General features: G+C 40.4%; 1 long non-coding RNA gene across 1 annotated transcript; it reads left to right on the top strand.

Annotated features, from left to right (window-relative positions):
• The first annotated feature begins 30396 nt into the window (after positions 1 to 30396).
• Positions 30397 to 57335, top strand: LOC142160532 (uncharacterized). Its single transcript, XR_012693262.1, has 3 exons — positions 30397 to 30565; positions 51049 to 51204; positions 56773 to 57335. It is a non-coding gene; the product is annotated as an uncharacterized LOC142160532 (long non-coding RNA).
• The last annotated feature ends 14754 nt before the right edge of the window (positions 57336 to 72089 follow it).

The following is a 72089-nucleotide window of genomic DNA, read 5'->3' as shown; positions in this document are numbered from 1 at the left end:
TTAAATAAATTTAATCTATTTTTAAGCTTTTTTTTAAAGTAGAACTGATAGCTGAGGTTTGTGTTCCATTGCGTATGCGTGAACCAGCAGTCGGTTCACACATGTGCACGTCTGCAAAGTCTGGCCAGGATATGTGGTATATCCAGCGATACTCAGCTGTCCTGGCTTATGTTATATGTTACTGGTTAAGTTGCGGCTACAACAGGAATTGTATCTTCGTGTTTAGGGGGACTAAATAGGATTAATAGGCGTCTATGTGATAATGGCACATCAACTGTCATGATAAAGAGACAACCTACATTTCTCCACAACAGGGAATTTTCATTTAATAAGAAGCCCTAGCAGGCGCAGACAGGAGCACAACACTGTGTCAGTATGGTTGTTGTGACTAGGGTATAATCACTCACAGTAGCAGTAGTCACATTCCAGTAATCCTTGGAGAGCAATTAGAACTTCAGGTCCTGAAACCTGTGCACAATTGTCTGCATCTCTCCAATGCAACAAACATGTGTCATATTTTTGTTTTTTCTTCCACAAAGTATATTTTGTGTCGCTATATTTATTATTCAATATGATATTTTGTAGGTACAATTTATGTCATTGCAAAACATTTTCTTTCTTATCCACTGTATACTTTTTGTTTCAAAATAGTGGTTATTTTAGGGATAGTTTGAAATTGCTTTTAGCTGCTTTCGAAATGATGCTGGGCTATAATTGTAAATTACTCCTGGCAGAGCTGGTGCCGTGTCAGCTCTTTAAAGGTTAACACCATCTTTAATCATTTTTAACACATTCTTGTAGCTGAAATACATTTTTAAATAACTTTCTTTTTTTTTACCTACAACCCTACATTTTAGTAAATGGTTTCCCTAGGTTTCATCAGTGATGTCCATTCCTAGTAAATTGATAGGACATAAATCTGTGTTTATCCCACAAGATGGCTGCTTCCATTGTGTTTGGATGACAGGAACACTTTATGGTGGTCACATGGTTATGTTAGAATCACATGGTTATATCAAAATCAGTCGCAGTGCTTACTGTCTGTAATTGTTGTAATACGGTTATCAATCATTCATCTGAACTCACTCCAAACGTTTGTTTCTTTACTCTCTTATGTGGCAACAATAGATACCATATTAGCAGGGCCCTCTTAAGAACCTCTTGGGCCACCGGGCACAGCAGTGCACCGGGGCCCCTATATATAGAAAAAAAATAAAAAATGATTATATATATGGGCCATGCAGCCCAGGGGGGCCCTACGGAGGCAGGAAAAAAAAACAAAAACCCTGCAAAAAAAGAAGAAAATACTTACCGTGCTGTCAGCTGGCGATCCGGCTCTCTCCCTGGTCTCCTCCACCGTCGCGCTCCGCAATGGATGTCGGGCGGGCGTGACATCATGCCCGACATGCACTGCCAGCGCGACGGGGAGGGAGCCGGATCGCCAGCTGACAGCACGGTAAGTATTTTCTTCTTTTTTTGCAGGGTTTTCTTTTTTTCTGCCTCCGGAGGGCCCCCCTGGGCTGCAGGGCCCATGGGCACCTGCCCAGCGTGCCCAATGGGAAAGACGGCCCTGCATATTAGCCCAAAAAATCTCATATTAAGACCAAAAAAGCTTATACCCCAAGTAAAAAACATATATTTAATTTAAATAATAAATCCCTGCCTCATACTAAGGGCTAGATTTACGAGGCTGCGGGTTTGAAAAAGTGGGGATGTTGCCTATAGCAACCAATCAGATTCTAGTTATCATTTTGTATAAGGTACTAAATAAATGAAAGCTAGAATCTGATTGGTTGCTATAGGCAACATCCCCACTTTTTCAAACCCGCAGCTTAGTAAATCTAGCCCTAAGAGTTTAATAGCATAGATGTGAATAACCTTCTTGTAATGACAACAGGTATTCTTAAGTGGTCAATGTATACTACAGAGATAATATTTAAGGTCATTTGGATACTATGGGGTACTACTTGAAATATAGAAATGCCAATGTATCATATTTCACTGCTGGCAATTAAGTTACCTGGTGGATCCTGTCAGCTACTTTATTGTTATTATACTGCTATTATGCAGCCTATATGTTTTATAGAATGTTATTTTAACTCTCTTGTTATTTTTGATGCATAATGTGCACTTGACTGGAGCAGCATCAAAGAATGCAGTGATTTATGTTATTCAATAGTAGGTACAGTGCTAAGAGAGAGCGTGAGGATAATGGGTGTAAGTACCGCTAACAAATGCTATACAAACAAGAAATAAGCAGTGTGTGTAATGTAAGTGTCCATTACTGCTATAGATGAATGATATTTATTGAAAAGTTGGAAATGAACTGATTTTGCAGAGTAAATGAACAATGAAAGAGAAACAATAGAACAGAATTCCTCTTAGGCAACAAGGTTACACTGGAAGTTGTACCACAATACAGAGCAGAAACAAAAATACGCACTACATGATAATACATGCACAAAAAGACGTTTATCTCTGATATGCTAATACCATGTCTGGAGTAGTTAAATTGAGCCCTAGCAAGTAATTGAGCTGACAAAGTGTCTGTCTCCATTGAGTATAAGCAAAGGGAACACTGGGGTTCATATAGAGTTGTGTGCGTATGTGTTTTATTTGCGTATAATATGCATTTTCTTACCTAAGCAATATTATAGGTATTCAGATTTTTGTGCATTTGACATTTGTGATTTACGTGGTGAAACTGCGAAGACAAGGGGCACCAAAGCATAGGCTGAGTACAGGAAGGGGCGTGTTCACAAATCTCCCACTCAGTTAGACCTGGATGCAGATTCAGTTACACCAATCAGGAGGCGCAGCAGTTCTAGTTACTTCTGATTGGATGATGGCTGATACTTTAAATTACAAGTATGGCTGTTATATTATATGAAGACGCGATTGTCAATTCGCATTACCTAATTGATTGTTTCATTTGAACAGCATCGGGAAAGAAGATTCCCATTTGCTTTTTAAGGTGTAAAACAACAGATGTTTTTATTGAATTGAATTTGTATTGTGTATTTAATTACATTTTATATGGTAAATGCAACTTTCCATTCCTTGTTGTGTATATGAAACTTTATTACATTTTTATATTGTGTACCAATAGGGTACTGTGAAAGTCTCATTTACTATTAACAGTTTCAAGCCGCATCTCCACGCTACCTCTATGATGTTGTGGTGCAATTTATTGTAAAGATACCAAGTTTATCTGGCCCAATAAACTGGCCACCTAGGCGTGCCTTACCCAGTACTTTCTAGAGTTCTTACAGTCACTCAGTCAAATGCAATTGGAAAGTACAGCAGTAGATGTAATAAAAGCAATCACTAGAATACCATATACAAACAGTAAATACATGCCAGGCAGGTTTACCACATTATCTGTCCCTTACCCCACTAAATTAAGAAGATACAGTCACCTGGTTATCCTGGCTTGTAGAATATAAAACCCATGGAGTTCTTCTGAGCTGCAGATGTACCTCTCTACACCCTGTAGTTTTCCCATCCTCCAAGGGCTGAGTCAGGAGTGGGCTTAGATAGTGGGATCATCTGAAAGTGACTGTCTGTCCCTTCTCATCCCAATACATACCATGCTGTGATGAGTCCAAAGAGTCTGGTGGAATACAACTTGAGACAATGGGGACATAGTCAGGTTAATTAAAGGGCAAGGTCATGTTTTTTTCATGTAGCACACAAATATCAACTTTAAATTTCAGTGTACAAATAAGCTATCAAGTATTTGTGTGCTACATGAAAAAACAGTCAGTATTTAACTTATGTGCAAAACAGAATGCTAGTTTGCACCCCTTGCATTGTAACATGGTTTTGTCCAGGAGACTGAAATAAGAAGTCTCTTCAGCTAAGATCCTTAATGAATCAGGCCCTAGAATCTGATTGGTTGCTATAGGCAACATCTCCACTTTTTCAGACCTACAGTTTAGTAAATCTAGCCCCTCATCTTGAATATGCAGTACAGTTCTGGGCACCACTCTATAAAAAAGATATTTTGGAACTAGAAAGGGTTCAGAGAAGGGCGACCAAAACTGACAAAGGATATGGAGTCATTAAGTTATGAGGAAAGGTTAGCCAGTTTAGGCATGTTTACTTTACAAAAGAGGCGTCTAAGAGAACTGGGGCCCACAGCTCACTAGTTCCCTATGCAGTGGGCTCCATTATCTCCATGGGCCCCGGAGTACCCCACCTGCTACACCAATGATAGTTCCACCACTGCACAGCAACCTTTTTCTCAATCAGCTCTTCTGCATATATCTGGACTTTTTAACAATATTGAGCAGTATGACTATGACATACCCTAAAATAGGTTCTTTTTTCCTGTAGTACATGAAAGTAATAAATATGTACTGTCTTGCCCTAGGAGAAATAAATGTTGTCCTTGATAGTATCAGTACAAAAAAAAAGCTTATTTCTAATATACATACTGTTGTCATGAAGGTATGAGCAATGTCATGAGGAATGCTGCTTTTCAAGCCTAGTTTAATAAATAAATGGACTTTGATGACCCAATCCCCTTGTATCTCCATCGCTATATTGTGTACTCAGACAAAAGGTAAATGTTACCACATGGCTGCTTGTATACTCTGAGAAATGCACAGCTGATAGATAAACACATCCCTGTGGCAACAATTATGCTCGGTATTTAAAAGGTCTTGCAGTTTTTCACTACAGGAAATGAAATGTATCCCGCACTTCAGTAGTAATAGATCTCACAGGTTAGCAGATATATAGTAGAGGAGAAGCTCTACTTGTGACAAGAGCTGTAAATCCCTGATTCTAAAGGATTTATAATATGAAAACTGGCCATCCAAGTATTGTTCATCTCACGACATTAATATGAATAGCCGATGTTTGCAATGCACATTTTGGGGTCTCACTTAAGAAACAACATGTATAATTAAGACACAATTCGCTTTTCTGCAACCTTATGATCTCAAAGGAGTGTGACAGGCAGAAGTGTGTGATTTGTGACCGTGAAACGCTGCGGATCAAACAGATTTAGACAGATTTATTTGCTAAATTGCTCACTGCTTATACTGCAGTTTGTATATTATTCTATGGGATTCTATGGGATTCAGAAACCTGAAAAACCCCTAAAAAAAATAATTTCAGAAACATACATTTTCTTTGCTCTATTCCCAGAACCTATTACTCATTTTTTTTTTCTTCTTCAGGATTAAATAAATTCAGCCACTTTCTGCTCAGCTAGTGTGTAGAAATGTCATCCTGCAGATCTCTGCATTACATCTGGCAAGTAGCCACAAACCTCATATCCGCACTGTGTCATGTCCAAACCATTCATAATGAGCGTGACCCCACGATCACTTCTCTGCAGCATCAAACTAATTCTGTCGCTGGCCACAGATAGTCAGCAAGGAAAGTGATTTGGTTGCTATCTCTATCACCAGGACAGAGCGATGTATTAATGCTGTCACAAACACAGAGCTGTCCTGATTATTGCCAGTGGTTCCAAAATGGACAGGATATTAGTTGGTCATTTTAAAATAGAGATGGGTTCTAACAAGTGCAGGCACCCAAGATAAAGTAGTATGGTTATTGGGAAGGGAGGGGATTTACTAGAAATGTATTTAATGTAATTTAGAACATGTCATAAAAATGAGAGGAGAAAGTACTAGTATAAGTATGTTACATAATAGCATAGATAGCAAGGTTAAAAAAAAGTCAAGTGTCTATCAAGTTCAACCATTTCTTTTATGTTGTAGCTCTGCTGATCTCGAGGAAGGCAAAACAAAACCCCTTAGAGATAGCTGCCAATGAATCCTTATGGTGGGGAAAAAAATTAATTCTTAATGTCATAAATGGTAATCGGATTAATTAATTGGATCAATCATACCCAGGTACAGGTTAGGAATTTAAAGCGGCCCGGGAAAATTTTATGAAAGTATCCTCATGTTGTAGGCGGAGGAAAATTGTCAGTAGGTGGGATCAAAATTACATGATTGCATGTGTCACCACCGTGGCAGGCATTGCCAGAATGCAAGGGGCGTCGCTATCGATTTAGACAGTGCTTGGCTGCCCTCCAGCACCTTCCCTTCCCATTCAAACACACCAGCAATGGTGCACGCAGCGTAGTTAGGTGCAAACGGTTTCACCTTCATGAGCAAAGCAGTTCTTGGAATAGTAATTCTGAAATGGCCCATGCAGGATGCAACTGTCCAAAGTCCTGACTGTATGGGACATTCTCTCAAAATTGAGACAGTTGGCAGATTGTGTTGCTCTTTCCTATCCATTCTTGAAGCCTGGGCTAACTGCTGTTGCTAGTGACCTAAGATCAGTTGCTGCTTCTTCAATACTGGAATGTTGGGGCCCTGTTTGGGAAAAGGGTTTGGTACTATTCACCTTATGGAAAGCTGTTTGAACACTCTAGGCATCCCTCCCCCAACTAGCACCAACATTAAATCAATAGTACTCACATTTAATAACTTCCCCCAAACAGCTCAGACATTCAATGAATAACATTCACATTTAATAAACAGCCCTACTTCCCCTCAACTGGCCCTACATTAAATTGTTAGCATCCACATTTAATAAATAGGTCTGTCCCCTTGAACTTGCATGAGGCCTTAGAGAGGCCTTTCAATGCTGACGGAAAAACTTTTCAACTGCAATGTTATCATTAGTATCGATGTGTGCCAAGGTCAATGAGTCATCCACAGCTGCACCCTACAATCTATGAACCTGATCCACTATATTCCAAAGCCAGGGGACATCAAAGAGCAGTTCACATTCCTGGCAACACACTACCCTATCTGTCCTCCTGGGAATTGAATTCCCTTCCAACCAGCACCCTCCCGTCATCCACTGCATCTTTATAGGAGCAGTAATTCTCCCTGTATCAGAGAGTAAGCTCTTTGCTCAAACAATGCTACATATAAACTGAAAGATCAGGTGTGTCAGATCAGGGTTAATCTCTGTAAATGGGTATGGGAGTGGTATCCATTGGCACCAAAGACCATATACCTACAAACATGAGTACTTGTGGTTGGGAGAGTTTGTGTTGCAGAAGTTTTTATTGGATGCTAAAAGCTCCATTTATTTGCATTCACCGCAAGTGAACGTATTGCAAGGCACCTTAAGTGTAAGCTTTTGCTACTGCTGGGGTGTCACACGCGTCTAATGCAAGCCAGTGGGTAAAATAAATATTCACCCCGCTGCCATTTTTCACTTTTATTTTCTTGCACCTTTGCATCAAAATGCATTTATCAAGTAATTATCACAACAGATCAATATAAAACACTTTGTAATGTAAAATAAAGAGCAACTCTAAAACTATTTTTAATTAATTAAAAATCAAAAACACATGGCTTTAATATTTGGCAGAAACACATTTAGCTGAAATTATACAGCAAAGACCTGATTCAGTAAAGCATGCAAAACAACGTAAACGTAAAATCACACGCAAATCGGGCACATGTGCATCTGTATTCAGCTAGAAGCAGACCTGAGGAAACATCTCTTGTTGAATACGGTTCTGTGTGCGCTCTGCTGACAATACACTACAGGATACATCCAGTATATATGGGGAATATTAACACCCAAAAGTATGCACAGAATCAAAATAAAAGTATTCCATGATTGCCACCTGTTAACAATAAAGTCTTTGGGCTAGATTTACTAAGCTGCGGGTTTGAAAAAGTGGGGATGTTGCCTATAGCAACCAATCAGATTCTAGCTTTCATTTATTTAGTACATTCTACAAAATGACAGCTAGAATCTGATTGGTTGCTATAGGCAACATCCACACTTTTTCAAACCCGCAGCTTAGTAAATCTAGCCCTTTGACAAAATTATTAAAAAAAAAAAGTTTTTTTCATTTTAATTTTTTTTTACTCCAAAGCATCGTGATACGTTATTAATGTCCACTGTACATAAAATGCATTTTTACAGATGCTCCAGATTACAAACATATGTTGTAGCATGCATACACAGCCATCATGACTAGCAATGAACACTTGTAGCTGGTTCATGTGATATGACAGAAAAATACATACCTTTCAAGCTTGCATCGGATGCTGAAACTTGCTCTCCCTTACTGTACACTGACTATGTGCATACGCCCATTCCCCAGCCCGTTACGTCCCTGAAATTGTGAGATGCTATAAGGGTTCTTTGCACTCAAAGATTAAATGAATGTTTCTGCGTTCACTGGCGTAGTCAGGTTCTGGGCATGAGCATAGCAATTTTACGCAAAATATGGCACGTATCAGCAATCAGCATTCCTTAATGAATAGGGCCTGAATCTATAAGTTTCTACCACCTTTGCACATTTGGATACTGTTGTCTTTTTCTACTAATCTTTGCAATATTGTTTCATTTTGATAAAGTTGGACATGAAACAGCAATTTTTCAAATCATTCCATAGATTCGGATTTAAGTCTATAGTTTGGCTTTGCCACTCCAGGACATTGATTATTTTTTGTATGCAAGCAACTCCAATGTGGATTTTGCTTCACACTTTTGCCTTTTACTGCTGGAATATAAATACTCTCAAAGCCCCAGATCTCTAGATTGCAGTAGTTTTCCTCCAAGATTTGTCTGTATCTTGCATTTCAGATGCTTGATTTTGGAGGACAGCCTGTTCAATACAAAAACACAACTGTGCCATATTCACTCATTTCTTTATGACGTGCTTGAAAATGCATCCTTTCAGTGATTCATGTTTTTCAATAAACTCTTCTGATATTTACTTTAAAAGTTATTTGTTCTTCACGATGAAGCTCTTGCTTGGAAATGCACAAGTCAACTTTGAGGCTTTCACATACATGTGTATTTATTTTTAAATCGGCTGCTACACTTAGTAATCAATTAATGAAGTAACCTCTTAAGACAACTGATTACACCAAGGTGTTTTTAGGTGTGTCTTAGCAAAAGGGACGAATAATTATATATGATCAATTACAGTATACTTTTAATTTGTAATCAAGACAATGCTGTAGAGGAGGATTTTTTATTTTACATTATATAAAATTGAATTTTGATTCCATGATGTCAGAAAATGAAATATCCCAAATAATTGCATATTTTTTTCAGCCAATTGCACGATCCAAAATCAGGTTTAGTAGGGTATATATTGCTAAATTATTTGGTTCTTGTCAACAATGTCAACAGTGTCAACTGTACTGGTTTTATACATGATGTGTTCATTTGTGTATTGCTGTATGCTAGAGTTGTTGTATTTTTCTCATGATGTTTGGATCTAGATGCTTCTTAGGAGATAAAATGTTAAAATATTTACATACATAGAAGGTGTTCCTCATTTCCTGGCCTGGTACAGATGATGTCCTCCTACTTTCCTGAATTATAGAACAGATACATTGGGGTCAAGCAGTACATTGAAGGAAAAAAAAAGTGTAAATCCAGGACCCTGTTCCACACCTGTCTAAAAGGGCCGGGTACCGGAAGATGAGTGACATGGAAGGAGGAGACAATGCTGTCTCAGGTGCTGGAAACTACAACTCCCAGCATTCTCGAGTAATGAGAACAGAATAAATTACATCACAGCCCAACAAAACATAGAGAGCTTGGTATCAAAGAAGTCACTCTACCGGTGAGTAGAATGAGAAGAAGTTCTGAAGAGCAAGGCAATAACAAAGAGGTCAATCACTGGATAGAGAGACTAAAGGAAATTAAATAGGCTACAAATCCCTTAGAGAGAGCCACAAGTCTCAACAAGAATGCTGCATATTTGGCAGAGAGCTGACATCCTTACCAAGGAAGTTACCAGTCTTGCCGAAAGAACTGTCAAGCTATCAGGGAAAGCTGGCACCTTACTAGGGAAAGCTGCCAGTTGCACAAAGGGAACTGTCAATTACAGAGAGGAGTCTGTCATTGCCAGAGAGTAAGCTACCAGGGAAACAATACAAGCTGTCAGAGGTATCAAGGGAGACTAGGGGGTAAATGTATCAATCTCCGGTTTTGTCAACTCCCAGGAGTTCGGCGAGATGACAGCTTAAATTTAAAGCGGCGCTGCCTTGTAAAGGGAAACTTCCCTTTACAAGGCAGCGCCGCTTTAAATTTTAGCTGTCATCTCGCCGAACTCCCGCGAGTTGACAAAACCGGAGATTGATACATTTACCCTTAGGTCTCCTAAAGGTCCAGGAAGAACCAGGTCCAGTTCAGAAGCCCAAAGGGACTACTTCTGTTCTCATTCCATTGCACTTGTCTAATCTTATTTGTGTACAAAGGACAGTATTCTTACCATTATTGTAATACCAAGTTGTTACGCTGACAGTCAGTACACAAACTCAAAGAAATAGTTGGCGGAGGTCTTCACCTTTAGCAGCCGCCTTTCACATAGAGCTTTATACGCTCACCGGTACTCAGATGCCCCCAGGACTTATCTGCAGATGTAGTGTGAGTTTGTGATACTCAACCGTAGCGGCAGGCCAGGAGGCAGCGTAGATGGCAGCGGATGGTCAAATGAAATCCAAGGTCAGGGGTCACTTGCAAGCAGGAATAGTCGGGAAACACACCAAAGGTCAGGGTCACGAGCAATAGAGCGGGGTTCGAGGCACAGGCAAGATGAATCAGGGTCACAGGCAAAGAGGCAAATCCAAGGTAGAAGCAGGGGTCATACACGGCAAAGACAATCCAAAAAGGTTTACACCAACAGCACAGGAGCAGGTAGCAGGCAGAAAACTGGAAGCTATAATCGGCAGGGAGGCTAAGCCCTCCCTGCCTTAAATACTAAATGTGACCAAGCAGAGCCTAGCTCTGAAATCGCCCTCAGCCTATGCCTAATTAAATAATTCCACAATTAGCCCACAGGCTAGTTAATTTAGTTGCGCACGCGCCTGGCTGTTCTCCGTTGCCGGGACGCGGCGCTATCTCCTTCAGTGTTCGACCATTGCCTAGGCAACGGCCAGGACGAGCCCCGGAAGTAACGTCCCAGTTGTCATAGCGACGGCCGGGATGCAGGTGAGAGAGTCGCGGCGGGGCTCGTAACACTAGTATTATACATGCTGGGAATACTACACACATCATTGTCTTATATGTGTTATTATTGGGACTAGAACTATCATAATAATTATCATCCTCAGAGTGAGATATATTTGCTTCAGTGTCTTCTATGTAGGCACATTCTGGGAACTAAATTACTTATCCAGCTTGTACAGAGAATAGTTGCAAGTGTTATTATGTATCAAAAATTCACCAATGCCACATTTCTCTCTTCACTAAGTGTGATATCATATTGTTTGTTTCTATTTAATGCCATTGATGAATGTCATTGTTCAGTTACTGCACTGATATTGTATCATTGGTATTATAGCTTATTTTTCATTTCATGGTTATATTCATCTCAACCACTTCATCTTATTCAGCCTTCAAAGCATATGTGATTTCATTTTACTTTACATAAGTACCTTTTGGGATACCTTAAAATGTAATTCTTACAATAAATGGACAAATAACCAAGGAAACCATTGACAGACACAAACACATGTGAAATAAACAAAATCGTTTGATGGCGCCTTCGCTGGCTCCATGATCCAACATTCCCTGTGCTGCTAGATCTTAGCTGCCTCCAAGTCACCCGAACAGCAGATACCACAGGGGCTGGAGGAATCACAGGGGCAGGAGGAACAGCAGATGTCACAGGGGCAGGAGGAATCACAGGGGCAGGAGGAATCACAGGGGCAGGAGGAATCACAGGGGCAGGAGGGGTAACAGATGTCACAGGGGCTGGAGGAACAGCAGATACCACAGGGGCTGGAGGAATCACAGGGGCAGGAGGAACAGCAGATGTCACAGGGGCAGGAGGAATCACAGGGGCAGGAGGAGTAACAGATGTCACAGGGGCTGGAGGAATCACAGGGGCAGGAGGAACAGCAGATGCCACAGGGGCAGGAGGAGTAACAGATGTCACAGGGGCTGGAGGAATCACAGGGGCAGGAGGAACAGCAGATACCACAGGGGCTGGAGGAATCACAGGGGCAGGAGGAACAGCAGATGTCACAGGGGCAGGAGGAATCACAGGGGCAGGAGGAATCACAGGGGCAGGAGGAGTAACAGATGCCACAGGGGCTGGAGGAATAACAGGGGCAGGAGGAACAGCAGATGTCACAGGGGCAGGAGGAATCACAGGGGCAAGAGGGGTAACAGATGTCACAGGGACAGGAGGAACAGTAGATGTCACAGGGGTAGGAGAAGCAGCATATGTCACAGGGGGCAGGAGGAATCACAGGGGCAGGAGGAGTAACAGATGTCATAGGGGCAGCAGGAATCACAGGGGCAAGAGGGATAACATATGTCACAGGGGCAGGAGGAGCAGCAGATGTCACAGGGGCAGCAGGAATCACAGGGGCAAGAGGGGTAACAGATGACACAGTGGCAGGAGGAGCAGCAGATGTCATAGGGGCAGGAGGAATCACAGGGGCAAGAGGGATAACATATGTCACAGGGGCAGGAGGAGCAGCAGATGTCATAGTGGCAGGAGGAATCACAGGGGTAAGAGGGGTAACAGATGTCACAGGGACAGGAGGAACAGCAGATGTCACAGGGGCAGAAGGAACAGCAGATGTCACAGGGGCAGGAGGAACAGCAGATGTCACAGGGGCAGAAGGAACAGCAGATGTCACAGGGGCGGGAGGAGTAGTAGATGTCACAGGGGCAGCAGGAATCACAGGGGCAAGAGGGGTAACAGATGACACAGTGGCAGGAGAAACAGCAGATGTCACAGGGGCAGGAGGAGCAGCAGATGTCACAGGGGCGGGAGGAGTAGTAGATGTCACAGGGGCAGCAGGAATCACAGGGGCAAGAGGGGTAACAGATGACACAGTGGCAGGAGAAACAGCAGATGTCACAGGGGCAGAAGGAACAGCAGATGTCACAGGGGCGGGAGGAGTAGTAGATGTCACAGGGGCAGCAGGAATCACAGGGGCAAGAGGGGTAACAGATGACACAGTGGCAGGAGAAACAGCAGATGTCACAGGGGCAGGAGGAATCACAGGGGCAAGAGGGGTAACAGATGTCACAGGGGCAGGAGGAACAGCAGATGTCACAGGGACAGGAGGAACAGTAGATGTCACAGGGGCAGGAGAAACAGCAGATGTCACAGGGGCAGAAGGAACAGCAGATGTCACAGGGGCGGGAGGAGTAGTAGATGTCACAGGGGCAGCAGGAATCACAGGGGCAAGAGGGGTAACAGATGACACAGTGGCAGGAGAAACAGCAGATGTCACAGGGGCAGGAGGAGCAGCAGATGTCACAGGGGCAGAAGGAACAGCAGATGTCACAGGGGCAGAAGGAACAGCAGATGTCACAGGGGCGGGAGGAACAGTAGATGTCACAGGGGTAGGAGAAGCAGTAGATGTCACAGGGGCAGCAGGAATCACAGGGGCAAGAGGGGTAACAGATGACACAGTGGCAGGAGAAACAGCAGATGTCACAGGGGCAGGAGGAATCACAGGGGCAAGAGGGGTAACAGATGTCACAGGGGCAGGAGGAACAGCAGATGTCACAGGGACAGGAGGAACAGCAGATGTCACAGGGGCAGAAGGAACAGCAGATGTCACAGGGGCGGGAGGAGTAGTAGATGTCACAGGGGCAGCAGGAATCACAGGGGCAAGAGGGGTAACAGATGACACAGTGGCAGGAGAAACAGCAGATGTCACAGGGGCAGGAGGAGCAGCAGATGTCACAGGGGCAGAAGGAACAGCAGATGTCACAGGGGCAGAAGGAACAGCAGATGTCACAGGGGCAGGAGGAACAGCAGATGTCACAGGGGCAGAAGGAACAGCAGATGTCACAGGGGCAGGAGGAACAGCAGATGTCACAGGGGTAGGAGAAGCAGTTGTATAATGAGGGATATACCGAGCCCGGGCTTGTCTTTCTCTGGTTTTGTTTCAAAATATTGCCTTATTGTCATAGCAGCTGTCCATCAAGTCTATTTAGGGCACTTGTGGGTGTGGCTCACAAGTCCAGCCCTTGCTAAATGTAAACCCCTATAGTTGGGAGGTGAGTGCATCTGATTTTAACTGCATTTTAATGGTGTTTAAAGCATATAGGTCAGTGTAGGACCTGCATGTAATGAGGTGCCCTTGAGGCTGGGATGCAGGCTTAAATGTTTTGGTCAAAATATGAACTAGTACCTCATGTTATCATTTTGCTAGACACACACAGATATGCAGTGTAAAGGATAAGCGCTGACAACTGTCTTTTTTGTTTTGTATACATATATGAGCATGTATATTGCCACGCAGCTGGTACCACATACAATATGGGATATACCGAGCGCGGGCTTATTGCCAAGCAGCTGGTACCATATATAATGTGGGATATACCGAGCGCGGGTATGTTTTTCTCTGAAAATTGTGAGTGAGCCCACTTCCTTGGCTAAGAAGCAACCCCACACATGAATGGTCTCAGGATGCTTTGCTGTTGGCATGACACAGGTCTGATGATAGCATTCACCTTTCCTTCCACATGCACCAAACAATCTGAAAGGGGATTTATCAAAGAAAATGACTTTACTCCAGTCCTCAGGAGTTCAATCCATGCACCTTTTGCAGAATATCAGTCTGTCCCATGACGTTTGTCCTGGAAAGAAGTGGCTTCTTTGCTGGTCATCTTGACACCAGGCCTTCCTCCAAAAGTCTTTGCCTCACTGTGAGTGCAGCTGCATTCACACCTGCCTGCTGCCATTCCTGAGCAAGCTCTGCACTGGTGGAGTCCCAAAGTAATATTTGTGTAATTCTCAAAACTTTTGGCCATGACTGTAGATTATTAAATCAAGATACTTACATTCATCTTCAGGGTCTCCTCTGGTGGCTACTTCAGGGGTTCCTCTTGAGTTTTCTCTTGAGGCTCCTCAACTATTATGAGGTGTCCCTCCCAGGAGTCTTTTAGGCTTTTCTTTGGGGGTGGGGTAAGGGGTTATTTGAGAGCTTGGGAAAGGGGTTGTTTGGGGGATGAGGAAAGAGGTTTTCTAAGGGGTGGTGAAAGGGCTCTTCCCTCGCCTCCTGTTGATGATGGCAGCTGCGTTCTGGTGCAAGAAATATGACACAATAGTCTTTTATTAAATTGTATCCCTCTCTCCTACCTAGATAGATACATATATATAATGTTAGGTTTCAATATTTATAAGCAAATACCACACATGGAGAATTACTCATCTATTGGCCAAATACATACACCTCTACAACACTTGAATCAGAATTTTAACCTTGTCTATGAAAACTTCAGTATCCTAAAGGGGATGTAATCACATACTGATACAGAAACATCACTATTACATACAGGCCTTGTACTTTGCGCAATGAAGGTTATTACAAGCCACATTACTATAAACAATTTTCTCTTCTACGCTGTGCATTAAGTCTATTTAAGGCACATTTGGGTGTGGCTCACAAGCCAGCCGTTGCTAGATGTAAACCCCTATACAGGGGTAGGAGAAGCAGTTGTATAATGTGGGATATACCGAGCGCGGGTTTGTCTTTCTCTGGTTTTGTTTCAAAATATTGCCTTATTGTCATAGCAGCTGTCCATCAAGTCTATTTAGGGCACCTGTGGGTGTGGCTCACAAGTCCAGCCCTTGCTAAATGTAAACCCCTATAGCTGGGAGGTGAGTGCATCTGATTTTAACTGCATTTTAATGGTGTTTAAAGCATATAGGTCAGTGTAGGGCCTGCATATAATGAGGTGCCCTTGACACTGGGATGCAGGCTTAAATCTTTTGATCAATATATGAACTAACACCTCATGTTTTCATTTTGCTAGACACACACAGATATGCAGTGTAAAGGATAAGCAATGACAACTGTCTTTTTGTTCACTTACAATTTTGCCTAAGAACACAGCCATGAATAAAGAATGGTACCAAAACATCTTCTAAGAGAACTTCTCCCAACCATTAAAGAACAGTTTGGTGATGAACAATGCTTTCCCAGCATGATGGAGCACCTTGCCATAAGGCAAAAGTGATAAATAAGTGGCTTGGGGATCAAAATATAGAAATTTTGGGTCCATGGACAGGAATCTCCCTAGACCTTAATCCCATTGAGAACATGATGTCAGTCCTCAAGAGGCGGGTGGAGAAACAAAAACCCACAAATTATGACAAATTCCAAACATTGATTAAGCAAGAATTGGCAACCATTAGTCAGTATAAGGCCCAGAAGTTGATTAACAGCATGCCAGGGCGAATTGCAGAGGTTTTCAAAAAGCATGGTCAACACTGCAAATATTGACTCTTTGAATAAACTTAATGCAATTGTCAATAAAAGCCTTTGACACTTATGAAATGCTTGTAATTTTACTTCAGTATACCATAGCAACATCTGACAAAAAGGTATAAACACACTGACGCAGCAAAGTTTGTGAAAACCAATACTTGTGTCATTATCAAAACTTTTGGCCATGACTGTAGTATTATTTTAATTAATTTTTTTTGGCGGCATAAGAGTGTAGCCTCAGAAATCCTTTCTTTATTACATGTGCCTTTTCCTGGGCCTAGACAAAGATTGCTATTCTACAGGTGTTTGGATTTATGGCCCTAATAAGTGTTTGTTGCAAACAAATAGACCCCAATATATCTGCATGTGCCTCCAAAATGCAGTACTCTGGCTAGTACTGTGTTCACACTAGGATGAATCTTTCAGAGAATTTCTATTACTGTAGCATCTCTGAACTCTACAGAGCTAGAAAAATGTGGGCCAAATGTGAAACCTATAGTTCAAAGATATCTTTACAAAATGTATTAATGTTGTGGATTTAAATGTTTTTTTCCTTTGTTTTCCAAGTGCAGAAGAAATACCGTCTGCCCACGTCCTCTTAAAAATATAGAAAAAAAGGAAAATATTTAGAAATATTTAGAACTGCTTAGGAAGCGCTAGAGATAATTATTTTTTAACGTTTGTTCAATGTTTGCTAAGTTTATATTTTGTTTTTGTGCTAATGAAAAAGTTTGATGTTTAAAAAAAACCTTTGTGTGTATGTTTTATTTTTTCTAAGCAAATGTGTACTATTGTGATTAAAGTGTGTTCTAATGGGTTTTTTTTTTTAAATCATGGGAAAGTGCGGATTGATGTAGTAATGCACATAATTGTTGTAAAAATCAAAATCAAAACATATTTGTAGCAATTGTCATGAAACATGAGTGTTTAGGAGTAATAGTAGTTTGCAAGCAGGGCTTCTTACCACTCTGTCTGTCTGTATTACCCAGTATTGTTTTATTACTGTGTTTGTTCCCAATTGTAAAGCACTATGACATTTGCAGGCGCTATATAAATAAATGTTGATGTTGATGAATAAGGTGAATGAGGGCGATGAGGGAATTGCACTCCCATGAATTCCTCTGTCGTTCATCAGTAATAAGGTGGTATGTAGTGCAATAAGGTTTCTTTGCTCGCAAATCACATAGAGGACCCAATAAAAACATAATGTTACGCACGCTAGATTTTTAGTCACATGATTGAATTGCTACCATATTCCTCAAGCAACATACTGTCAATGTGCACTCAACCTTGAATATGTACCTATGTGTGCACAAATTACATGCATTTAAAAAAGGCTAATTATATTTGTTTTGCACTAGTTGATAAATCAGGCCCACTATGTTTGAGAAACTGAAAAAGAGAGATTTACCATCCCTCCCCCCTTCAGTTGTGGTGAGGTAATTGGCAGCACAAAGGACCACAAAAGGAAAAGAGCAGGATGTGCTAGCAGACTTGAGGGGTACATTTATCAAGCTGCATGCTTGAAAAAGTGTTGATGTTGTCTATAGCAACCAATCAGATTATAGTTGCCATTTTCTAGAATGTACTCAATAAATGTTAACTAGAATCTGATTGGTTGCTATAGGCCACATCTCCACTTTTTAAAACCCGCAGCATGATAAATTTACCCCTTTGCCTTTTTTAATTTTTGAAGGCAATGTGTATTTTTTTCAGGCAAAATAAAAAAAATCTACACCAATCACATCAAGCATCTCCGCAGCTGGACTATAAAAGTACTGCATGGGGTATGAATCTTCTTATGAAAAAGTGTTTTAAAATAGAAATGTTTATGGGCATTTGTTCCTATATTTTGCTATGTAAATCATACCACCATAGAGTTTTTATTAAGAAATAACACACTGTCATGAGCAAATTAATTCTACTCACAATGAATAATTACTACTGTGTGAGTCTAGTATTTCTGTCATTTTAAGGACGTAGTTTCCTTGCATACTAATACTGAAACCTCCTTCAAAATAGGTGTAGGGAGGTTATGGTGTTGTGTTGGAGGTTATATCATTAAATCTTTTTATTTAGGTGTTGCTTCAAGATTTTCTGAGCTTTTCTAGCATAGGAAAAGTTTAGATAAGCACTCATTCACCCAGACTAGTTTACCAATGTGACTACCTACCAAGGGCAGGCTGAGTTGGAGGGCAGAGGCATCTGCCCCCGGGCCGGTCCCAAAGTGGGCTACCTTGGACTAGGTTACTGGACCACCTGCATTTTTTTTGCTTTAAAATGTTTCTAATAGGCTGCTGTGTGGAGTCTTGCACTCCAGGCTATAACTTGCCAGCCCTCCCCTGTTGCCTACCCTGTTTCCTGTGCTATCATCATCATCATCACCACCATTTATTTATATAGCGCCACTGATTCCGCAGCACTGCACAGAGAACTCAATCACATCAGTCCCTGCCCCATTGGAGCTTACAGTCTAAATTCCCTAACACACACACACACAGATAGACAAAGAGAGAGAGACTAGAGTCAATTTGAAATGAAAGCAGCCAATTAGCAGGTTTTTGGAGTGTGGGAGGAAACCGGAGCACCCCCACGCAAACACGGGGAGAACATACAAACTCCACAAGGCCATGGTCGGGAATTGAACTCATGACCCCAGCACTGTGAGGCAGAAGTGCTAACCACTTAGTCACCTATGAAGATGTTCTTTGTACCCACTAGCACTGGGATTACTAAAGGAGAGAACCGGGTGATCTGAAAGTTACAGGCTACATGCACAGGTTGAAATCGCATAGGCTTTGGTATAAGTGTGTTGTTTCCCACCACTTTCAGAAAGCTTTCATTCAGCTCTTCTGCAGCAGGAACTGTAACAATACATATTGGTGACAGCTGCATCATACAAACAACAAGGTTGTACTAGTCTGGAGAATGTTAAATCCCTCTCTCCCCTAAGGTAACAATCACCTTTCAACATTATTGATGTAATATGTTGACATATTTAAGATCAGTGATGTATAATATAACACAATATGGATAAAGACATGTACAATATATTTGAACTTATACAGAGGATAAACATTTTAAGCTGTTAACTGCGGAACTTCGCTTCAAAAAAGGAGATGTTGCTAAAAATAGGCATTTCCAAAATTACTTAAAAGTGAAGAAAGATTCACTAAGCTACTTGTAGAATAGACGATGAAAAACATATAGTAATGTTTGGCTGTCTATTATTTGCAGTCACTCAGAATCTCTCATAGATAATGTCCACAAGAGAGAAGGGGGTCTCCATAATGAAGAAAGTACAATGGGCCTGATTCATCAAGGCATGTATACTGAGCGCAATGTGCGGTTTTTTTTAAAATGCAAGTAAATCGGCTCCCGAATTCAACAAGGAGCAGCTCTGAATATACGTTCACTGATGAACTCAGGTGTAGGTCTGCTCTGCTACACCAGACACTGGATGCGTCCAACACCTATCTGGATTATAAATTTGCAAAAGAATGCACAGGAAGAAAAAAATATTGAATTAATGTCACCTGGTAACATAACAATTTTTCTGTTAATTTTTTTATCACATTTAATAGGATGTGTTTAATGTCTACTGATCATAAAATACATTTTTACAGTTGTTCTGATTGCAAACACATGTTATAGCATGCATACGGGACTGTCATCCCTACTGATCAGGACTTAGACCAGCTCTGTAGCTGGAGCAAGAGATACGGCAGAACAACAAGTAACTTAGAGATGCCCAGAGCTGGATTCAGACACGGCTGCCTGCGCTTGAGTTTGGCACGCCCTTACAGTAAATTGACTATGGCCAAACGCCCTTTCCCCACCTGTCCACTCCCGGTAATCGTACATTCTGGTAAGTGTAATTTGCGTACGAAGACGGAGAGGAAAGGAATGCGTTTACAGGCGTATGGTCTGGTCCCGGACATTCCGGGAGAGTAGTCAAGTATGGGATATGTATGCAGTTTATGCATCATAAGTACAAGATTACATGTGTTGCAAACCAGTGAATAGAAATGTAACAAGTTTAATTAATGCATTTTCCCATTTTATGACTTACTAATTGTATGCAGGTTCTTATTTTAACAACCCACTTCACTGCATTGTACCCTAGAAACGGATTAATATTCACCAGTACTTGAGTAGTTTATTTCCATTTTGACATTTGTTTTTGCTGACTTACTCAATATTCCCAGCGCAACGTGTTCATAAAATTGCCACATTTCCACAGTGTTTACTGTGATACTGATGGCGGTGCAGGGAGCCAGGATGACAATTAGGTGAAATTGCAGTAAAGTACAATATTTCATGAAGTAAACAAAAGTTGCAGGCAGCTTGCTATGATTGAGATTGATATGTGGCACTTTTCGTATGTTCATTATGTCGTATTCTTCTCTGTTTAACTTATGTTAAATATGTCACTAATTGCACTGCAAATGCCAGGTTAAAAAATATTATTTTCCTATTTATTTACTGTTTACATTTGTAGCACTTAATGCATGAACTGCGGGCTTACTTATACCTGGCCTATAAAGCAAATACAAATTGGCATTATAATACAGTCTAGAAAAAGAAGTTTTTGATTTAAAAGTGTTCTGGTCATTTTTATATGGGCATATGCAGTATTTCAGCAGATCCATAGAAAATGTTTGAGGGCTCCCTTGGAGAGAAAGCTTTTGTACAAATATAACACAGCACCTTTTTATGAAAGGTTTTTAAAGGGAAAATGTACTCCATGTTTAAGTAAACACAAGAAAGAAATATGAAGAAAATATTTTTACTGAATCAATGTTTTGATCATTGGAATATAATTGGCAATAATTTAAAATCCAGAGACATTTTGCTGCTGAGCAGGTGCTTTTAAGAACAACATGCACTGTTGTGGACCTTTGAGTAACACCATCATGACATGTTTTCTAACCTTGGCAGTGGATGCATTTATTTGCATTTTAAGGGCCTGAGTCACTACGGAAAGTAAGGCAAAAAAAAAGAGTAAATGTTCTCTGTGACAAACCATATTACAATACAAGGGGTGCAAATTAGTATATTATTTTGCACATAAGTTAAATACTGGCTGTTTTCTCATCTAGCACACAAATACTTGATAGCTTTATTTTTACACTGAATTTTAAAGTTGATCTAGGACATGCCCTGTCCCAACTATAAATCTATCCCCACATTGTAAATCTACCTCCCCTCCAAAGCAACATGGTTTTACCCAGGTGCAAAGTTACTACTTTTTTATGCTTTGCTCTCCTTAATGACTCAGGCCCTAAATGTTCATCTTCAATACATTTTGCCCAATAAAGCCCATATAATAAGAAAAGATAGAGTGGCGAGGGGATAGCAGTAGGAGATATCTGCACATTATATCATCTCTATGCCCTACCTTCCACATAAGCTTATTCTCAAAAATATAAAGCATTTCAAGTATGCGGAAAGCAGTGGTAAATGACACAGTATCGCTAAGGAGTGTTATAACACCAAAAAACAAGGTTCGTTCGAGGATCTGCTGGTCTGTCACCTCTTCTTAGCTACTAAGAACCTACTGAGCTCAAGTGTGATTGTTGTTGTCTTTATTCGGCTGCTGGACCCACTGAGCCAAACTGTGTCCTGAACAATGTGTCCAAGTGGCGGAGGCTGTCTACAATATCAAACCAGCTGGTGGAGCTTCAAAAGATCCTCCACCTCCTCCACAACACTGCATCTAAATCAACCTCCCCACTCTCTCCATGTCCACCACAACTAACTCACAGTCATCCACATTTCTATCATCATTAAACCATCCATCTACTCAATTTATCATCTTTAATTTTTCCCACTCACTTTCACAATTGTCTCAAAACTCCTCTTCTCTCTTCAGCATCCTATTTCTCTCGGCACAATCTTTATTTCCTCCTCACTACTTTCCTCCTCATCTGTCTGCACCATTGAACTGTTGTATTCCCTGTACACACTTGGTCCACTTGCCTAGATAAGTAGAAATAAACCTGACAGCCACAAATCAACCATCCATGTCCTCTTTTTCGCCCCTGGTCCTTCTCCTGGCTGCTGGTAACATTTCAGCCAATCTCTTGCCATGACAGAAACCTGGCTTACCTCCTATGATGTTATGTCCCCTACAGATTAATCCAGGCAGTTTCTTAGGCAGATTTCCAGTTGCACTGAATCTCTCCATCTGGCCTGGTAATGGGATGATGAACCGATTGACAGAATGGACACTCCCCAGGGACCAGCCACTATACAGTTTGTGGCCTCATATAGAACAGCTCAGTTATTTACCTCCTTTCTCATCAGTGTGCCAGTCTTCCCAGGGTGATGGCATGAAAGACGTGGAGTGCGCATCAACTGAATAGTGTGCAGGCCCACGTGTGCAGGCAGCAAGCGAGGCAGGTAGAAATGCCTACCTCTGAAATGTATAAATGGAGAAGGTAAGTTTGGGGGGAGGGAGGACTGTAAATGTAATGAGGGTGGGGAATGGGCTAGTTTAATAGTGGAGTCAGGGTGGTGCCTATAAATTTTAGTTGGGCTATGGGACTATTATTTGATTGTGGGGCTAAGTTTGGGGAGAAGAAAGGCTAGTTATTAAATACTAATTATTTAATGTCAAGTTTTTTGGGTTGGGAAAAAAATCTATTATTTAAATTTCAATACAATTTTGGCAGAATGGTGTCTTGTTAAACCGCGACACTCAGATTGTTGCTATTAAGGTGGTCATTTAAGGAAGCGCCGCATATAGAATGTTATTTCATAAACCATTCTACTTTGTACACGCTGCGCTTTGTTAAATGACCACCTTAATGCAAACAATCTCAGTGTCGCTGTTTAACATGACGTCATTTTGCCCGGGCGGCATGCTGATTCGCCACAATTGTTTTAAGTATGTATTACAAGCAGTCGATATGAAGACAATGTAAGTAATATCACTATCGGTGTTATACTATCGGGTAAATTTGTGTCAGGCTTTGGGTATTCAGCATATAGTACCCAAACCATCCTGTGTCTGCTCCATCTGTAGTTTCTCCAACATGGCTTTCCCACTCTCTGACACCAGCCTTCCTTCCCTCAGCCTCACCTTACATTATGATCTCTCCATGCACCCAATTCCCCACACAGCAACACTGAATAGTCTCTACGGTTTCTGATCTTAACTAAAACTAATCCTGTTTCTCTAACTACCCTGTTCTGCACTGATCTGGCTGTAGTTCACTCACTTCAGCCCTAGTCAAAGCAGCTCCAGCCACCATATACAGTCTCCAGTGATCCAATCCTTAACCAAGGCACACCAAAAAAAACTACTACCTACAAAAGTACTCCCCACTGCTGAGTGCCACTGCAGGAAATCTTACTCCAACTACTACTTCCACTACAATTTCATTCATCTTACAATGTTGCCCCTTCACTTACTAACCAAACCTAATTCACTTCTGTAATATTCACCCAGTCGTCTGAACACCAAACCTTTTTGCAGTCTTCACCTCACTTCTCTGCCTACTTGCAGACCTTCCCCTTTCTCCCTATCAGCCTTTAACTTTAAATACATAATCGACACCAGTTGTCAAAAGATCTATTCATGCCAGACCACGCACAGCCCACCCTCCTTTTTCTGCAATATCCAATTCACCCTCAATTCATTCACCAAGGATGAAGTCTCTGTGTTCATCTCATCATCTCATCCGACAATTTGCCCCCTTGACCATATTCCTTATCAACTTCTCTGCTACCTCTCCAGCACTCCATGCCCACCTCATTCTCATTCATGGGCAGCACAGTGGCCTAGTGGTTAGCACTTCTGGCTCACAGCTCTGGGGTCATGAGTTCAATTCCTGACCATGGCCTTATCTGTGTGGAGTTTGTATGTTCTCCCTGTGTTTGCGTGGGTTCCGGTTTCCTCCCATACTCCAAAAACATACTGGTAGGTTAATTGGCTGCTATTAAAATTGCCCCTCTCTCTCTGTCTGTTTGTTTATTAGGGGATTTAGACTGTAAGCTCCAATGGGGTAGAGACTGATGTGAATGAGTACAGTGCTGCAGAATTAGTGGTGCTATATAAATAAGTGATGATGATCATTCTCACCTCTTCTTGCCTCTCTCCACAGACATATTCCCATCCAACAGGCTCGTCTCACCATTCCTAAAGAAACCAGCTCTTGACCCCACCTCTCTCAAACTACTGCCTTATTTCTCTCCTCTACTTTGCCTCCAAACTACTTGAGCAATGTCAGAATACCAGATTCTCTAAAGATCTTTCTCCCCATGCCAGCTGGTGAAGAGTTACTTGGACCTAACTGAAGATGACTCTTGTGACCACTGAACACTTGCTGGGGTTAGTTAACTTGCCTCTAACTCACTCCCAGCACTAGTGTCTATAGGCACAAACCACCATCTAGGCAAGTCTCTTCAAACAGAATAACTTAAATATTTCACCTAGTGGCTATAACAAATGAAACATAATAACAACTCACACATACATGTAGAAATTACAAGTATGACTAATACAACTGCAATTATATGCAAGAAATATGCAGGTACATTTTTGTTGTACAAAAATTATGCATATCAGCTTACCTAGATAAGTCAGAACCAAGTACCATTTCCATGAGAGTCATGGAGCTGTGTCACCTTTCTAAAAATAGTCCACCACTACTGGTGTAATTGAATAACCTCTGTCTGTTGCAAAATATCCACTTTATAGTTTTTGTAAATGTTCATTGCAACATAGATCAGTGCCACAAAGTGGACAAATTATGAGATAAACTGAATGGCATTATTATCTTATTATCCCTTTCTTACTATTTGGTTATTTATAAACTGCCATCCCAGTGTGGCTATATGTCTTCTTGTCAAACAAGTGATTTAATGAGATGAAGAGGATGCATTTATGGAGGCATTCCATGGTAAGCTGGCGGCAGTCGAACCCTTCTTCCCCTCACAATTTTTTTTTTTTTTTTTACTGGTCTGCAATAAAGTGCAGTAATCATTCTATACTCTTAATGGGATGACTTATGTAGAATCCAGGTGCAATAATTGCAAGTATATTCAGACACGAAAAAATAATAAGTTCCAATATTCCTTCACTCTTATAATTAATTTAAGACCCAAACAAAGGTCACCCAAGCCATATTTTAGATGAAAAGGGGAAAAGTTTGAATTATTAAGGTTATGGTCCTAGAGTGCTATCAGTCAGGGCTTTGAAGTTACATTAATATTCTTCCTACTATGAAAAATTTTATGTCCAACCACAATTCCACAAACACAAACAGATTCCTGTTTTCCAGGGACAGTTCCAACGTTAGAATGTGGATATACTCCTACATACGTACAAGGCAGATAAATAGAATACCACTAAAGTGTACCCGGGACAGTGCCTATTTGAATAAGCTGTCCCACCTTCCGAACCTTCAGTACATTTGTCTTGAGTGTCGGGAATTTATGAGGTATGAGGTATGAGGTATTTATGAGGCATCAAAATGGTTAGCATTGTCACTTTTCTCTAATGTGGGTCACACTGGAAAGTCTTGTGATGTTAAAGGCAAGCAAATGATTGGGTAGGAAAAAATGGAGGAGACCTACCAACATGCAATATTATATAAAGATTCCGTTTACATCTGATCTATAGGTGTTGACAGTTTTGGAAATCTACTGTAGTGGATCCTGAAGACCCCTTTTGCTAAAAAAAAAAATATATACTATGTCCTCCACACTATGACTACCTCAAATATTTCATAAAACATATCTGATATATTTCCATATCCGGGAATGCTAGAAAATTAAAAGTCATTGATGTGCAAAATACCTCCATCCATTTAAAGGCTGAAAAGTGCACTGTGAATTAAGAATCTCTCAGACATGTGAGTGTCCTTGTTTTCACCAAGAAGAGACATATAAAAAAGTTAATTTTATTATTATCATGGCCTTGTACTGTTCAAGTCCTAGACATTCTTGAATTCCATTCTTTGTAGCCAGCAGTTGCGTCAGCTTCCTTACAGGTTTTTCCTCACATTGGATTAAAAGGACAGAAGTATTATGATGAAAAATGAAAGAGAATGTTTTATTTTCCTGAGATGGTGTCAACAAAACATGTATCGTAGCGGCTGTGGGCATGTTAAGGGAGCAGTTGCACTGGCGTATAAGGTATTACTTAATCATTAAAAGTTCTTTATTGTGTTTTTGGATTAAAATGACAATATTTATGGATTACAGCAAAATTAGAAATACCGTCTTGCTTGAATTTGTCCACTGTCCTTGAATTTATTTGCCATAGAAAATGTGGCGAGCAGATTCGGACAATAATAAATTATTTCACATAATCAAAAATTGTGAAAAGAATAGGTAGGGCGCTAAATCCCCACCCTATACTTTTTACGGGAAAATAACATACATGCAAAAATAATGGATACTAAAATGTATTGCAGTGAATTAAATTGGCCCCAATGTTTAGCTTCAATGATCCTCTAGCAGAGCAGAATAAAGTGGCACTGTCCCAACCTCATATAATCTGATATCAGTTCATTGATTAATTTTCCTGATTAGAGAAAAACAGATTTTAAACTTACGTGATAATCATCATCATCATTTATTTATATAGCACCACTGATTTTGCAGCACTGTACATAGAACTCACTCACATCAGTCCCATGCCCCATTGGGGCTTACAGTCTTAATTCCCTAATATAGACACACACAGAGAGACTAGGGTCAATTTTGATAGCAGCCAATTAACCTACTAATATGTTTTTGGAGTGTGGGAGGAAACCAGAGGACCCGGAGGAAACCCACGCAAACACAGGTAGAACATACAAACTCCACACAGATAAGGCCATGGTCGGGAATTGAGCTCATGAACCCAGCACTGTGAGGCAGAAGTGCTAACCACTTAGTCACTGTACTGCCCATGCAATGGTAATGATAATGATGTAATCAGGGATTAAATATAAAATAAGGATTTGGTGCAACTGACTTTGGGCAAGTACAGCAGGGGTTAATATAATGCTAATCAACTTAAATTGCCCTGCACGTCCCATGTGAAGGTGTGGGCCATGTCACTTAGCAAGGAAGTGTAAAAAGGATCTGATGGACAGATATAGTTTATGATCCGGGTACCAAAATCTGCACATATTCCTGTTGGGAAAATGTTCCTGCCTACATATATTTCCCATACTAACATATACAGAAATTTTTTTTTGTTGTAAATTCATATCTGTCACGATCGACATATTTATGATTAGTATCACTAATCATATCACATATATGTCAAACTGAACGGCTAACCCATAGAAAGGACATAAATAAATATATTTCATTTTTGAAAATTCCTTACTACACCTTTGGGTTGAGGATGTCCTAAAAGACTGTTGTAAAGCCTCATCAGCACATACACAGTTGTCTTCGAGATACCACTCAGGATAGAACAGCTGGGCCTGAAACAACATGCTTAAATGGTGACTGGATATGACTAATAATTGTACATTTACCTGGAGACCCATCTAAATTATGGTTATGAATCGATCCACATTCTGGTGTTCTCCATCAACATTCCATTTTGTTTTTTTCTCCCTTATATTTTTGTAAATATTTGCATATTACTGTATGCCATCTTGGTATTTTTCTTGTACATAAAGCGTTGTATTTTCTTATATAACAGGGTCTATTTACCAAGACCCCTCTTTTATTTGGGTAACACTCCCTAGCAACACTGACCAGTGTAAAAAATAGGCTAAATAAAAATGAAATAGTCTTATTAAACAAAACTATTTATTGTATTAATAATCCTGCGAAGGCATTAGCAATCAAAGGGCAGCAGTGGTATTTGTACCTGGGTAATAGGCTTCCCCATGCTTTGGATCATTACCCCGACAATGGATACCATCTAGCCAGCGATGTCTTCACCAGCTGGGGAGTTTGGTAAATAGGGAGAAGCCTTAAATCCTGCTATTGTAACTGCTACATTACTGGAATGCAGAGTATTATTTGAGTTAATGATAATTCTAGGTGATTTAGAGTTTAGCTATAGTGGGATATTCAGTCATGGCCAAAGGTTTTAAGAATGACATAAGTATTGGTTTTTACAAAGTTTTCTGCTTCAGTATTTTTAGACCTTTTTGTCAGATGTTGCTATGGTGTACTGAAGTAAAATTACAAGCATTTCATAAGTGTCAAAGGCTTTTATTGACAATTACATTAAGTTTATGCAAAGAGTCAATATTTGCAGTGTTGACTCTTCTTTTTGAAGACCTCTGCAATTTGCCCTGGCATGCTGTCAATCAACTTCTGGGCCACATACTGACTGATGGCCACCAATTCTTGCCTAATCAATGCTTGGAGTTTGTCATAATTTGTGGGTTTTTGCTTGTGCACCCGCTTCTTGAGGATTGACCACAAGTTCTCAATGAGATTAAGGTCTGGAGTGTTTGCTGGCCATGGACCCAAACTTTCGATGTTTTGATCCCCAAGCCACTTAGTTATTACTTTTGTCTTATGGCAAGGTGCTCCATCATGCTGGAAAAGGCATTGTTTATCACCAAACTGTTCTTGGATGGTTGGGAGAAGTTGCTCTTGAAGGATGTTTTGGCACCATTCTTTATTCATGATTATGTTCTTAGGCAAAATTGTGAGTGAGCCTAGTCCCTTGGCTGAGAAACCACCCCACACGTGAATGGTCTCAGGATGCTTTACTGTTGGCATGACAGAGGACTGATGGTAGCACTCTTCTTTCCTTCTCCAGACAAGCATTTTTCCAGATGCCCCAAACAATCTGAAAGGGAATTCATCAGAGAAAATGACTTTACCTCAGTCTGTTCTTGATGATTTTCCTTGAGAGAATTGGCTTCTTGACACAAGCCCATCCTCCAAAAGTCTTTGCCTCACTGTGCGTGCAGATGCACTCACACCTGCCTGCTGCCATTCCTGAGCAAGCTCGTCACTGGTGGTGCCCCGATCCCACAGCTGAATCAATATTAGGAGATGGACCTGGCGCTTGCTGGACGTTCTTGGGTGCCCTGAAGCCTTCTTCACAACTATTGAACCTCTCTCCTTGAAGTTCTTGATGATCCGATAAATGGTTGATTTAGGTGCAATCTAACTAACAGCAATATCCTTGCCTGTGAAGCCCTTTTTGTGCAAAGCAATGATGACTGCACGTGTTTCCTTTCAGATAACTATGATTAACAGAGGAAGAACAATGATTTCAAGCACCACCCTCCTTTTAAAGCTTCCAGTCTGTTATTCTAACTCAATCAGCATGACAGAGTAACCTCCAGCCTTGTCCTCGTCAATCCTCTCACCTGTGTTATCGAGAGAATCACTGACCTGATGTCAGCTGGTCCTTTTGTGGCAGGGCTGAAGTGCAGTGGAAATGTTGTTTTTGGGATAATGTTCATTGTCATGGCAAAGAGGGACTTTGAAATTAATTGCAATTCATCTGATCACACTTCATGACATTCTGGAGTATATGCAAATTGCCATCATAAAAACTGAGGCAGCAGACTTTGTGAAAAATAATATTTGTGTCATTCTCAAAACTTTTGGCCATGACTGTATATTGTGATGTTATTCTGAGTAAGAGGGGTAAACTAGGACTTCCTCACAGTGATGACCACATGTGACAATGCAAGTCTTGTCCATTCAGAAGCCTCTAAGAAATTCAAACTAGCCTTCAAAAGTCAGAGCAACTCACAGTACCTCTGAAAATTAAGAAGAAGGGTTCGTGCTTCAATTGTTTTGGGCTATATGTGAATCTGTTCTGCAATTTATTTAATAGAGAAATGGGCTAATTCAAAAGCATTGCTAGTATTATTGTGATAATGATCACAGTATCTCCAATTATGAAAATTGTATGCATAAAAGAAATCATGTTAAAGCAGATTACAGGTTAATTATAAATCGTGATTCCATTCTGCAACACATTAATACGCCTGCACACATTTTGCATTGTGTTCTTATTTTTTTTTTTGTTGTTTTTTTTTATTTCTTTCTTGCTTTTCTTACTGCCGGGGACAAATTGAAGTTTAGCATTTGGCTTCATATATCTGCATATGTTTCCACTTCTTTCAATAGACAAAATTGCTTGATTTTATCACTCTATTTTTGGAATAATAAGACCTATTCTTCATGATTATGTGCAGGAAGCTTCATGCGGTGCTGTCAGTTGCTGCACAGAATTAATGGGAATAGCAGGTCCCAAGCAGCAGCCAAGAGCCGACTCATGCCCTCCGCTTCCCGCCTGAAAAGACAGTTCTACCCCTTATTGTAAACAGCGGTAAAGCTGCATACCTGTTCATAGTAAGAAATGGTCAATTAGCTGCACCTCCTGGGTTGTCTTGGCAGGACTGAACTCTGTTAATAAGGTCAGTAATGGAGCACAGGAGGTTATGCAGCTTTCGGGGAAATGTTCAATTTACACACAGACATATGCAGCTGCCCTTCCAAATAATGCACACACAATTTATTGTTTCAGAGCTGCTGTCTAAGATCGGCTCTATTGTACAAAAGGTTTGACATTGTTCCTATTCTAATCTTCTAGTTTTAATGCTTGAATAATGACAAATATAATTACTTCCGCGTGCATTTTAAGGGCGACTTTAAACTCAGGAGAGCGGCTGATCTCTGAAAAATTTTTGAAGGTCCATATTTTGACGTCTTTTGTGCAAATTTGTCATTTTTATGATTGCATCCAGAATCGAACAGGGGCCAGCGTCAAACCTCATATTAGTATCACAGTTTTAGCTTGTTAAACACCCTGTCAAAATCCTCATGAAGTTTATTTATTTATTGCCAGTTATCTAAGTATGTCTGTGCAAGGTCAAATATTATTTAAATGTTACCGTCATTAGCAAGCTACACACACACACTCACACATACACACGTACAGCAACCCTTGTAAACAATTTGTACTGTTAGCTTTATAAAACTTTACTGATTTACTGACGGACATAATTGTTTTACTGACATATTTTTATATTATACTCCCATTTTGCAAAAGTGAAAATGTTAATAACATCCACAATAGGAGGATGAGGAAAGGGTGAGACAATGGTACACAAACTCTCAGCGGACCTGATTCATCTGCCGGTTTTGAGCATATCACCCGCAAAATCACTCTGCACATGCTCAAAACCGGCAGCCCTTTTTATGCTTTTATGAATGGAAAGGTTGTTACTGCCCCCTATGTGAAAGGGGGGTGTACTGAGCAGGGAAGGGGCATGTAGCCGTAGGCAGTGTACAGTGTGGGCGTGCCAAATAACAACGCACGCAGTCACGGCCGTAGCAAGCGCTTCGGCCGTGGTTGCGTGAAACTCCCATTTCACCCGTATAACTTGCTCCAGTTCTGGGGCATGTTTAACTTAGCCGGCAGGTCGGCGGCATTACAAGTGCCCGACCCGCCGAACTTCACTCTGTAAAAAAATAGATTAAAAAAAAAACCACGTAGTGTCCCTCTCTCCTATTGCTATTAACAATAGTGCTGCCAGGCTACTGGATGCGGCGAAATCTGCGGGAAAAAATTGCCTGGGGTCCCCCTGATGTCACCGAAACCAGAACTAGACAGCCAGCCAGGATGGGTCTCACTATAGTAGTGGGACACGCAGCAGGGATCCCCCTGCCATAACGACAAACCAACCCCGGGCTGTTCAGCATGGAACTGGATTCCCTAGGGAGTGGGATATGAAAAAAACACTTGGACTCTTCCTACACCCCTGGGGTGGGGAGTGTAGGGGTAATAAAGCGTGTAATGTAAGAATAAGTTAAAAACATAATTTTAGTTTGTGGAACTACAAGCACCAGTATACCTATGGCAGCCAGGGTATGCTGGCACTTGGAGAATCACAAGTGCCACCATGCCCTGACACCCAGGGCCCGCTGTGACCTGTAGTACCACAAAGTAAAATGTAAATAAAACACATCACTCTCTTTCAAATCACATTACTTTAATAAAAATAAAAAAACCCTTAAACAAAACACAAAACCCTTCGCTATAACCACATATATGTATTAAACATTATATCGAATATTATGGGGTCTTTGTGACCGAAAAAAAGGAGATTTTTTTCATGGACATTTGAAATATAATTTTTTTGGGGGGGTTTAATTTTTTTGAACTACTAAACCTGGAATGTAATTTTTTGGACAGCAACAAGACCTTGGGGATATTTTAGTTTGTTTTGGTTTATGGTTTCAAGCCTTACTGGATTAAAAGCTTAGAAGATTCCATATAGATCCCATACAGATAAAGACATCAGATATTAAGTATATGGGGTTTTAATATTTTTAATAATTTACTAATATAATATAATATAATATAATATATAGATATTTGTAATACCTAACATTCTTACCATCCCTCAAAATGAATTAATTTAAATAAAACCACTAAGTGAAAATCATCACAAAAGATAAATATTAAAATATCTCAATTATGTTTAATGGTCCAAGTTCAACTATACTTGTTCAGTTTCCCCTGTTCATAATGAAGATTCTAAATGAATCTATAGGTAACTAACACTTAGCTTTTGTGAGTTCATTGGTACAGGAACCAGATGACTGTACCAAGTGTTAGTAACAGGGGTCAAAGCATTTTAAACTACCATGACAACCATTTCCCCAAGAAGAGCCTGAAAACTTCATATTTGCATCTTGCTGATGGCGCTAATTATAATATACAGGAATTGGATCATGGTGCCTACAGAGGATGTGAGCATCCTGTCACTTATTGATACTATAGGTGCTTTCTCTTCTATAAGCACAAGTTACCATCAGAACATTGTAAAAGGATAAACATATGTAATGTATGCACTTAATTTTAATTGCATCTAAATCTGATGCTACCCACCACCCCCCTGTTTGAGAGGATCAAAATAGTTGTCCAATGTCCAGCAGATATCTTATGTATGTATCTGGTGAATGTTACTGAAAACCTTCAGCAGGACAAGGGTTCTCAGTAAGAATCCAGTGGTCATCTAAGTGTTCTTCAAAGCACATAGGCATGCAGAACTTTAATTTGTTATCCTGGGATCAAGCACACCTTTTAAGGATTGCACTGGAATAACAGGATGTCAGTGAGAACCAGACAGTGTGTATACAAACTCCCACAAATATTCTCTTCAAGTCATGATGTGAGGGACTTCGGTGAGAAAAGAAGAAAATGTACATGGAATTTTGAGAATTGACACAGGAGATAATGATAGACAAATTGTGTACTAGAAATCTGGGGCCATATTCCTTCTAAAATAAAGTCAGGAATATATGCTGGGCAGTAGGAACTTTACTTTATACTGGGGAAAGTCTGCTTCATTATAAACTGGGCAATGGTGGCTGGTTCACATAGTATGTTATTAAGATGGATTATATTTTGGGTAATTGTCCTTTTGTTATATATTGGTCACTGGGTCTGTACAATCTGCTGGTAGGTGTGAGTAGGGGTGTGTGTGGATGAGGAGACCCCTAGCTCGAATGTCGCACCAGAACTGTATCCAGGAGTATTTTAACAAGTTAATCGGCCCTGTGATGTGCAGATTCTACATTAGTAGAATATCCACATCGCCCTTTTGCAGCACTCAAGAGGTAACATACAACTAACTCGTAAAATGTAGGTACTTTCCCCTTCCCTTAGATTGTACGCTCCTCTGAGCAGGGCCACCTCTCCTCCTGTTTCCACCACTTCTAACTCTGCTCTCCAGCTACTTTGCCCTCCTCCTCGACGACCCTCCTCCCCCGTCCCCTCTGGGGGTCTCACTGTCTTCCGCCCCCTCCTTCTTGGGCTCCGTTGTTTGCCAATCCTCCCTCCCCCTTTCCCCACCCTCTCTAGCTGTGCATTGAGCTTACTGAGTTACTGTGCTTACTGTTTACTGTACTGTGCTGTCTCACCTTGTATTGTAATTCGTTTTGTCCCTGTACGGCGCCACGAACACCTTGTGGCGCCCTATAAATGAAAATTAATAATAATAATAAAAATACTTTATCGTAAAAGGGGATAATTAACATTGAAGTCTAATAATAGGAAGTTTTGATAGTAAATTAAAAAATCATAATATACAGTTGCTGCCTTATTGGTTTTTTTTCAACAAAAGGATAACAATGTTACCCAGGAGAGTCATGGGACATCACTGTTGGTGTTGATTAAGGCATATGTAGTTTTCAAATAAGCCATTAAGGGAAAGAGTAACCTCTCTCCTACTGGCCTCTATTTTTTCTTCTTATATTTGACTGCTCCCAAATGGCACAGCAAGAAATGGTCATGAACTGACTCATTGGAAAAGATTTACTAAAACATATGAAAAGGAAAAGGGAAGCTGTTGCAATAGCAACCAATGAGATCCTTTCTATCATTTATGTAGTACATTCCAAATGATGATAGCGAGAATCTGACATGGACAACACCTCCACATTTCCTTTTTAAAAGTTGTAATACCCATCTGTCTGTTTTTTAGGGATTCTGATAAATTTAGGAATTTAATTTTATGAGAATAAGTGGCTTAAACTGGCATCAATGTTCTTGGCACGGATTGCCCTGCTGTCTAAAACTGGGAATGTTGTGGCAACAACTGGCAAGCATACAAGGGCCAGATTAACCCTAGGGCTAACTGGGCTACAGCCCAGGGGCCTCGGGCATCCAATGGGCCCTTGAAAGATCTCAACAGCATTATTGATTGGTCGGGGGTGGAGGTGCCCCCGGCCCGATCAATGCTGCTGAGCACTTTCACTGCAGTCCTTCCCCGGCACACTGTAGTCTCCTTACTGAGGAGATCTCGTGAGTCTCACTCTCACGAGATCTTCTCAGTAAAGAGCATACAGCGCGCCGGGGAAGGACTACAATGCCAGGAGGAGGTAAGTGCCTTGGGGGCGGCTCGGCTCACCGGGGGGGGCAGCTTGGATCACAGGGGGGGGGCTCTCACGGGGGAATGGAGGCCCCCTTAGCCCAGGGGCCTCCATTCCCTTAATCCGGGCCTGCATACAACAGAGACAGGGGGCTTCCTCACTCCACATTCCATGGCTAACTTTTACCTTCTATTTTCCCCTATTAGTGCTTTACACCTATCCCCCATGTCTCCTTCATTTATCTGTTGATATAGAATGCACATATAGATTTTTGTGCAACTGTGTAAAACCTATTCATGCTAGGTAAGCTACATAGACTTTAATGCACACAAGTTTGTAAAAGTCCATGTGAACAATATCAGTCAAGGAAGTGAAGGCAACCTTTTCTTTCTCATTTGGCCTTTCATAATGGTCCTCCTCTGACAACCCCCATTCTCTGCCTCTCCCTTGACCTTGTCTTCTTCCATCATTGCATCAAACTTCTCCTATTTCCCTTTCCCTCTTTCAAACCTCCACTTCCTTTTCTTCACCCTCTCTTTGTCTCTCGTTCCACCCTCTCTCAAATCCTCACTCATCAAATGTAATCTTGACTCCATTGACCCTGAAATGTTTTATTCCTAGCTTAAAACCATCCCTGCCTTCCCCAATCAGCTTGTCTCTCTCTACAACAGTGCTCTTACATTTGTCCCAGACACTGCTGCCCCTGCCACCAACATCTCACTCACTGGCTTCCTCCACAAATTCATTCTCTCCTACAGCTCTGCTCACTCCCTCAATAAACAATTCTTTTAAGTCTTTCATTTCCTCCCAATCTTCCAACTCCTGGTGCCGTTTTGCTAACTTCAACATCTTCCACTGCTCTCCCCCTCTTCCCCCTCCCCTCTTAACGTTCTTGACATTGCCATCTTCTTCACCTCCAAAATTAAAACCATCAGACTGGAAATCTGCTCCTGTCTGGCCCCTTCTAATACCCCTTTTTTCCCTTTCCCCCATTACCCACCCTTGCTTGTGCTCATGCCCTCCTGCCCCTCCCATCTCACCCGCCCCTTCCCCCTCTAGTCACCCTTCCATGTGCTCCTTCCTCCCCACCATGGGGGATGAAACCCAAGCACTTCTATCATCGTCTTCCCTGGCGAACTGCCCCCTTGACCCCAACCCCTCTCAGCTTCTCTGCTTCTTCTCTCATAATGCCTGCCTCCACGTTGCCCAACTCTTCAATCTATTCCTCTCCGCCAGCATCTTTCCTTCTTCCTTCAAACACGCTCTAGTCTCACCCATTCTCTCTTGATCCTACCTTTCTTTCTAACTACAGCCCGATAACTATCCTTCCTCCAAAATGCTGCACAATACTTGAGTGGCTTGTCTATACTTGCCTTACCACCTTCCTATCTGACAAATTCCACCTCGACCCTCTCCAATCTGGCTTCCACCTCTCCACTTCTGCCCTTATCAAAGTCACCAATGACCTTCTTTCTGTCAATTACAGGAGTCATTTCTCCATGCTTATCCTTTTGGATATCTCTGTGGCATTTGAAACTGTAGACCACCCTCTCCTGTTATGTTCTATTCACTCCATTGCACTGCATGACACTGTCCTCTTCTGGTTCACTAACTAGATTTACAACTGCTCCTTCTCTATTTCTACATCTGGCTCCTCTTTATTCCCTCTACACTTCCCATTTGGGTCACACAAGGCTCCATCAGTGCTCCCCTACTCTTCAATCTCTACATCTCCTCTCTTAGAGAGATAATCAATCTCCAGTACCACCTGTACACCAATGACCCCCAAATATACACCTCTACTGCTTTCTAAAACTAAACATGTCCAGTATGTAACTCATTGACATCCTTCCCTTTTAAGCCTCCACTTCTCTCCATCTCCCCCTCACTGTTGAAAACACTACAATCTTCTCTGCTAACCTTTCCTTCACTCCCCACAACCAGTCTCTCTCCCATTCATGTCACTTTCAACTTTGCAACATTGCAAGGATTAGCTCTTCCCGACACCACCAAAACTCTTATGCACTCGCTACTCATTTCTCGCCTAGACTATTGCAACCTCTTTCAATCTGGTGTTCCTCTCACTCACCCCGCTTCTCTTCAGTCTCTCCTTAATACTATGGTAAGTTTGATCTTTGTCTTCCACCACTTTGCTACAGTCAATCCCAAGCTCCGTATCCCATATAGAATCCAATTCAAACTCCTCACCCTCACCTACAAAGCCCTTTTCATCTTCTCCACCCCCCTACATCTCCAACTTGGTCAACCTCCACCTACCCTCCCTCGCTTTCCACTCAGCCAATATCCGTCACTTCACCACCATTCTTATAACAACATCTCACTCTCGCCTCCAAAATTTCTTCCATGCTGCTTCCCACATCTGGAGTGTTCTCTCTCATTCAATAAAGCTCTCATCCTGCCTCCAATGCTTTAAATGCTACCTAAAAACTCACCTGTTTCTAAAGACCTACCAGTCCACTGCCTAACCCATTCCCACCTGCACTCCTCCCTCTCTTATTTTCCTGTCTATTTGTCTCCATCCTGATTTTCACCTCCAACCGCTCCCCTTTAGAATGTAAGCTTTTACTCGCAGGGCAGTCCTTCCAATTGTGTCTACCCCACTTGCCACCCTATCACTTCTAGTTTTCTAGCCTCTGGTGTCATTATCCTGATTTATCTTTCAGGTCCTTTTTGCTCTTTATCCTGTTATCTAGCTTTACTATATTGTGATATGTCCTCCATCATGTTGATATCCAACTATGCAAACCTTATGCTACCCATGTTATCATTGTTAATTGTCTTTTGTAATGTTACTGGTACTATGTCACCTTCGTTGTATCTTTTTCACATGTGTTATTCAATGCTACTTGTGTTATATATGCTATTTTTGATATGTTTACCCATGTTGTGTTGGTTCATTTGTACACTTGTTCTACTAATGCTATGTATAGCGATTCAGAACTTTTGTGGCGCCCTATAAATAAACAATATAAATAAGATATGGGAGAAAGTGCCCTGCTGAATATTACTATCAGCTTAAAATTGTCCTTACACAAGGCATACACAATACCATCCTCATCAGCATTTATTTATAGGATGCCACAGATTCCGTAGCACCAGATAATCATTATACAGATATGATTTACATTTGACTTATAACAAATATGCATGTCACTCAAAAGCTTCCAAAAGCCAGTAGTGATGTCATGTGGAGCAGGCTGAGCAAAGGCACACAGAGACTGGATTTGCCAAGTTTGTTGTCCCTTTGGTTTAGTTTACATGTCTTCCATGTGTCACCACTGATATTTTCTTGCCATCAAGCCTTGGCAGGTTGCACAGTACATGAAGGCTTTGGCAACCATCTATTTCTCTGTAAGTTTGCTTGGAATCAGAATCGTGCAACCTGTCTTTATCACTTAAGCGTTGTGTGTAAAGTTACCACCATTCCGAAGATGTACAAATTTCATGCACCTTTCTTTTGAGTGCTTGGGAAATTTCATGTCCCAGGCTACTTCACTCTCATTACGGTGAACATACTGGATATGCCGAGCTGTTTTTCAGAGTACAGGCAGTACTGCTTTTTGTTATACACCCTGCAGCCATCACTTTTTTTGGAAGGTGTTTGCACAGACACCACATAATCTTTTCCGCCTTTTTTGTTCAAAACATGACCGCCATCAAATCAAGAATCGTTTTGCATAGAACGTGTCTCCGTGTTCCTTCGCTTTGTTCCACTGCCCCACAATGGTGCATCACCGCTGCTATTGCTGGCATCTGAGCCACTCTCTTCTGAAGGGTTTAGGGACATACTCGTCTCCACCGCACTAAAGGCTATTGTCAGAGCCACCACTGGGTGGTTTCATGACCCACTGTGCTTACTTTACATTCGGCAGGAGAAGGATGTAACTGCCTTTCATTCCCGTTATGTGTGAAAGGATGGAAAGGCTGCAATTTCCTTGACGTCCGGCACACAGGTGGTGGAACGTGCGTATTAGCCTGCTGTGTCACTGTCATCAGGTGGTGATGTGCACACACTTTCACCTTCCATCAGAAAACCAAACACATTTGGTCTGACAAAAGTGACTCGAGGGGATATGGCAGATTTTAATGCTGAGTGTATTAGCAAGGTCCCCTTCATTGACTAGCATTTGTAAGTTTTGTGGGTACATACACACACACACATGAAAAACATATAGTTTTGACAGGAAGTTGTGGATGTAGGACCCTTCAGCTTCCGGGCCATCCCCTACTACCAGGCGTGGGCTGGGAGAGGGATGACGCGCCTGCTTCCCCTGTCATTGTGATGCGGCCGTCTGTGCGCTGACGCGGCTGCATCTGTTGTCATCAGATGCGGCCGCGGGTAAAAAGGATATATATTGCATCCGGGGGCGGCCGGCCGGCCTACCCCCTGGCCCTAATTGCGTTCTGACAGAGCGGCCCGTGGGGCCTCTGCCCCCCTGCCCCCCGGGCCAGCCCGCCCCTGCCTACTACCACTGGAGTTCCACCCCTCAATACAACAATGTGTAAGCACACCCTTTTATAAGAAACACTACAACAAGCTGATCTAATGGAACAAAATCCTTGACTTGGCTGAGTAACAGAGTGCTCTCATTTGTAACTCGCTCCTGGTCTCTTTATTTTATATTATAGAAGCCACGTTTAAGTTAAAGTAGCTCCAAGAGCTTACATTCTCTAACCAACTTTTGGCCAGCATGAGCCCTGTGCAATTGACTCCTACTATCTTATAACATACTTACATAATGTATTATGTTCACTCTTGTTAGGAAAGAGACAGGTACCATTTTTTTTGCTGTCTCAAGCAACCAAACTTCTCATCTACTCAGTTTTGCACTTTTTGAGCCATACATGGATTTCCGCGCAAATGTTTTTCTAATTGATTTCTCATGTTCTTGCATTTTTTTGGTTAATATATAGGCACTGTAAACCGAAGTCCGTGCTGACATTTAAAATATGTAATTTAAAATGTGTTGAGACACTAATGGCACACAGCAGCCTTGGTATCCGAAGACTCTGTGGCTGCATACTGCTGCTCTGCACTCTCTCTTATCAGTGTCTCACTTCACTGGAGGATGCAATGTAGTAAAAACAGCAGCTGTACTCAGGGAGCTTATTAATACGGTATCCTTCTCATTCTTTTGTGAGACGCTAACAGAACATGACATTTCGGTGTTCTATAGTCCCATAGCTTAATTATGTTGTCACTTGATAAAAGACTCCAGTGAAGTTTTTTTTTTTTAATACCTAAAACAAAATAAATAGGAGGGGTTAGTGGTGGATTTTGTAGATGTCTTTGGAGAATGTCTTGTGATTATATCAGAACAAGATCAAAATGATTATAGGCTGTAGTCTGATTGGATCCAAATAATCTTAACCTATTGGCTATAGTACTGGATATCTCATGATAATTTGTCAGATTTAACGAAGGAAGTTAAAAATCTCACACAGCAACCACATAATGTCATATAGTCCTATAGTCTGCCTCTGAGCGTTCGCCTGGGTTGCCTTGTGGGTGTTCAGGATCTGCTACAAAGAACCAAATTAACAGACTTTGATTAGCACTGTGCTTCTACCAGGAAATTGGTTATGTGTATATGGGACAATTGTTGGCTGGTAGTGAGAGAAGTGACTGGGAATAATGGTATTGTCCTATATAAAGGATTTCTAAAGCCTGTTCAGTGTGCAGTGCTGAAAACCTTAGGGATTGAGGCAAACAGTAATACATTTTTCCAGCAGCATTTCCTCATATTTAGAAAACATATTTGATTATTGTAAAAGTTTGTAGAGATATTTACACTAAATAAATCAACATGCTTCATGCAAAATAATGATCACAATGGTACAGAACAAAAAACTTTCCATTGTCTCACTCATCATATGTGAAAATAGGAGCTGTTACAGGGACTTGTTGTCCTGTTTAATGCCGACCATTCCATGGCCCAGTCTGTAAGCTTCTCTTCACACAAATAGTGTATTACTTAATTATTTTGTACTGTTCAAACTTCCAAATGGTTATAATGATTTCTTAGTCGCTGCCTTGTGGTTGAAATGTGGCACTTACAGACACATAGCACTAATTCTGTTTAAACCTGTCTGCTATGCAGTGGCTGGCTAGGCTGGGGGGCAGGGGGGCGTCTGCCACCCGGGCCGTTCCCATAGTGGTCTCTGGGCCACCTGTATTTTTTTCCTTTAAAATAGGCTGCTGAGTCGAGTCTTACCCCCCGGGGTAAAATTCGCCGGCCCTCACATGCTGCTGTGCCAATCTGGAATTTCAGCTACCAAATTAATTTTTACAGAATGAAAAGCCTGCGGTTTATAATGTGGCTCAAACACTCTCATTTCTAATGTAGTGTGCATGTTCTCTATCTGGCTTGCTTCTGTTAGCTTTCTCCCTACTAGTTCCTGTTCAGTTCTCTTTGTATATAGTTCAATAGATCTTCTCTAAATTCTATAGTGGGAGCTCTGCCAATAAATGACAGAGAACAATACTTAAAAAAAGCTACATAGTTAGAGGGCATTTGGGCACCTTATCAAGAATGGCACTGTGTGGCAGGGATTGGCTCTTCCCTCCTGTCTCCTCACCTATTCTTCTGCTCCGTCATAGCCTGCCTGGAGTTTCTGAAGTACTTTTTGTTTATTGCTCTGTATGGTTTCACCCTGTATAGTCTACTGTTTGTACTGTGTGCGGCGCTGCGTAAACCTTGTGGCGCCTAACAAATAAATGATAATACTAATAATAGTAAGTGAGTGAAGTATGAGTTAGCCATATGTTCTTATGTTGCAGGTTGATGCTGTCTTGATCTCGTAGCTAGCAAAGAATTAGCTACCTGGCAACATATGACACTTGGTTATAGGGATTGACAGCCTGAAACAAGGGCCTTCATTGGGTTGCCAGATGTGATTAACATTACTCTTGCGCTGTTATGGCAATACACACATCCCTACCTAGTACCACAGGTTGGTGCATAGGAGTACAGTGGGGGTTCCTGGAGTTGAGGTCCACAAGCTCTTTGGAATGCAATGCTATTTTTACAAAAGAGTTGTGAGAAAATCCAAAGTATTTTTTTTATTAGAAATAGCTTTTATTAAGGTTTATATATAACACAAAATAAAGGCTAAAAACGGATGTACTCTAACGAGCTTGTGAAAATAAAGTTGGGTCAAGTATAATTTTCAACACAAAACAATTACAGTTGTAGAATAACAGCTTAAGATATGCAACAGGAGTCTAATGATGCCTTCTAAACAGGATGTTTAGGGGGAAATTCAATTGGTCGCAATGTCTGGCTGCGCCCATTGTCGGTCATTATGGTAAGGAATCTCTGCTCATTTTTTCTCGCGATAATGTTCAAAGGGCAATCACTTTAAAACTGTTGCTCTTTATCAAAAGGGCGAAATAGCAATTAATAACGTTTTTCGATCACACTTCTACCCTTTGTTAAGCACTGGATCAGAAACAATACATACAGCTTCAACTGTCAAAATCAAAGTGTCTTTGGAAATTGTTCTGAAATGTTGATAAGTTTTTTAATGTTCTCTGAGGGATACATTCATTACTTGTTGTGTTTAATGTGCCCTGTTCAAATATGCGTGTTAATTAAAACACAGGAGAAGGAAAGGAGGCCACTTCACCATGCTCCAGATGGGGCTAATGAGCCTTAGCAGGGGGGAAATGTTCTAGTTCCTGAATGGAAAGAATAGCAATATTTCAGACAGGTCGTGTTTATCAGGATAACAAAATAACAGGTTCATGTTTTAATATATATTTTATAGAAGATATTTCTTTGCTACCACTATTTTGGTAGGTATAGCAGCATGGGACATTCTATTTGGCCTCAAAAAGGCAAATATTGTATTACTAGTGTTATCATCATTAGCAATAATCTGTTTGACTTCCTAGCCTGCATTTGAATCTGTAGGATATTTCTTGTTGCTGATAATAATAATATTAATAATAATAAATAATAATAATAATTAATAATAATAAGTAAAAGAAGAATATTTGTAGTAGTAGTATCATTTATTTATAAATCACAAACATACTATACATGTCTGTACTTTTTCCCCTAAATTCAATATTTAGATTACCACAGAAGAATTTTAAACAAATATTCTTATTCATTTTCTGTTCTACTATACAAGAATAAATGTAATAAAAGGACACACACCCCTCTTTTGCATTTGGGTTACAAATTTTATACACATACTAGCAGGGTCACCCAGCGTTGCGCAGGTCTGATTTGTAATGTGTTGCAGTTTTATATATTAGCAAATTATTTGGTAAATAGACTAAATTTAGAAAAAAAGATTTCTTGCTTTGTCGTCGCTATGTCGTGTTGTGACGAGGTTTCTTTCCAGCAGTCAAACAATTGTTTACAACCAAAAGATTATTTTTTCAATTTTTGTCGCTCTGTCACGTTCTCGCTGTGTGGTCTAACAGCTTACTTTTTGGACACTAAATAACTGGGTAAGATTTGGCAGCTGTAACTTGAGAGCTGTGGAAGATGTTCGCCAACAAAAAATAACAACCAAACAAACTTTTTTTATATAAATAAGATAAGAGTTTTCCATAAAATTGGTAGGGTAGCACAGTATTTTATTAAGTGATTTTATATCCAGAATAGCTATTTTTAAAGAGAGAGAACTGCTATTTATTGATCATCATAAGGACATTTTTTATTTGTTTTATAAGCTATCTTCAAACCATTCATTTATGTTAGAAATGCTGTCTATTTTTGGTGTTTGTGGAGAATAGCACCCTGCCCAATGTGAACATAAATTTTTCTCTTCCCCCATAATTATTTCCACCTCCTTGACTTTCGGTTACTAGACTCTGGAGCTTACTCTCACTTATATTATGTACAGTATGTCACGAACAAGTGGTCTGGACAAACCACTGGTATGTAATACTGAAATTAATAGGAAAACTAAGAATGACACAAAAGCAATTTGCAAACATAATTCAACAGTTTGAAAAAAAAAATATAAAAGGCAAAAGGAAAATTAAGAATGGAAAACAGACAATGATATGGAGATTCAAGAAGCAGACAGGTGGGAAGAAAAAATCCGAGAGAGATATAAATGAAGGAGAAGAGCGGAATAATATAATAGGGGCAGAGAACAGTGATGGTTAAATATGATTGATATATTTGTGTCAGGACAAGACAGTGATTTAGGTTGTGTTTAAAACTGAGTTAAGAATAAGTGCAAGGAGTAATAGTGATCTAGGTTGGGTTTAAAGCATGTGCTGGGAGTGGCAGCTCATCCCGCCCGCAGTGTAGGGCTGAAAGCCATTTTTACCAATTGTTTAACAAATATTTCTCCCCCCAGAATATGAAACCATTTAGAAATTGGAAGATCACAAACGGGTATCACGGGTTGGCTTATAGTGCAGGAAGCACAGAGTCATCTCCTAATCCCCGGCCATACCATCCCAGATACTATCAGAATGTCAAAAACTATACTCTGCAAAAACACTGTTCTCAGACAAGTTAATGCCGTCTTACACACTGGAAAGCTTCCTACCACTCAGGAAAGTTGGAAAGCTTCCCCTCCCCCCCCCCCCCCCCCAGTCTTTTGGACAAAATGAGTAAGGAAGGAGTCATCTGCTTTTAGAATTTAGGCAACATCAGGATTCATTCAGTCATCTCTCCTTCTGCCCTGGTCTGACCTGAGTGAATTGGTGCCTCTAGAAATCACTAAAAGATGAGCATGTGTCAAGTGTGTTGTGCAGATGGACATACGCAATGGGGTTATGACAGCTGTATCTAAGATACTGGAAATGAAGAAAGCTGAAGTAGTAAATGACAATGGTGACTTGTTCTTTTTGCAGAGTGGTCTGAAGATTGACAATATACACTTTAGCAATGGCATGTATAAAAACAGATCCACTGTACACTGATGGGAAAAAAATATAGTTATAACTCCCTTAAATCTTTAGCAAAAATTCATTTTAAAACTTCTGTAACATTTTGGGCATTGGTTCATATAAAAATGTATTTTTGGAAATGAAACAAGCTCAGACAAGAGGTGGAATCAATAATAATGTAATACAATATTTTAGTTATGAGAAACGACCGTCCTGGGTGTATTTATCTTTGTAGATTTCTCTTTGGGTCCTTTCCATCCATTTCACTAAAAACAAAAAGTGACAAAATAAAGACCCTTTCAAGTATAGTAGAATCAAACAGAGAGAGATATATCCAATCAGGGAATTCAAGCAGGGGATGGCTAGCAACCTTTGACCCAATGGTCAAGTATAATTACAATAATTTGCCCATGTTACTTCTACTTATAACTAGGGCTGTGAGAGATGAGGCGACTGCTCCGGGTGCAATGCTGAAGGGGGGGGGGGCTAGGCTTATGAATATTTTAGGTTCATTTGTTAAAATTGAGGGCTAGGGGACGTCAGTTTTCCTTCTCGCCCCAGAAACTAAAATTTTAAATTATGGTTCTGATTACCCCACTGTATTAAGAGAATGTATGCATATGTAGCAACCCTATATGAGCCAGGAGCTGTGTTGTCCTATAGAGTAATTAGTATTGTAATTATTGTTTCATGAAGGCCTTTGGGGGGTATACAAATGACTGTATGGGCATTCAATGCCTAATAAATAAATGAAGCATAGGATGTATTTTAAATGAAAGGCTTGATGTAATTTTACAACTACTTACCTATTAACCTCAGAAACAGACTGGCCCACCAGGGTACTGAGCTAATCCCCGGTAAGCCCCACTGTCTGAAGGTCCTGTCCCTCTCTCCTAGGTGCTGTGCTCCGATTGGCTGACATCACACACTGATTTAGCCAATCAGAGTACAGACATCTCCCCTTACCCACATGTCCTGGGCAATATGAGACTGCTGGAGGCAGCACAGCAGGAAGAGAGTAGTGTGTGGGTTTGTTGATCAGTGTCGATGAGAGAAAGTGCTAGTCAATGTGTGTCAAAGCTATTAAAGTGTTATAACTGATTGTCCGATCAAAAATTAGAAAAATGAATAAAGTTTTATTCAAGAAGGAATAAATATTGACAGACAGCCTATCTGTGATGCAGTATGACTAGTGCATATGCACAAAAAGCATTCTCTGGCTCCAAACCCAGAGGCACTTAAATTTATTATCTGTAGTAATTCCACAATTTCAATATGCATGAGCTAGGTGGAGATTTCTAATAATTTGTTGGAGCTGTGTTATTAAACTGACAGCACTTAATTTCCAGAATATTGTCTCTCGACCTTATGAATCTGCTAATGGTCACAAATACAATCTTTTCCAGGGATGTTACTGAGAGAAAGAGAGGTCTTCACAAACAGTGTCATTGTCCTTTTCAGTTTCGCCTTGTTTCTTGAGGTTTGTCTACTAGGTGATAAAACCTAGAGATAAGTTCATATCATAAGGACACATACCTCTCCTTCCAACATTACGCATGGGAATAGGGGTTTCCTGAAATATTGCTAAACAACAGCAGCATTCAAACATATAATTAAAGTAGATATATATTGATTGCAAAGTTCCAGAAGCGACAGACATATCTCTCTACTTTCCTTTCCTTGATCCTACGATCAATCTTGATTACCAACTGCATCAGGTTTTCCAGGGAAGTTGGTATAGGGTACCTCACTAAAGAATCTTTGATTTGCTCAGAGAGATCTAGGAGGAATTGACTCTGGAGTGCCAGGTCGTTCCACTCACTAACATTGGACCATCGCCTAAACTCTGCGTAATATTCTTTGGCGGTGCACCGCCCTTGCTTAAAGGCCCTGAGATGAGACTCTGCCGAGGCCACCCAGTTCGGGTCATCATAGAGCACACCCAAGGCATTAAAGAAAGCATCAACTGATTGCAGAGAGGGACTTGTAGGAGGAAGATTGAACGCCCAGGACTGAGGGTCACCTTGGAGAAGAGAGATTATGATGCCGACTCTTTGCTGCTCTGAACCTGAAAAACGTGGTGTTAAGTGAAAATAGAGCTTACAACTCTCTTTAAAGTTGCGGAATAAGGCTCTATCACCAGAAAAACGATCAGGTAAATTCAATTTGGGCTCTACTGCGAGCCCCGAAGGAGCTTGAAGGGCTAGCAAATTTCTAGAGGTTTCTTCTCTAGAAGACAATCGATGCGAAAGTCCTTGAACCATCTGTCCCGCCAAGACTTGGGCTGGAGAAAGATTTATTTCATTGTCATCCATGGAAAATTCCCTCCAAGCACTTCACTAACCGTTTATAATGTTACGGCTAGAAGCTATTTTCATAAGCTTACAGAACTATCGGCAGAGGTCTTCACCTATAGCAGCAGCAAAGATCAGGGCCAGCAGCAAACAAGGGTATCCGAGTCACAAGCAAAGGTCAGGGTCACAAGCAAGTAATCAGTCCAGGAACGCAAGCCAAAGGTCATACACAGAAAAAAAATCCAGGAATAAGCACAGTAGAAAGGTGCATGTCAGCAGCCAGGAATTGAACGCTATAACCGGCAGGGAGGCTAAGCCCTCCCTGACGGTTTTCTGGGTCAATCAGAAAAGAGGAGGCACAGGGCAGTCAATCAGCCCCAGGAGGCTGCTAATTAACCAATCAATGGTGGTTAATTACCCTGGAAAACCTGGAAAATGTATAGCCAATTCCACCAATGGCAAAACTCCAGCTAGAGTTGAATATCCCTGTTTGCCACAACATATATATATATATATTATTAAGTACTTGCGCACGCGCCCGGCTGCTAGATCACTTTGGGACGCGGTGCTCTTTACAAAGAGTATCCAGACCATTGTCCTGGCAATGGTCAGGATGGAAGGGGAAATGACATGCCTGTCATCATGGTGAGGGCTGGGATGGAGCTGATGAAGGATCCGAGAGAGTCGCGGGGGCTAGGAGCACCGGTGCTGCTCATGACAGGGAAAGATTCAGAGGTGGCTTTGGTGTGATGCACACACCATGTAATACCAGAGGTAAAGACTCTGCCCAACTCATGCCATTTTCTGCTGCCACTTTTGCCAAATTTCTTTCGATCTTGCCACTAGCCTAAGGTCAGTATGGCTAGTGGCAGTTGCTTTCTATCCCCATGTATACATGCATAACTTGAAACAACATTCCTGTGAAATGAGTACCACTTTCTATCATCTGTGGGATGCATATCTGGATACAAATTCCTGAAGTATTTTCTTAGGTACAAGTGCAGCTGTACGAGCATGGGGCTGAGTATGCCTCAAACAAGCCTGAGAATATGTCTATGAAAGTCAACACATATTGTAAATTTCTTCCCTTTGGCATTTGTGTAAAGTCATTCTGCAGTCCTTGGAATGGGCCTATTGTGGGAGACATATGTGATGGCTCTGTAGGTATTGCCTTACCCGGGTTCATTTTCAAACAGATGAGGCATGAATGTGTTTTTTTCTCCACATGAGATGAGAATATAGGTGCGTACCAGTAATGCCCAATCACTCTACACATACCTTCTCTTTCACATACTTTCTTTCCCTTAATGGTTTAATTGAAAATTACATATGCCTTATTCAACACAAACAGTGATGTCCCATGACTCTCCTGGGTAACATTGTTATCCCTCTGTTGAAAAAAAACAATAAGGCAGCAACTGTATATTATGATTTTTTTCATTTACTATTAAAACTTCCTATTATTAGATTTCAATGTTAATTGTCTCCTTTTTGGATAAAGTGCCTACATTTTACGAGTTAGTAGTACGTTACCTCTTGAGTGCTGCAAAAGGGTGATATGGATATCCTACTAATGTAGAATCTGCACATCACAGGGCCGATTAACTTGTAAAAATACTCCTGGATACAGTTCTGGTGCAACATCCGAGCTAGGGGTCTCCTCATTCACACACACCCCTACTCACACCTACCAGCAGATTGTACAGACCCAGTGACCAATATATAACAAACGGACAATTACCCAAAATATAATCCATCTTAATAATGTGAACCGGCCACCATTGCCCAGTTTATAATGAAGCAAACTTTCCCCAGTATAAAGTAAAGCGCCTACTGCCCAGCATATATTCCTGATTTTATTTTAGAAGGAATTTGGCCCCAGATTTCTAGTATCCAATTTGTCTATCATTATCTCCTGTGTCAACTCTCAAAATTCCATCTACATTTTCTTCTTCTCTCACCGAAGTCCCTCACATCATGACTGCAGAGGATATTTGTGGGAGTTTGTATACACACTGTCTGGTCCTCACTGATATTCTATTATTTCAGTGTAATCTTCTTTTCTCACCGAAGTCCCTCACATCATGACTTGCAGAGGACCATAAAAGATTACATTTCATTTGAGAACTTGATGAGAGAAAGTCAATTAGTGTAAGCTACGTTACGAATGAGCAAAATGCAGCTGATATGCTCACGAAAGGAATGACATCACAGGTGTTGACTGCATTTCATATAAAATGTGGTTTGGAATGTCATGAATACTAAAGTGATTTGCTGACATTATCTGTTGCATTAACCCCATGTTTCGGTTACAGGTGAACAACGTGAAAGTTTAATGATAAGGTTTTCACTCGTGTTTTTGTAAACAGAGACATCTCTGAGAAAGGGGTGGTGTTGAGATAGATGGGCACTGCATGCTACCTCCAGTGGTACTGGATCCATGGTGCTGTCCGGCTCATCTGGGGAGCAATGTGGTCTGCCAATATGTCTACTGAGCATGCACAATGCTCGTTCTTCACTGTGTATGAGTGCCGTAGTGCTGCATGGAGGTTCAGTACTTAATTCCTTGTCTATTATCCTGATTACACAAATTTATTTGCTATATATCCAAACCTGTATCCTGTATTCAGTAAACCAACGTTCTGGTAAAGAGACAACACGTGGATTAACCTGCTCCTCACATCTGTTGACACCTGTTAGAAACTAAAAGACATCTGCCAATAGTAGGGACACATACATCTCCTTCCAATAATTCTACATAGGATGTGGTTTCCTGATATATTTCTAAACAACAGCGGTATTCAAACATCTAATTAAAGCAGATATATATTGATTAAAATTAATTTTCACTATACATATAAATTGATTAAATAAAAATATACTGCTTAAGTACAAAAATATTGATTAAATACAAATGTATTGAATGAATACTAATGCCAGCACACAATTATTACTGCTTCAACAGTGTGAATGAGAGAGACTGTGAGTCAGTGTGTGCCAGTTTGTATGAGAGAGAGGGTGAGTCAGTGTATATAAGAACTTTGTCAGTGAGTATGAGAAATATGTATGGACAAGAACAATTGGGAGGTATGTCGTGCTTCACACTGTACTGCTTGTGAAGACAGAATTGCGTGCACCTAACAGTAGTGCACTTAGTATTGCCTGTGTATTTGTCTAAAATGTATCTAAAATGATAACCATATTATATCATAGTGCCCCTCTGCCTGTCTTAAGTGCCCCAGCCCCCCCCCCCCCCCCCCCCCCCGAGCCTTAATCCAGCTCAGGATTTGCCGAGCATGCTGTAGAAAAGATAAAAATCTTATTTTTTGGTACACGTCAGGAAGTTGCTCATTCTGTATTAGCAAGCTTATTCGAGTTTAAATGATGCTTCATAGCATATGCGTGCATAACACATAAAATAAAAGGTTTTTATGCATGATTACAAGTTAGACATGTCTGAGGGGTGCGTCTATTGTCATGTGTACACATCTGCTACTCATTCAATTCTGGACACATCTCACCTCTGAATACAGCATCCATAGGCATACACTTGTACAATACTTTTTCAATACAAGTTACGCTTACTCCTCCACTTTGAAAAAGGCCCAATGTGTGACCCCATCTCTAATAGTGATATATGATAGATCTGTTTAATGCCAATTTTGTTCATTATATGACAGTAGGAGGACTTGCTACACCCTTGGGAATACATTTTTAATGTTTTATGTGATGAATTTATGTGTTGAAAAAATGTAAGTGCATTGGGTTATATATAAAAATAAAAATCTTAAAAGGATAAAGCACTAGATATTTCCTTTTCTTTATGTGTTCTTCACAGGCTTCTACGGGATATTGGAGTGACAAAAGAAATAATGAACAACGTTCAGAAGAAAATAAAGATATTTGTGAAGGATTGGTTTGTTCACACTTCTGAAAAGAGAGGAAGGAAGAATAAGTGGAAATTCATTAAAGGCCTAAATCTCTTAAGAGAAATGTGGGTGCATCTGGGGTTATATAATGGTCTTTGAAAGATTGTACACTATATATTTTTATTCTCCTTTATTTGTGTCTTTAAACTGATTGCAGTGTTGTAAAGGTGGTTCCACAACACAAAGTGCAGAGTGGTATAAATGTTTCCACACAGTGTGGACACATTGTGGTATTGGTGTACGCAAAAAGAGTATTTGTTGATTTCTCTAAAGAAACACATTTATTATTATTTATATTTTTTTTGAGGAAAATGTCCGTTGGGACGAAGAAGTCTACACAACAATAGGAATCAAGAGTTGTCAAGAAAAATCTTTCATTTTATTTTTATTTGTTTTATTTCTTATTTTTCGTTGATAGACTGACACATTTTGTGTTTGAGGTGAACCTTATGAGCATAAAGCAGATTGCTTGTCATGATAGGAGTGACAAGTATTTATAATATTTGATTTTTATTTAGTTAAGGGATTGATGTTGCTTTGTATATAAGTAGGCAGCACCTAAGTGGAGCACTGGGCCAGTGCATTTTTATCATTTCTATGAGAAAAGAGTGTGTGTATGAAAGAGATGTGTGAGTCAGTGTGTGTGTGTGTGTGTGTGTCAGTGCGTATGAGAGAGAGTATGAGTCAGTGTGTGTGTGTGTGTGTGTGTGTCAGTGTGTATGAGAGACAGTATGAGTCAGTGTGTGTGTGTGTATGAGAAATGTGTTTATTTGTATGACAGATGGAGTGTGTTTGTGTATCAGTGAGTATGAGAAATCTGCACTGTGAATGTGTAAAAAACACAGTGCCACTATTTATTAATGCATGCTCCCCAATATTCTGGACAGTGGCAATTTTTCCACCCCAAAAAATGACATGACCTATTGGAAAGAGCAATGTCTTTGGAAAACTGTGGGGGTGTTTGGACATCCATCACACAAACCTGTGTATATACAATCACATCCGCCTACATACATATATGCCTAGCTTTTATTTCTCAATGTTCATTATTCTTTCTTTCCAGAGTGGATTTTTATCTATGTACTATCTTGTATAGATTGTTGTGTTTATTTTACAGCAATATGAAACATTTGATTATACAAATTGTTTGAAAGCAAGCCCATCTAATTCACGTTCATTTGAAATATGTTTGAATTTTTTTTTCCTATAGACTATTGTATTTTCATTTTGTGTTAGTGCTATGAATCTTTGTATATCATGAAGCAGAATGGAAGACCTTTTATCACAGCTTTTTTGTTACCATCCATCGTCTCAGGGCCATTTGGTGCGGTGGTAATTGAGTGATCGGTGCTGTAAACACGACACTCTTTAATCCTCCACAATTATTCCTATACTGAACAGAGCGACAAAGAAAAAATAACTACTTACTAGTGAAAAGACAGAGAGTAAATCCGAAGACAGGAGTTTGCGACTGTTGTAAATGATGTCACTTACAGCTGCGACTTGCAAAGTTCCGAATTTAAAGCGACAACGCACGGAACCAGGTAAGTATTAGATTGTCAGGACTAGTTAGGGGTAAGGTTAGGGGTAGGGGTTAGGACTTAGGGTTAAGACCCCCTACCCCTACCCGTAAAATGTAAAGTTAATACTTACCGGGTTCCGTGCGTTGCTGCTTTAAATTTGGAACTTTGCAAGTCGCAGCTGTAACTGACGTCATTTACAACAGTCGCAAACTCCTGTCTTCGGATTTACTCTCTGTCTTTTCACTAGTGAGTAGTTTTTTTTTTTATGTGGAAGCGCGGAGTCTAACATACCTCCAGTTTTCACCAGGGATCCCCAGAAGGGAGTGTGGGCTTTGCTGCAAGTTATACACAGGTTGCGGTTCTCTGAGCCAGTCACCGGTGTAGTGACAGGAGAAGTCAGGCGAAGTAGAACAATCCGGGTCAGAACCAGCCAAGCAGAACAATATACAGGGAGAATCCAGAGAATAGTCAGGCAGGAGTCGGAACCAAATGAGCAATGAGGTACCAAACGTAAACCAGGAGAATAGTAGGAGAAACCAAGCCGAGTCAGAGCACAGATATGCAGGATACAGGAACCACAGGTATGTGCTGAAGCATAATGGTGAACCAATACTCTGGCACCCTAATGATGCCAGAGACTTCCTTATAAGCAACCAGAAGTCTCCTGTACCTAGTGTTAGTGCGAAGACGGCGCCTTACATCTGGCAGTTCAGCTGTACATTTAAAAATTATACATCTGTTAATTTTTAGAAGATGTCTGTTTTTTATTTTATTAAATAAAACCATTTTTATGGTAAAGTGCTAAATGCTACCTTTTTTTTTTTTTCTACACATATATCCTGTATGTGAGAGTGACCGAATACCATCAGACATGTTAGATGGATATGGAGAATCTACAATATTGTGAGAAAATCGCTCTATTTGAAGTAAGCACATTTACAAAGGGAAATAATAAGAAGAAACATATTTTTCTCACAAGTGGTGATATCATTTTGATTCAGTTTCCTTTTGAAGGTGATAGGTCACTGCTTATAGTGTATTTATGATTACATAATTTGTTATTTATTTAGAAACATTCTTTGATATGGAGTGTTTTTAACACTTCTGGGATGTGTGATAGAAGACTGTATGATCAAAAACATATTACACTATATATGTCTCTTTTTGCTTTTTATATCCTATTTACAGCTGTGAACTTCATCTGAAGAATACTGTCTAATAAGCTGGAATGAATCTTTGTGCTTTTACAAAAGTTATTGAACTTCCCATATTTCGAAGGACGTTTTATTTGCTGTACATTGTTATAAATGTTATAGTAGTCATAAGAATTTCCGTGTAGTGTCCGTTGATGTTATATCCTTTTTCTGTTATCTGATATGGGTGGAGGCCATCTGGCCAGGTGCTTTGTCTGCCTTATACCACTCATTGGGCATATAATAATAATAATAATAATAATTGTGAGACTAATGTGTTAAATCTATACTCGCTTATCATAGATGAACTGCGGACATATAAAGCATTCTTTGCTGTATCCACGTTTCAACCTTTGTGTTAATGCCACAGTCTCAATGTAGAAAAAAAGAATATAAAGATGTTCATAAAAGTTTGGACATATTTGCTCTCCAAACATTAGCAGGAAAAGACGCACACATACAGATCCGCATTTACATGCATATGTTTGGTCGGACGCATCGCATGTTGCATCCAGTTCTACAACGGTAGCATTACCGCAGGAGCAACATGTGTGCATACTTACACCACAATAGAATAGAGAAAGCATAGAGACAGTGTTAATAGTAAATGTGAAAGTCGCATTACCCTATTTGTACACAATACAGTCATGTAATTAAGTGTAAACACAATAGAAAACACTATATTGTTAGTGTTATTGATAAATGTGAAAAATCACATTTACCATATAAACAATAATTAAACACAAACATCTTTCCCATTTAAAAATCCAAAAGGCATTTTCTTTCCTGCCGCAAAATATGTAGACGTCTACGGCTTAATATAACATAGCAGCCACACTAATGAATCAAGTGCTATCAGCTGGAGAGGTTAATCTGCAATCAGCCAGCAATCAGAAGAGGCTAGATAGTGCTGATCATCATCATCATCCTCATTGTTGTTGTTGCAGCAGCTCTCCAGAACTCACAAGATATACGTCTCCTGGCAGGTGTGTCTGCATCTGCATACAGGTCTCCCTCAGTTGCTATGACATAAACATGCCCTTACTATACTCGGCCTATGTTCATCTGCCCCTTCTTCAGATGTGACAAAATCTGCATAAAGACGTACATGTACGCATTTTTGGTGCGCAAAAGCAGTACAGATATGCATATTTTATGCAAATAAAACATCATCAGCTATTTACATAGAGCCACTAATTCCGCAGGGCTGTACAGAGAACTCACTGACATCAGTCCCTGTCCCATTGCAACATACACACACCAAAAGAGCACCGTGCTGCCCCAATGGGCATATGTCTATTGCTACATAAGCCCCCTACTGCTCATTGTGATCAGTAATGTAAAATCCCAGAGGAATTCTACTCACCTCGTAAGAGGTGATATGCACTTAATTTTCAATTATTAGCTCCTCAATAGTGTGCAGACTGGCACAGAGGTGCTTGACTGTGGAGGTGAACGGCCCACCCCATTAGGGCAGTGTCTGGTCTCTCGGGTGTATTAGGCAGCTGCTTGAATGGAGATGCCAAGATCTCTAAAGTTGATGATTGCAAATTTGTAGATGTGCCTTATCCTCCTTATCCTTAAAATAGGCACAAAGGGCCTGATTTAGAACTGGGTGTATATTAAGTTAATTTGTGGCATGTAAAAATAATTTCTTTTCCCCCCATTTGCAAAAAAGTACACTAATTTAGAGCATTATGTAAGATGTACTTGGGGCCTCCTACTCCTGTGGATGTGCAGGTTCAATACAGTAAAGGCGTGCAAGCCTCAGTGTAGCATGCCCCCTGGAGATGTGCACTGGTTTCATGTTACCACATCTCCAGATACACCTCCCAGGAGACTTACCTTTCCCCCCATAGACAAGAGCTGGAGTAAAGATACTTGCTGATGGATGACAGCACGGGAATGTATCTTTACTGTGATAAGTAATTAAATAAATAAAATAAGCTGCACCCCCATCTTCCCCAAGTGAATAACCAGCACTGATACTATAGTCTGGGGTGGTAGCGGGCATGGGGGTGGTGGGTCACATTGCAAATGCAGTAACCAGCACCAGGTTTTGCCAGGCTATTCTGGTTACACTATAATATTGAGACGCACAGCATAGCATTCTCCTGTTATAATGTGAACTAGCCCTAGTCGGCTAAGCTAAAATTCAGGCCTGCCAAAAATGGATGTACCCCTACCAGGCCAATCAGCCTTGTCCTGAATAACACTGGGATGCTACCACATACTTATGGTGTGGTGTCAGGGAAATAGTTAAAATAGTCAAAAAAGATTAAAGACTACTGTGAAACTACAAGTATCTGCAACCCTACGTTCAATCTCCCCTGCTGTAGTGGTAATGAGTCCAGTCTATTGTGCTGGTTCCGGTTCGTCACTGAAGGTGGAGGAGGAAACACCATTTGTTGTATTTATTTATTTTAGCACTCCAGACAAGTTGATGGTGATCACTGCAGTATCTTTACTCAAGCCATATCTATACACTGGGTTTTAAGTTGCACGTACAGAACCTTAAGATATATGCAGTCCACAAATAAAAATACACCTGTTCACATGTATGTTTGCATGTACAATTGGGCCACATTTTTAGATGAAACACTGAATCAGGCCCAAGGTGTTTGCATTCTGTGGATTTATTTTACATTTAGTGATTAAACTGTGTATAAGGCATATGTGGATCACGTAGGGAAGTCTTTTGACCAACCGTGAATAGTAATAATCATTCCCAATTCTGGAAGTGCCCCCTCTTATGGGGTGAAAAGTATGAAAAGTATTACTCTGTTTTTCACAGGGCTGACTTGGGCTGTAGCATAAACACTAGGGTCAAATGTGGAAGAGGTAATGATTGTACCTCACCTTTGATAGGTGAGTGCAAATGTAAAACATTATTCTAACAATAATTATTTTGATGTAGCTAGCGAGCACTAGAACCTTCAACGCCACATCGTCCGCATTGCCGATTACTGGAGAAGGATCTTTGGGATAAAGCTTCGGACCTCCATCAGTTTCTGGCTGCATTTGTGGTGTTCATACGCTATTGTAGCTCAAGTTATTTTGGGACATTTTCACCCCCTTATAAATACACAAAAAATAAATTTAATAATTTAGTTTTCTTTTATTTTGCACAATTTATGTGTATCAGTTAGTGGCCAAATATTATCCGTTTTCTTTTCCTTGCTGTTTACGTACTTGAAACACGTTTTGGGATTAGATGTGCTATTTATAGCAATCTATTTTTCAGTTTGAATCGTTGCTAATCTGATTTCCTTTTTACACATTTTGCTACAGTACTTCTATTTTAATAATACATTTACAGTCCCTTATAGTTTTCGCGATTTAAATGCTTTCTTTTCTCCCTTAACACCTCTTTTCCTTAATAAAATAATACTGCTAAAAAATGTGCATTTAGCATGAAATTTTAACACAAGTTTAGTGCATACAAATAACTGTGGAAATAAATATTATTGAACCAAATGACACCATGCTTATTTGCATTTTTTGTGTTTTAGGTGTGTTTGATTTGCATTGCATGCTTTACTTTGGTCTTGGCTTATTGTAAATGTTTTTTGTTCCATTTCAGTGTGTCTGACATGTGCCAAAACAGTTGAAAACATACATTCATTTCAAAGCACATATGTAAATACATATCAAATGAGTAGGAAAACGTATAAACACAATGCATTTTTACTTGTATTTTAATATGCATTTTAAAAAAACACACATTTCAAGTGCTTGTATGTTTGTTGTGACATTGGTTGCTTTTTTTCAATGTAAATTATCTTTATTAGTTTTCATAGTAATATAAAGTTAATAACAACAATACATTACTATGTGTGTTATCCAATGTATAATTTGTATCTAACAATTGTTATTAACATTATAAAGTGAAAATAAACAAATATTTATTAACCTTATCATAATAATTTTGATGAAATATAATAAAATATAAAGACAGACAAGAAGGAAGAACACAAGGAGAGATTATGAAGGGGTGGAGGTAATCTTATTATAACTATATTCTGAGAGTATTTTAAAAAAAAAATTATCTTTGCACTTGAATATAAAATTTCTATACGATATATGAACCAATTCAAATTTCTATAAAGTGAAAATGAGAAGAGATCAAAATCTATGGGTAAAATGTGTCACTAACAACTCTAATATATATATTAGATATTTATTAAATATATTTATTAATTATTATATTTATTAAACTGCGGGTTTGAAAAAGTGGGGATGCTGCCTACAGCAACCAATCAGATTCTAGCTGTCATTTTGTAGAATGTACTAAATAAATGATAACTAGAATCTGATTGGTTGCTATAGGCAACATCTACACTTTTTCAAACCCGCAGTTTAGTAAATATACTGCTAAGTCTGTGTTTATAAAATATTAAAGAGATGTAAATATATTAATTATTGGGAGGTAGGAGATTATCGCTATAAAATGCAGAATATTTACATTTTAGCCATTGAAACCAAGTGTTCCGAAAAGATTCATCATTTTCATCTGTTATAGAATTGTTACAGAATTAATATATCCATAAAGAGGTTAATGTTATTTAAAAAGTTCCCATTTAATTTCTTTGCTTTTTTCCACATTAGCACCGTCTTCAAGCTTCAATGCTATTCTGAGCTGATGAAACTTAGGCATTCAATAATTCCTAATTTTTGTAGCTCCCCTGCAAAATTGAAACTGAAGTCAAATGTTACCATATTGTGATCACTATTTTTTAAATGCTCCCTCACCTGTACATTAGATATATTATCTGTTCTGTCAAGTCCTGCAGAGTTTCCCCTCCAGTTGTTTCTTCAACCATCTGCAAAAATAGATAAAATAGATGGTCCTTTGCCCGAACCACTAGTTTAATAAAATTGTATTTCAGTACAATTCTTTATGATAGGCAGCTTATAACAAATACAAAGTAGTGAACCAACTTTACCTATGTCCAGTGCAATGGGTAAGTAAGGGGAAAGGAAGGAGAATAAGGAGGGGAGTTTGAGTAAATGGGGCAATTGGAGGTTTCTGTCTGTTTTGACTGAGGGCAGTGATTAAGTATGCACATTTATGTAAATTAGAATCTAAGTGCAGTACCTGTCATGGATATGTAAACTGTGAGTACTAAGCTTTAACTGCACAGTAATAAAATTCCATCTTATGACAAGTGAGGCTTTTTAGGTTGAACGCACTTAAAGGGCGACAGGGTTTGTAACAGAACGAACACTTACATTTAAGGGTTAACATCAGGGCGGGGCCCGACCAATGGTAACTCTGGTGGGAGGGTCCTGGTTTCATATAGGTGACTGCATTTCCTGGTTTTCTTCACTCTTCAGCACGAGATCCCACCCACCCACTCATTAGTTATAGTAATTTAAATAATTTTGCGGTAGGAAAGCACTGCGTTCAGCGGCTGTATAGTGGGCGCTAATGTTTGTTGGCCGCAGGTCACTGTCCCCGTAGTGGCACCAGTAATTCCTTGGTCCTTTGGTGAGGAGGGTCCCCTGTCCAGGAGGGAGGGCAGCATGAGTTTTTAGAGGGGGTACAGTCACTCTGACGCCAATTCAGCGCATGATAGTTTTTGGGATGAGATCCCCTTGTTAGTGGATGTACGGCGGTTCCGCCAGTTCCCACGTTATCTGGTTATATCAGCTTGGGAGCTGTCCCGCAGTGCCCTTTCTCCGCCTCTATCGGTTAGTTAAAAGTAACTAATTAATAAATATGTCCTTCATTTTTTGCAACTTATACATGACTCTGTGTGTTTATTTTATATATAAGGTGTTGTGAAGGTGAGGGGGACATACGAGGTGAGCCCTTTATATGTGGAAATTAATATAAAAACTGAAATGATAACAGAAAAATAGTAAAACTCCATACAAAATAAAAATAGAATAATATACTACAGTAAACCTGATTGTAAAATTAAATGACACAGACTTAATATCAATAAAGGCACATAACAGATGTCCTGTGGCTGGGCAGGTCTAAAAAGATTTTTGCATATATACACAACCTCCCTCCTAATCATGCTATATCCTTCCAAATTCATTGCCCAGTCATGGCTTTCATACTGCAATACAGAATGAAATTAATCAAAATGACACCAAAACTCCCTCATTAGAAAAGAAGAAAATCTATTAAAGCGAATCCAAAACAATTTACTTTGATGGGAATGCTGCAGAAGTTTTTTGGAAAGAAGACAAAGAGCCACCAAATTCTGCAAATTAAGGGAATAAATGGTGGTAGCGTACCTGAATTGCCCTACATTACCTTCACTTGGTTATGATCCACTGAAATATTGTCGGAAGAATTTTGACCAGTGCACAGAATTCTTCAAATTTTTAATTGAAATGTTTTCCTGTCTATATTCTAGTGTAGCTGTGTCCAACTGAAATTTAATGCTAGTCACACTAAAAATGGTATAATTCGCTCTATTAAAAAAATGATTATATTATACAATATCACGTCAAAGGAAAGGCTACTTGCCTTAGATCACTTTTAATAAAGTTTTTCATCTATTCCTCAGTCTGAAGTAACGATTCATTTTGTGTTTTTACTTGTTTAGTTGAACAAGCTTGCGTCTTTTACTATGCATGTGGCAAGTGCTCATATACGTCCACCTCTAAATAAGCCCCACAGTGTGTACATTTAAAAAAAAAAGATTTAAAAGATTATATTTTAAAATAATATTAAAATCATAAAGCAAATTGCTGCTTCTTTTCCCTAGTCTGCGTACACAAAGAGAGGAGCAATAGCAATAGAATGCTATTGGTCAGCGCAGTCACTTACCCCCACCCACAATCCACTGCGATAGGGCCATGAATGGGAGCTCCACCCCTGCAGTTGAAGTGAGTCCCAAACATTGGACAGTAAGGTTAGCTTGGAATCAAACTACTTTGCAGCTAGTCTCACATATGACAAATGAACGTTTTGCTACCTGGAAGGACAGCCAAGTAGTATGCAAGATAATGTGTTATAAGAAGGGGAATGGGGTGGGAGAAAGGTGTTGCTACCTGTGTGAAGTAGAAAACATGTTACTACAGAGGTCAGGGGGGTGTATTACTATAAAGGTGAGGGGATATGTTATAACAAAGGTGATCAGGAGATGTGTTACTAAAGAGGTGAGGTGGAAAATGTGTTACTACAGAAGTGAGGGAGAGAAAGTGTTACAGGGGAGGTTAGAGGGCAGCAATGATTTACATCTCAGTAAGGAAGGATGCATCACTACAGAGGTTGGGGGATATTACAAGAAAGGTGTAGAAATGTGTTACAGAGGTCAGGGAAGCCACATATGTTACAGGTGAGGGGTATAGATAATTCCCTGTGTGACTTGGCCACATCCGCTACTTGGAATGTTCATGTGCACTTCACAGTGGTGCGAAAAAACTTCTATCCCAACAAGGACTTTCTGTGGAAAAGTATGGGATAGCTGACCTAAAACATAATGGCAAAAAGATTCCTCTTTTCCTGTAGTAAATTCTATGTATATTTTATATGTTCAAACAAGTTTTATTGGATCCCTAAAAATAGTACAATCTCCTACAGCAGCTGTCAAGGCAGCTCTTAAGAAACAAGGGGTTAACTTCAGCTTAACATCAGGGGCTAGATTTACTAAGCTGCGGGTTTGAAAAAGTGGGGATGTTGCCTATAGCAACCAATCAGATTCTAGCTTTCATTTTGTAGAATGTACTAAATAAATGAAAGCTAGAATCTGATTGGTTGCTATAGGCAACATCCCCACTTTTTCAAACCCGCAGGTTAGTAAATCTAGACCCAGGACTTTGATGAGGAATACTTTTTACTTCCTCTGTTCCCCACACCCTCAGGTCCCCAGGTTAGAGGAGAGGCATATTCAAATAAAGGGTAAACCCGCTGGTACCTGTTCTCCTTACATATATTACAGCATACCTATGTATTGTATAATATGTGCTTTTACTGTGCTTCCCTGTTTGTACCAAGTCTGAAAATTTGCCAAAACTACCCTGGGGAAGACTGATCTTGCTAATATTGAGCCGAGCGCAGCCTGCATCCTAAGTGCTCTAAGCATCGACTCTTGCCCTGTTACGATTCTTACCTGTCCCGGTTCCAGCATTGTCTTCTCTCACCATTCGGCACAGCGCTTCTGACTATCGGCGGTCGGGACAGGGAATTCAAATCTGTCTCTCTGATTATACCTCCCTCTGACACCCCTGCAGTGTCAGAGCAACATGCATGCTTCCTGACCCTGGGTCCAGCATTCTGTTGTGTCTGATGCCTTCCCTGTGTATTCTGCTGCTGACTCCTTGTATACCAAACCTCTGCTTTGCCTGACATCTTTCCTGTATGTGGATTGATTCCTGTGTACCAAAACTGCTGACCACACACTGCTTGCTGATTTTACATGCTTGAACGTGCATCAGAACCCGGCCTGTCTAGACCTTACTACCACCTACTGAATCTGTACCTCGCTGCCATCTTGTGTACCAGTACCCAGCTTGACCTGATCCTGCTATTGCCTGCTGTATCTGTACTTCGCTGCCAGCTAGCGTACAAGAAACTGGCTTGTCTGACATTGCTGGTATCTTATATTTCCTGCATCATCTGCATACAGTGGTTCAGTGTTACAGTGCTCTACCATCCACAGTTCTACATCTTGAGGCAGGTCAGTGGACCTTGACCTGCGAGTTTTCGGCAACAAAGCCCATCCCGTCTTATGGCGGTTCTTGATGAACACCGGAGAACTCGTTAGACTCCGCACTTCTGGTTGACCAGTGTCAATCCAGATTAGCACTTAGAATCCTCATACTTAGGTTTGTTACGTGCACTGACTGTTAGCCCTTAGACAACCAGAGAGTGACCATCTGCAGAACAGCAACCAAGGGGTTAACCCAGGAACAATGCTTTCACTAATTTTATCCCCAGTGATTAGACTCTGATGAGATCCAAGGACAATGCCTTTGCTAATCACATCTCTAGTGATTAGGGTCCTTTATTTGAGATCCAGCCCAAGGAGATAAAAAACTCCAAACAAGTAGGCAGAAGAGGTTAATTGTTGTCCAGAAGGATTAGTACTGAAGAATGGATAAAAGGCTGTGTTTGGAGACCAGAGAGAGACTCAGTGTTTGGGAAGTTGGATGTCAGGACTGTCATGGGCTTTCGGTTTATGCTGGACTGACTGAAGAATCAGAGGCTACAACAAAGGACTAAGAAGACTGGAAATCTTTTTTTCATCCTAAAATTCCAGTGGATTTCATTTTACCTGTGGGCCTTTGGATCTGTTTGCCCGCTGTAAGTGGGGTGACTGTGAAGTAGGACCACTGCTTTATCAGGAGTAAAGGAAAAGGAGTCTTGTTAGCCCAGAACAAGCCTGAAATACCCCAGTATTATCAGTATAGTACTGTACATGTATGTTTTATGTGTAATTGTTGCAACTGCTGTAGTATGATGCTATATGCTATTGTTATATATATATTAATTAGAGATCACAGGATGAAGGTAACCTGACGACTGCTGACTTGGTGTGGACGTCTTTTCCGGTGAACCCCAGGAACACTCTCCGCCAATTGGCCAGGGTAAAGAGCCTGTGGATGCACTGGTTATTATGACACTTGCTCTATAGGTTTATGATTTGCTTGGAGCATAGTATGGGCACTTGACCAAGGGCAGGCTGGCCTTGGGAGCAGATGCCCCTTGGGCCGGTCCCATAGTGGGCTACCTTGGGATGGGTCGCTGGGCCATCTGCATTTTTTTCCCCCTAAAATGTTCCTAATAGGCTGCTGAGTCTAAAATTTGCCAGCCTTCCCCTGCACTTGACACATGTGCTTGACACCTAATACCACATACTCCCTGATCTCCTTGAATAAGCTCAAAAGATAGATGAGCTGACAGACCTGCAAGACCAATTATTCTATTAATTCTCAACAAGGGCATGAACAGGAGATTTTAGGACAAGTGCTTTCCTAGTAGCTCTCCAGATAGTCATCTCCTGTACTTTAATGAGGGTGAAGATCAAAGTAATGTTTGAAAGTTTTTCACAATTTTTACTTAACACATTGTTATTCTAATGTGCACCCTGAATGGGGGAGGTCACTTAAGAACATTGCGAACGGCTGGAAAGCGAAGTAGAAAACACTCAATACTGTGCCATAGAGAATGTCAGATGTAACCTTCAGGGCTTTTATAATTTTCTCTGCTTACTGTGTTAGGTCTGAAAACCTATTATCTTCAAGTGGTGTGTTTCTTTTCCAGATATTCTTTAGCATTGCTCTGATTTACAGAAACATGCAAACTTGCTCTTAAAGGAGTAATAACAATTAAATCATTTACAAATATGTAGTATGAAAACATTATTAAGCAATGTATTCCATGAATTGAAGTTTAGAGAAATATGAACCTACTTTAATATGACATATGAGACCCAATTCATATTTATCATCCATTTTGATTGCTTTGTCTGTATTTGCTTTATGTATTGTTTAAGAGTTGTTATATTTTTGACAGTGACAATGGTGAGACTACGTAATCAATAACTATTACAGCATACTTCAGTCATTTGGAATCCACTTTTAGAGGGAAAATGTTTTTCCCACAGGGAAGTACGGATACAATTTTGAGAATACAAAGCTCATTACTAGGTATAAACCAAAAACCACAGAAACAAATCCTGGCCTCCAGCCTATATCAAAAACTATATAAAGATGGAAATATATGAAGAGTCATTTGCAAAAGAGTAAAAACTGTGGCCCCACAGCAAATATCCTCTTATCCCTATCAGTGCATGAATCTATGTGTTTATGCAGGAAGTGTATACACGAACATGTCAAGATCTTGTTAAACTTTGGCGGTTAGCTCATTAAGCAGATCAGGACGTTCCTAACTAAACGAGGCGGTGATAGTCATTATATCGTTTATGGAAATCCCGACAACGGTACACTCACATGCATAATGGTACTGATTTCCCCCTTACTTTCAAGACTTCATTAAAACATAAATGGAGATGTAACAATCAGACTTTTAGAAAAATAATTTAAAATTTAAAATGAACTAAGGAGGTAGTCAAAAAGTGATAGGTTGGACTTTGAAATAACACAATTTCCTCCAAGCGCATTTCAGTCAGGACACTTGTGTTTGCAGAGGAACATATGATACGTGAAATGACCATTAGGAAAGTTAAAAGTTACTTATAGAAACTGGGCATAATTATAACATAGTGAATAATGTAATGGATAAAGATCTCAGCTAGCTTTAGTGATACCCAGGCATTGCAGTACAACCACAATCTATGTCCTCCAGTCTGCAGCCATATGCCAAGAAGCTGTATGACTTGGCTTTACTGCTGTAATGAGGTTAGGTAGGTTCCCGTTCAGTTGAGTCTTCTTCCAGATCACCACAACAGAAAAATAGGCATAACAAAACTGTGCAGGGGGATTTATCTAATCTGGATGTGGTTTTATAGAGCCATTCAAATAAATGAATAATTTATTATGTTAAAGAACTAAAATCCAATGCGACACCTACCGGCCCAATCTTTCTACTGTACAATGCAAAGACCATTCTTGTGACCTCTAAACAATACAGAGAGCAATCTACTGACCTATATACATTATAGACAACATGTTAGTGACCAATCTACAATACACAGAGCATTCTACTGTACAATAAACTGTGTACTCTAGTGACCGCTACACAATGCAGACGGCATTCTAGTGATCTCTATACAAAAGAAAGTGCATTGTAGTGACCGCTACACAATACACACAGCATTCTAGCAATCTCTATAGAATAGAGAGCATTGTAGTGATCAATATACAAGAGAGATATCATTCTATTGACCCCCTATGCAATATATGGTAAATAATGTACAGTGCAAGAACAACGGCCAATCAAAGTCTGGGGCATTAGGGACTAGAAGGAAAGTCAGAATGATAAGCCTGAAAAATCTGGACAAATAGTGTGACTGAAAGATAATGAAGGATGCTTCCAGGTAGAGACATAAAGGATAGTGTTAAAGAAGTTGGATGAGGATCTTTTTATATTGATGCGTGTCAACTAACTGAAACTTTCTATTTTAGGAGAAGCCACTGCACATATGAGAGGGAGAGTGGATGGGTCATCAGGGCGACACATAATTGAGCTGGGAGGAATCTACTAAAGGGATGGACACATTTTAGAAAGTAGGTGGGAGACATTATATGGGATCATGCTCCATTAATGTAAATCTGGCTCAGACTAGGACCAATGACAACACTAAGGTGTCTTCCTTCAGCACCTCAGACATAGAGTAAGCAGCATTGGAGTGAGCATCAGAATTATAACAAGTGCAAAGCCCATGAAGATTTTAGAGAGTGAGTGTAACACCCTCAGAAGAGTTCCACAAGACCCTAGAGTTTAAAATGTGCTTGGAGTGTCGATTCCATCACTGTGGTTGATTGATCATTATGGCTTGCATGTTCCTGTTCCAGTATAAGTTCGTAATTGAATGCAGTGAAGTTTGGAAGCAGTGTATCTGTGCCAATGAGAGATGCTCCTAGAGAGAGAGGTAGAAACTTTTGCAGTCGCAGAGATTGAGATCATAATAGTAAAAAGATGAAGTGTGAGGTCAAAGTAGGATGCCACTAGACTGGATTGCATGTGAGTAGAGCATAGGCAAACCAAGGGGGGGGGGGGTTCCTAGTGCCTGGAAACCCCCTCCAAGCCTGTGGCACTGTATAATTGAAGTGGCTGGACTCTGCCCCCGCTTCACACGGCTCTGCTTGAAAAAGGAGAGCTGCGTGCACCTAACAGTAATGCACGCAGCATTGCCCATGTATATTATAGGGATAGGAAGAGTTGGAGAGCAGCCAAGCACTGTCTAATATTATAGCCATGCCCCCATGCATACTGGTCACGCCCACTGGTGGCGTGGTGTGGAAACCCCCCTCTACAAATCCTGCATTTGCCCCTGTAGAGTGTATAGAGTTAGGGAGCTCACTCGGAGAGGCATCAGAAGTTGTCTTCGATACTGCATTTACATAAATGTGAAGTCTACAGTATAATAGAAAGGAGAGTGTGAGTGACAGTCCCACAAAGTGCAAGTGTCAGCTTTTCAGCCAAGTGTTAAGTTCTACAGAGTACTGATGTGATCATTTTACTACTATGGCCATGGAATTCAACATGTAGTGAGAAGTGATTTTAACTATAAAATAAATTATTGCAAGTGATATGCGCTGTGAAGTGAAATACTGTAAGGGGGGCTGTAAATAGACTGTACAAAACAAACAGTACCATTTATCTGTCAAGTCAACAATTGACCTAGCCCCCATTAAATCATCAGAGGTAACTGTACATTGAGACACATGCTACATCTGATTTGTACCTCTTCTACATTTATAAAAACTGCATGTGCAGGGACACACAATTGCTGACATTAACCCATGGGATCCTGAGATGGGATGGCTGGGGGATTGAAGGGTAATACAAGGCAGTAGATAAGGCCATCTCCACCAACATGAGCAACAGGGGTAACACAGGTATGGGAATACAGTGGCATGATTAAAGTATTGGTGGTGTTGGAGTTAGGTATTGAGACACACACCTGTCGAGTCTTTTGGGGGCTGTATTAAGTGGTGATCTGGTCTCCAGTAGAAAATATATAATGGCAGGTGCCACACAGGAACATTTTTGATAACTTTCAGAGCTAAACATTGCACTTTCTACTGAACACTGAAATTCAGCAAATCACAATGTAATAGGAAGTGCCAATCACAACACTAAAAATAAGTACTTCATAAGCAGGGGCGGATTGGCCATAGACCTTACAGGGAAGTTTCCCGGTAGGCCGATGCCTAACGAGGCCACCTGGAGGCCACCTCAGATTTTCCCAGGGGGGGGGGGGGGGGCGCGTTTAGATGCGGCGGGGGGGGGGCACGTACAGGAAAGCAATCTAAAATATTGGTGTTCAGTGGGCAGCAACAGGCAGCCAATTGCTAGGCTCCCACGGTGCTGTTCGGCAGACAGGAAGTCTGACTTCACTTCCTGTCTACCTGATGTGAGAAGAGGCGCTGCTCAGAGCAACTGAAGGTAAGTGAGGGGGGCTTAGTATACTATACTATACTAAGGGGGGCTACCTATACTATACTATACTAAGAGGGGGCTGCCTATAGTATACTATACATTTGCCCTGCATGGCTTTAGAGATGACCCACTGTGTGTAAAGTCATCACATCTAGGTTTTCCTAAACTACAACCAAATTCCTGTAGTTCTAAATCCCGCCTACTTTTGTGTTGGCCCCACCTACAGTTATTTTGGTCCCGCCGACATGAGGCCACTTCAATAATTTTTTCCAGGGCCACTTTAAGTTCCCAATCCGCCCCTGTTCATAAGTAAAGCTCATTGGCCATAACGAGGGGTTTAACAAGATTAACATCTGCATTGGGGCCTGGCAGCTGAGGCTGACAGCTATATGACAGCCACGTATGCAAACTCTGATATTTTCTTCCTCTCTCACCAGGGAGTGCAGAGCAATAGTCAGCAAGAGAAGGCAGCCAGCCAACCCAGTAATGTGACTGAGGGGAGGGGAGTTTAGGAATTGATGGGGGATATGATGATATTGTAGATTGCTGAAGACATAATGATATGGGTGGTTGATTGGGGACAGGATTATATCGGGGACAGATGAGGGCAATGATAATAGGAGGTATGAGGGGGGATGGAATATATGGGGTTTTCATGGGGACATGATATACAAGATTGATGGAGACATGATGATATGAGAGATTGATTAGGGATACGATTATGTAGAAGATTGAGGGGGACAAAATGGCATAGGATATTTAGGGGGGTAGAGCATAGAAGAATTGATTAGGGGCATGATGATGGAAACTTGATGATGACTTGGCAAATGAACAATGGATGGAGGAAATTAAATAATGTAGGGCATTGATGGGAGCCATGCTGAGATTTATGGAGGACATGATGATATAGAGGTTTGATGGAGGCCATGCCATGGTGATATGGGAATTGATGGAGAGTATGGGGATATGGGAATTGATGGAAAGCATGGCGATATGGGAATTGATGGAGGCTATGGGGGCTTGATGGGGAATTGATAAAGGACTTGATATGAGAAAATTATTGATGATATGGGAAGATTTACAAATGTCATTCTGGTAGCATGGAGTGGCTAATGTTATGGCACAAAGTTGCCCTTTCTAGAAACCATAGTGTCCCTTCAAAATTATTCTATTGGACTCACAAATTCCAAGTTACGCACCTGACACCACCATCCTGCTTTTGGCAACTGGCCCTGTAAAATGGTATTGCACCTACTTTTGCAGGATAGCAGGTGCACATTGATTTAAACTTTTATTTCTTTTAATTTCCTGACAAGAGCATATAAAATGATGTCTTTAATTAATTTTGAGAGTGAGGGAATATCTTTATTACAAGTGTCAAATTTAGGTGAATATTTTTACTACATGGGCACTGTGTTTGTGCTCATATAAATGAGCTTACCCACATCAAATACACCAGGTTAGTACAAAAACATCGCATTGAAGGGCATCTTGTGAGCACCTGTAAAAATAATTCTTAAAGAGGCTCTGCATCTACTTGCTAACTAGGAAATGTCTTGTACAGGCAAAGCTTATTTTATTTCTTAACAGTTATTAATATAGCACCTGCATATTATACATCATTTACACAGAATATTTAGTCCTTCACATCAGTCCCTGCCCCTGTATAGCTTATATTCCCCACCACACTGACACACACACACACACACACACACACACACACTAGGGTTAATTTTGTCAACAGTCATTTAACCTTGAATCTCTTAAATTACTTGTGGACACAAACAAAGTACATGAATGTATATTTAACTAGGAAGGACCCAAATACACAAAACAAGGAAATGCAAGAAAGACAAATTAAATGCAGACATGAAAACAATGGATAAGTAGGGCCCTGCTGGTGAGAGCATACAATCTAGCAGGATAAGGGGCAAGAGGCATGAGTGTGAAAGAGTGGAGACTGGGATATCAGAGAGGGTGTACCAGTGTGAGTGGTATAGGTGGAAGTAGGGTAGGAAAAAGTAAAGAGGTGGAATTCTAGAAAGTGTTTAAAGATGTAAAGGCTGGTGAGAATCTGATCAAGCATCGTTGTGCTTTTCATAGGTGAGTAGTAACATGGGAGAAGTCTTGTAGGCGGAAATGAGATGTGGTTATTAGAGGTAAAGAACAGGTCAGAGGCTGATATAAAGAGGCATGATGGAAAATATTTCAAGATAAGGGGGAAAACTCTCAACTTGATACATTAACCCCAAGGTTTCAGATGTAAAATGGGATGGTTTTGATGAAGGCTTGGTAGGTGATGGTAAGGAAAAATTATGAGAGAGGCCATTAGCCGAAGGAGTTTAAAATCATGTGTTGTGAAGCTAATAATGTTACGTACCACTGGGGGTTTAAGTCTGTGATGGTATCAGCCAATAGGGAGGAAGTGGGAGTGTCGTGGAATAAATATATCAAGCAGTAGGAGAAGGAGAGAGCTTCCTGTTTCCTGGATCCGGATACCCACCCACCCGCCCTGGTTTCAAGTTATAGTGGTTATATTTCCTCGCCATGAGGAGCGAGGTTTTTTGAATGGCAGGAGAGCATGGCAGTCATATGGTTGTTAAACATACGGTACTTAAGTGTTGGCGATAAAGCCTTGGTTCCCTCAATGTTATTAGACTCGTTGATACTCTAGTAAGGAGTATCAGGTTTTGCCTAGAAAGGGCTTGACCAGTTTGAGTTCAGAGGGTATTGAGTTAATCTATAGTGTATAGTACCGGCCAATAGATAAGGTTTTAACCTGGGTTGGTGGAAAGGAGGTGATCTTCCACCGTATTGGTTTATGTTGGTTTTAGCTGGCTGCCCTTGCTCTTCGCCACCTCTATAAAGAAAAAGGTCCAAATTGTTTATAGCATTTTGATAGTTTTGATAGATAAAATAAAAATAAAATAAAATAAAAATAAATAAATAATTTAAAAATAATAATAATGTAATAAAAGGACCTTTTTTATTCCAAACTTAAGTCGGTGTCCGTGTCTTTATTTTATGGTTGGTATATGTGGGGATTTTAAACAAAGAGGGGAGTGCATTTTGAGGGGTAATCAACACTATGCATTTTATGAGTGTAGGGATTTGCGACTGATATGAGAGGGAAAGATTGAACTTACTACAGCATATGTGGTGGTCGAGTACTGATGGGAATCCTTCCCTTACCTTGTCCTCCAGACACGAGTCAGGTTCTTTTCTGTTCGGATATCCGGTGGTCAGGAGATAAATACTTCAATGAAAGGGACAAGGATTGGTCAAACAACTTGGGTTTATTGAGAATGCGGTAAGGATAGTTTCGGTAAGACACCGCGCCACTGACCCCTTCAGCTCAATAGTAATGACAAAATAATGCATCTGATCAGCATAGAGCACAATAGCATTTAACATATGACATACACCTGATGAGTATAAGGCAGAATAACGATAACATCTTCAATACACATTGTCTAATAAGGCACACTGGTAATCACAGTTACTACTTTCACGTTAACAATATCTGACTGGTGATGATGCAATAACCATCAATAATAACCCATCAAGACTCTTACGGTCACTACCGCACCCACTAGAGGGCTACTTCTTATTCAGGCCTATGGGTCAGGCGCCCCACTTTTAACATGTACTGCTGAGTTAACTTGAATTCCCGCGGTACCACTAACACTGAATGTCACACCTTCAATATTAATAAATCAATTCTTAGGTAAATCACATAACATTAACATCCATCTCAACATTTGGTGCACCAATATTATCCCTGGTAACGTTACCATATTTTCCGCTCAGTCCTGGGCTGACCTGTGCACAGGAATTTGGTAGTGTTCCAATGTCCTGCAGAGGTTTCCATCAAGGGTTAAGTATTATAGTAGAAAGCAGGGCTGTTGCTCATTTCAGCCACAAGATGGCGCTGTTCTCTTAACAGTCAATGAATCTCTATCAGCACATGTGCTCTGCAACAGGGTATAATGTCCAGATATCAGCACACGCAGGATATAGCTGAAACGACCGTCTTAATTGTTCCCTGCAGCCTGTGTATAGGTATGATCTGGGGAAAAAGCTCTCACAATCCTTCCTTGTAAAAGAATGCAATGTCAGTTTTGGATAGATTCTCTCATCACTCTTCCCTCTGACACTGGGGTGTGTGCAGTACACTGCAGGCTAGGGTTTTACCTTGAGAC

Source organism: Mixophyes fleayi, chromosome 6 (assembly GCF_038048845.1).
Source record: "Mixophyes fleayi isolate aMixFle1 chromosome 6, aMixFle1.hap1, whole genome shotgun sequence".
Classification (NCBI taxonomy): domain Eukaryota; kingdom Metazoa; phylum Chordata; class Amphibia; order Anura; family Limnodynastidae; genus Mixophyes; species Mixophyes fleayi.
This window is presented reverse-complemented; position numbering and strand designations above follow the sequence as displayed.